The sequence below is a fragment of the Astyanax mexicanus genome, chromosome 10, assembly GCF_023375975.1.
Source record: "Astyanax mexicanus isolate ESR-SI-001 chromosome 10, AstMex3_surface, whole genome shotgun sequence".
Taxonomy (NCBI): domain Eukaryota; kingdom Metazoa; phylum Chordata; class Actinopteri; order Characiformes; family Acestrorhamphidae; genus Astyanax; species Astyanax mexicanus.
The window spans coordinates 51020327-51091995 of NC_064417.1; the positions used below are offsets into that span (position 1 = coordinate 51020327).

The 71669-nt window shown below is 38.3% G+C and overlaps 5 protein-coding genes across 6 annotated transcripts; 3 read left to right on the plus strand and 2 right to left on the minus strand.

The window, feature by feature from the left end:
- Positions 1-5465: 5465 nt before the first annotated feature.
- On the plus strand, positions 5466-38986 carry clint1a (clathrin interactor 1a). The gene is made up of 12 exons (XM_022683672.2): positions 5466-5669; positions 15277-15381; positions 15479-15575; positions 16884-16992; positions 18624-18788; positions 21069-21240; positions 22464-22686; positions 23308-23404; positions 25762-25839; positions 28695-28960; positions 31566-31752; positions 33580-38986. Exons 1-12 carry the CDS (start codon positions 5629-5631, stop codon positions 33936-33938), a joined length of 1899 nt encoding a protein of 632 aa, XP_022539393.2. The 5' UTR covers positions 5466-5628; the 3' UTR covers positions 33939-38986.
- On the minus strand, positions 31668-47207 carry lsm11 (LSM11, U7 small nuclear RNA associated). 2 transcript variants are annotated; one of them, XM_049484121.1, is made up of 5 exons: positions 46713-47207; positions 45244-45383; positions 45064-45147; positions 43465-43824; positions 31668-31761 (listed from the first exon to the last, which is right to left on the minus strand). In XM_049484121.1, the coding sequence occupies exons 1-4, from the start codon at positions 47167-47169 to the stop codon at positions 43513-43515; spliced, it is 993 nt and encodes a 330-aa protein (XP_049340078.1). In that variant the 5' UTR covers positions 47170-47207; the 3' UTR covers positions 31668-31761; positions 43465-43512. The 2 variants fall into 2 exon arrangements, with proteins under 2 accessions (XP_049340078.1, XP_007232957.3); XM_007232895.4 differs by lacking the exon at positions 31668-31761 and having other exon boundaries at positions 42927-43824; positions 46713-47206.
- A 1215-nt stretch (positions 47208-48422) lies between these two features.
- zbtb3 (zinc finger and BTB domain containing 3) lies at positions 48423-55150 on the plus strand. Its single transcript, XM_007232888.4, has 2 exons — positions 48423-48605; positions 50355-55150. The coding sequence occupies exon 2, from the start codon at positions 50370-50372 to the stop codon at positions 52347-52349; it is 1980 nt and encodes a 659-aa protein (XP_007232950.3). The 5' UTR covers positions 48423-48605; positions 50355-50369; the 3' UTR covers positions 52350-55150.
- A 1496-nt stretch (positions 55151-56646) lies between these two features.
- On the minus strand, positions 56647-61408 carry rnaseh2c (ribonuclease H2, subunit C). Its single transcript, XM_007232887.4, has 6 exons — positions 61324-61408; positions 60479-60601; positions 58117-58270; positions 57913-58025; positions 57157-57276; positions 56647-57024 (listed from the first exon to the last, which is right to left on the minus strand). Exons 3-6 carry the CDS (start codon positions 58268-58270, stop codon positions 57004-57006), a joined length of 408 nt encoding a protein of 135 aa, XP_007232949.1. The 5' UTR covers positions 60479-60601; positions 61324-61408; the 3' UTR covers positions 56647-57003.
- Positions 61409-61446: 38 nt separating this feature from the next.
- Positions 61447-66321, plus strand: trmt12 (tRNA methyltransferase 12 homolog). Its single transcript, XM_007232889.4, has 7 exons — positions 61447-61638; positions 62359-62533; positions 63280-63478; positions 64223-64373; positions 64497-64606; positions 64692-64849; positions 65801-66321. The coding sequence occupies exons 1-7, from the start codon at positions 61586-61588 to the stop codon at positions 66221-66223; spliced, it is 1269 nt and encodes a 422-aa protein (XP_007232951.4). The 5' UTR covers positions 61447-61585; the 3' UTR covers positions 66224-66321.
- The last annotated feature ends 5348 nt before the right edge of the window (positions 66322-71669 follow it).

A 71669-nucleotide genomic window follows, 5' to 3' on the forward strand; every position in this document is an offset into this window, starting at 1 on the left:
AAGTATGTGTATATTATTTTTATTTATTTATGTATTTATTTAACAACAACAACAACAACATTAAATTATGTTTTGTTGTCATTAAACTACTTATAAACAACTAAATAACAAGTTAGGAATATTTTTACTTCCCTTCACGAAATCTATCTAAGTGACGTTCCAGGCTCATCCTCCCCGTAGTAACCAACACACACACACACACACACAGACTGTACTGAACCCACCCATCACTTTACACACACACACATACACACACACATACAGATTGAAATGGCTTTATCCCTATCAGCAATATTTGCTGCTTCATTTTATAGAACTATAAACTCTCTACCTCAGTAGCTGCTGTGATCAGCTATGTTATATATGTTACAGTATGTTACATAATCTCTGCACCTTATCCTCACCAGTTTTTTTCATTATACCGTATCAGTACTGCATTGTCTTGTCTGTTGTATTTGTTGTAGTGTTTTAGTTTAATGTTGCATTTTCTTTACACTTTTGCACTTTATGTTGTCTATCTTATTGTTGTTCCATGTTGCACAATAGTTCCAGAAGAATGTACTTTCGTTACACTGTGTACCTGTACTCAGATGTAATGACAATAAAAGCCTCTTGACTTGACTTGACCTGTCTGTCCGGCCCACAGCGTTTCTCTTCACCTTCTGTTTGAGATGCTCAATCTTCACACCTGAGACCTTGTATACTCACAATGTATTTGCTGCCAAAAAAGCAAATTTACACTGTTATACAAGCTGTAAGGTGACAACTTTAAATTGTATTAAAGTGTCATGTCTCAGTGTTGTTCCATGAAAATATTGTGTCGTGGAAGAGGAAGGAAGACCCGTGAGACTCATGATGAACGCTCATAAGCTCTTTTATTAAACAGGCTTGCCACTCACTTACAGTCTTCAACAAGACTAGGAGAGCTAAAACCACCAACCCACAGAGCTCAAATAACCCAAAGGCCACCAACCCAGCTGTGTGTCTCCCAGATGGCAGATCCAGAGTGGTGCCCACCCTCTCTGCATAACCCCTCCCAAGGGAGATGCCCCACCCCTGTCATCCTCGCACACAGGAGAACAGAACCATGCCTACAGGCAGCCACACACACAACCCAGAGCCGCCACATAGCCCCCCTCCCAAGGGTCAGCCGTCCCGGCGACCCCACCAACCCAACACAAACCCTGTGTACAACAGAACATTTTTTTTTTTTTACAATCAGTCGCAAATAAAGTCATTAAGGCGGGCGGGCGGCCTCCGTGCCCGCGGCAGCCTGGAGGGGCCGGGCATGGCACCGCCTGACAGCGGCTCCGAAGAGCCAGAGTTCAGATCAGGCACGAGTGCAAGGCCGGCAGGTTCCGCACCACCGTCCACAGTGTCCGACAGTCTCGGCCTATAGGGGGCCAGCCTATCACGGTGCACAATCATAGTGCGTCTGCCCCACCGGATCTTATACACCACCTCCCCCAGCCTGTACAGCACCGAGCACGGACCCACCCAGGCCGACTGGAGCTTCGGGCACAGCCCCTTCTTCCGCTGAGGGTTATATAGCCAAACCCTCACCCCCACCGCCAACGGGTCCCCAAAGCAGCGCGTGTCGTATGCACACTTCTGCTTCTGCCCGGCAGCAGACTGGTTGGAGCGCGCTAGACGGTGCGCTAATTCCAGCGAAGACATAAGGTCCGAGACGAAAGTGGGCGTGTCAGAAGCGTACCCGCCCCCGTCAGGAGGCGCCCCAAAAGCCAGGGAGAACGGCGTCCTCAGTTTGCGCCCGAGCATAAGCAGAGCCGGCGTGAATCCCGTCGTCTCCTGCACAGCGGAGTGACAGGCCAGCAGCACTTCCGGCAGGTGCCTGTCCCAGTCACGCTGGTTCTTGTCCGACACCATGGCCAACTGCGCCGCCAGCGTGTGGTTAAAACATTCCACCAGTCCGTCACTCTGCGGATGAAGGGGCGTCGTCCTGGTCTTATGGATTCCCAGGATGCGGCAGACCTCCGCCATGACCTCCGACTCAAAATTTCTCCCCTCGTCGCTGTGCAGTTCTTCCGGAACCCCGAATCTGCAAAAGAACTCCCGCACCAGGATATCCGCAGTAGTGACCGCCCCTTGGTCCGGCACCGCGTAGGCCTCTGGCCACTTCGTGAAATAGTCCATCGCCACCAGAACAAAGCGATTTCCAGAGTCCGTCACCGGAAAGGGGCCCAGCACGTCCACGGCCACCCGCTCCATCGGGCTGCCGCACTGGTAAGGGTGAAGTGGGGCGCGGGGCGCCCTCGAGGGGGCCCTTCTTGGCAGCGCACACGTCACAGCAGTGCACGAAGAGTTCCACGTCAGTTCTACACCCAGGCCAATAGAAGCGTTGCCTCAGGCGCTTCAGAGTCTTGGTGACACCAAAGTGCCCAGCCCCAGGTGACCCATGAACTCCCCGTAAGACCAATCCCCTAAGCGCCCGCGGTACCACCACCTGAAAAACACGCCGCCCGTTCGCCGGATCCTCCCAGGTATAGCACAGCACGCCGTCGGACAAACTAAAACTAGCCCAATTGGAGCACAACGCCTTAGCAATCGGGCCCAGCGGCACCACCTCCCCCCACGACGGTGTGACGTTCGCGCTGAGCGCGTGTACTGCCCACGATAATTCTGCTCTAATAGATAATAGCTGCTCTACGTACACCTGAGCCACCCCGACCGTGCCCGTAACATCCCCGGAGATTACAGCGCAGCGCGCAGTCTCAGCAGATTTCTCCTCAGCAAGAGCACAATGTTTGCAGTCGGCGGCCACACACGGCCGGCGCGACAAAGCATCCGCGTTACTGTGGCCACGGCCCGGGCGGTGCACAACCTCAAAACGAAACTCCTGGAGTCTAGATAACCAGCGCGCGAGTTGGCCCCCGGGCTCGCGGAAACGCATGAGCCACTGTAGCGAGGCGTGGTCGGTGCGCAGCAGAAAGGGCACCCCATACACGTACGCTCGGAAATGTTTAAGGCTTTCGACCACTGCGAGTAGTTCCCGGCACGTTACACAATAGTTGCGCTCCGCCTTCTCCAGGCGGCGGCTATAGTACGCTATTACGCGCACGGAGCCGTCCTGAACCTGCGACAGGACTGCTCCGAGGCCGTGGTCGCTCGCATCAGTATCCACAATGAAACTCTCAGACACCTTCGGATACGCTAGAATCGGAGCATTGCACAGGCGGCTTTTTAGCTCCTCGAATGCCCGCTCCGCCTCGTCAGACCAGCGGAATTTCACACTAGGCTTAGTCAGATCATGAAGCGGCGCTGCCACGTCCGCGAACCCCCTAATAAACCGCCTGTAATACGAGGCGAGCCCCACGAAGCTGCGAACCATTTTTGCGTCTCGCGGTGTGGGCCAGTCACGGACCGCCTCCGTCTTTTTGGGATCGGTTTCCACGCCAGCACCGCTCACTACGTGGCCCAGGAAGCTCACGCGCTGCCTTAGCAGATTACACTTTGCCGGATTGAGCTTCAGGTTAGCCGCCTGAATCGCGCCGAGCACCATTTCAAGGTGAGACAGTGCGGAGTCGAAGTCGGTTCCGTGCGCCAAGACATCATCCAAATCGCGGCCGGCTGCAGTGCGCTCGCTTGTGGCCACGCCCCCCGCAGCGCCAGCACTCCAGTTGGGCATCAGACCGGCTCCGACCCCACCTCTGCGAATCACGGGCAACCGGCGACGCCCCCCACGGTCCAGGATGGCTTGAGAGGATGAGTTCGGACCGCTCCGCCACCTCCACCGCGGACTCCAGTGTCTCTCCCTGCTGTCGGCGTCTGTCCGCCACTAGCATTTTGGTGGCCGCCTCCGACGGTTGGTGGCTGAAACGTGTTCTCCGCGACCGCGTCAGTTCAGGCAGCTCGCAGCGGCACTCGACGAGGAGCTCGATCAGTACCCTCAGCGCGTCGCCCTGCAGCGCCAGGCAGAGGTTGGCTGCCGTCTCGGCGTCCGTCCAGCCCGCACCGCCCGCCACGATCTCGAGCTGAGCTTCGAAGGCTGTCCAGTCAGCGTTGCCGTCGCAGGGGGTAAGGCAGGGTTGAGCCGTCAAGCCCGCCATCCCGGAGGCTTGCGCCGCCATCATCGCGCAGTCTGTTCCGCGAGTCGGCGCCGCTGTCCTTGCGCCATCCGCTCCGTGAGCCAGCGCCGCCGTCCTAGCGCCATCCGCTCTGGGAGCCAGCGCCGCCATCCTTGCGCCATCCGCTCTGGGAGCCAGCGCCGCCGTGCTCGCGTCGTCCTCTCCCCGGCCACGACCTCCGAACAGCCCGCTGGCGCCGTCAGGTCCGAGTCCACTCCGCTGGAGAGCCTTGCCTCTAGTCCGTTGGTCCGCTGTCTTTCTCCTCAGCCGTTCGATTTCCCCTGCCAGCAGCTCAATATCTTCCAGCAGGGTCACTTCTGACACCAAATGTGGCGTGGAAGAGGAAGGAAGACCCGTGAGACTCATGATGAACGCTTATAAGCTCTTTTATTAAACAGGCTTGCCACTCACATACAGTCTTTAACAAGACTAGGAGAGCTAAAACCACCAACCCACAGAGCTCAAATAACCCAAAGGCCACCAACCCAGCTGTGTGTCTCCCAGATGGCAGCTCCAGAGTGGTGCCCACCCTCTCTGCATAACCCCTCCCAAGAAGATGCCCCACCCCTGTCATCCTCGCACACAGGAGAACAGAAACATGCCTACAGGCAGTCACACACACAACCCAGAGCCGCCACAATATACAGCTCTGGAAAAAATTAAGAGAGCACCTCAGTTTCTGAATCAGTTTCTCTGATTTTGCTATTTACAGGTTTTTAATTTTATATATTTAAAAAAATGAACATTGTTGTTTTATTCTATAAATTACAGACAACATTCCTCGCAAATTAAAAAAAATAATAATAATTTAGAAATGGCTAAGTAACAAAAAAGATGCAGAGCTTTCAGACCTCAAATAACGCAAAAGAAAACAAACTCATATTCATAAAGCTTAAAGAGTTCAGAAATCAAAATTTGGTGGAATAACCCTGATTTTTATCTTGGCATGTTCTCCTCCACCAGTCTAACACACTGCTTTTGGATAACTTTATGCCTTTACTTCTGGTGCAAAATTCAAGCAGTTTAGTTTGGTTTGATGGCTTGTAAGTGGTGTACTCACTTTTGTGAGATACTGTTTTTTAAAGATTTTCTAAAAGTTTTTTTAAAGATTTAAGTTTCCTATATTGTATGGTAGGGATAAGTATGTATTTTATTATTATTATTATTATTATTATTATTATTATTATTATTATTATTATTATTATTTATTTATTTATTTATTTACTTGTTTATTTAACGTCATCACCATTAAAGCCTATATGTTGCAAATTAACTACTTATAAACACCTAAATAACAAGTTAGGAACATTTTTACTCCACCTTACGAAATCTACGTAACTAAGTGACGTTCCGGGCTCATCCTCCCCGTAGTAACCTGTGTGTCCGGCCCACATCGGTACTCTCCACCGCCGCAGCCCTCAGCACTTTCTGAGAGTTCCAGGTTTTGCTTTGGTGACAGCTCGGCTCGGCTGGCACAACCGCTGGATTTACACGGCCTGGGAGCGGAGTTACGCGACGGGAAAGCCTCGCAACGACAGGCAAGATGATGAACATGTGGAAAGTGCGAGAACTGGTGGATAAAGCGTGAGTATTGCTGAGTTTCTGTCGATATTCTGAGCTCTGTACTTGTTTTAAACCTGTTCCTGGTCTACCACAATAGCGGTGGCTAATCCAGGTCCGGCGAGTGCTAATCCGCTCCGGGGTTTCGCTCTAACTGTATGGAAAGATCGAGCTGCGGCAGAGCTGTGCAGGTAGTTCGTGTGAAATCCCGGAGCGGATCATCACTTTTAGGACTTGGATTAGCCAGCGTTGGTCTAGAGAGAGACACGTACTCACTCTCTGACGTCACTCCGCACTCTTTCACACAGGGGATCGGTTAGCATTAGCCTGCGTTGGTTTCCAGGCTAATTTAGCCACTTAGCTAAATTAGCTTGTTAGCTTACCTGGCCAAGTTTAAGTGTACTTGGACGCATTTGTGGAGGGAAATGAGTGAAATCGCTCAGATCCGCAGTTTAGAGGGTCAAATCATCAAAAATCTGTTATTTAAAATATAATAAATGAAGAAAAAAGAAAGAAAGCTAAGCTATCTTAGCTTAGCAATCGTTAGCATTAGCATTATCCTATCTGAATAGCTAAGCTAGAGAGCTAGCTACTTAGCCTAGGCTAGCTAAATAGCTAGCTGACTTAACAAGTTACTCCAGGTAAGTTGACGTTAGCAAGCTAACTAGATTAAGTAGCCAAACCTACTTTATGAACAAACTTTTTTAAACTGCTAGCTATAACGTTTATTTATACGTTTAATTCAGTAACGACAGATTTATTCACAGATCTAACGTAGCTGATTTAGCTAAAGCTAGCTAGAAAGTTTGACAGTGACTCTTTTGACATTTGACCAGAATAGATTGTAGTTAGTTAGCTTATTATTTAAGTTAAAATAGAGTACAGTAGGTCTAATATTTCTCCAGTAACTTAATGATTAAAATCATCCCTTCAGACACAGCAAAAGGTGCTAAAGTATAAAACATATTCTGGCTTGTTTAACACTTTTTGGTTGTTTATGTTGCTTATTTTCTGCAATATGAAGTAAAGTAAAAACATTATTATACAGACATTATATAGTGTATTCTATTTACACAAGTTGGAACAGGTCTATGGGCTGTACAAAACATTTTTATGAAGTTCTTTACACACAATCACTCTCACCTACAGACATCTCACCGGTGTGTTTATTATTTCACATTTACTTAGACGTTTATTTCATTTCAAGTACATAAACCATGTTATGGAAGCCTATTCCTGCCACCTAAACTAAAAAAGATCCAGCACATTTTCTTCTTATTAAGTAAATAGTCTGGAGATACAAATTCATTGTTTTGAGATAGCAAGTCGTTATTTTAGAATACTATCTCGTTATTTTGAGATAGTAAGTAATTTTTTAAAACTTGATAGTGTCCTGTTATTTTGAGATGCTATCTCATTATTTTGAGTTACTGTGGCATTATTTTGAGTTACTGTGGCATTATTTTGAGGTACTTGTAGACTGAACAGAGACATAAGCAGGTGAGATAAATTCTCAAAATAATCCAATTATCCTAAGTGATTTTGCAGTAAAAATGTTATAATTGTAATAATGTAAAGCACAGACAAGAAGACTTTTAATATTTTACTATAAAATTCTACATAGCAAATAAGTGTCATTAATTAAAATATTTAACAGCTTTTCAATTTCTATTTCTTTGTGAGCCTGTGTGTGATATTTATATTTCATATTGACCTTTTTTATTCCATAAACCATTCATAAACAGTAAAAAAACAAAAACGAGACTATACGAAATGTTCTAAATCACATTTAAATTAGTTTTTTTTTTTTTTTTTTTTTAGCTGTTACCTTGCCTCAATGGCTCTTGTGCTACTTTTTTCCAGTGCTGTGGGCCGAGCTACTGTTTCATTGGAATATAAACTCCTTCATTGGCTGGTTTATGGTCTATTCTGATGGACAACAGCTCATAAATAGTGTTATATAAAGCAAAACATTTAAAAATAAAGAAAATATATGTCTATTGTAATGGATGCAGGGTCTGAAAGGGTTAATAGCTTGTGTTTTCTCACATAAATGTCCTCAGTAAACTTGCACTAAATCTAAATGACAGAGAAGTTTTAAATAAACCCATTGTCCAGTGTAATCAGAAGTTTGTAAGTGTAGCTGAGACTGTGTGTTTATTGTGTTAGAAGATCCAGTTCCTGATGCTTTTGGGTTTTTCGTCATCTGATCTGGTTCCTCGCTGGATTAACCTTTTACCATGCAGAGACACCTATCTAGTAAACTACGTTTGTGTCATTTTTTAAGCAAAGTTACTCAGAAGTGGCCTTTGGACATGACATGTTATATTACAAAAAGAGGCTTGTTTGGATTCACTGTGAATGCCACTTATTGTCTTAAGTTATAAATACTTTTAGTAAAAATGACCTGAGGTTGGTTTAAGAGTTGCTGGAGGTCTGTTAGCAAAGAACTGATTTTTGTTTGGGGAATTGCAAGTTGTTTTTAGAGCAGATACTCTTGTTGTATTGTTTTTTTTTAACATTGTGTTTTAATACACATGTACACAGGAAATTTGGCAGTGTTAAATCAACACTGTTAGTGTTAAATTAACACTGAGAGTGTAAAGTTTAACACTAATAAGTGTTAATTTAACACCAACAGTGTTGATTTAACACTGCCAAATTTCCTGTGTAGTATATTTTAAATGTACTACTTTGCATATTGATGCACATATTGTGTACATCCTAATGCTAATAAAAAAACTACACTAAAGCAGTATTTAATGCCAAGACATAAATATATATCTTTTTATCAACACAAAGATTAATTTAAAATGCATTTTATGGTAATAAAAAGAAAGTATATCATATATGTGTATTTTCATAAAATATATTAATTTAAAAATGTACTTTTAGTATTCTTTACCTAATTTGAACATACTTTTAATGCTCTTAGATATACTTCTTTTAAGGAATGTCTGATAAAACTTAAACATTTTGCAGACTGTTTTTTTTTTTTTTGTTAAAGTGAATAAAATTGTAGCTGTTATTATTGTTACAAACACCCCATATAACTGAATCATCCTGGTATCATGCATGAGATGTGAGATTTCGTGATTAGGTAGTTATTGCGTAAGAGCTTGACCAGTTCAGCAGGTTTGCAAGTTGTTGCCTGTTGTATATTCTGTTTATTATTTTAATAATATAAGATACGTACGCAGATTAATGTCCGCAAATAATTTCACAGGTTTTATACAGTTAATATTAGTTTTGTGTATTTGCAAGAACTTGGCGTTTTGATGCTTATCACAATACAGGGGATACAATTTAATATGTGTAGCAATATCTTGCGATACTGTAAGCAAGGTGATATATTGCTTAAATTGTTTTAATCAAATTTTAGAGACAAACTGTCAATAAAAACCACAGTATCATATTTATAAAATCTGAGTTAAAACAGTGGAAGCTAACAACAGAGTACAACATTTGTATTGTAAGGGCATTTTCACACCTGGAGTTAGTTTCTATGATCCGAATCAGTTAATGAGTTTGTGTACTTGGAGAGTTTCCCACACAGGCAACACAGGCAAAAACCGATCAAAAAACAGATCTTAATTTCTCCTCTTTAACTCAAAATCTTTTAATAAACAGTGATGATGGAACTGTGCCAATATTATACGTTTTAGCACTCCCACTCATGTATTATTGCTTAAATATTACACTGATGGAAAGGGAAAAAAAATGCAATATGTGGAAGCGTCATATCAAAAATTAACCAGTTACACAAGATCCCACACAGACCTGGGCTCAGATAGCTTCCGAACCCAACCCACCAATTTCAGCTTTTTTATTTGTGTTTTCACAAGCGCACCGATCCTGCAGAGAAAGCACACCCAGCTCTTAAAAAAAGCCTAGTGTGAAAACACCCTGATTTCCTTTATAGAGCATTACACTATGTCCTGTGATATGACTTTTGCATGTGCCCACACTGTGACGATGATACTGAAGCTATACTGTATAGTGGGGAGGGTCAGTGTAGCATTTTTTAGTTTAATTTCTGTCCATTTTGAGACTAAATTTGATATTAAAATGCGTGCAAAACTTAATTCTGATTCATATTTTACATTGTTCATTGAGTATATTAAAAATAAATCATATTTTATAGATTTTTCTGATTTTCTAGTCTTTATTTCGAATTCTGACCCCCTAAAAAATTTAATTCCAGAACAAATCTTTGATACTTGATTTTCTAATTTGTCCATTTTTGCATCTTGCAACAAAAATGGTTCACCATTAGATGTTGGATTTAAAGGATGCAAATAAAGAAAAATCAGCAAATCAGCAAAAGTTAAGTTTTTTGTTTGTTTCTTTGTTTTTTCTTAATTTTTTCTTGTGGTTTAATTAATTATTGTGTGGGAGAAGATATATAAGACTAGAAAATTGGAAAAATAGATGGAAGTATATGGGTTAACCCATTTCTTTACTATACAACATTAACAGTCTATAACTGATAAATGTGACACTGACCGTGCAGCGCTAGTTTATAATATGAACTAAATGTGATACTAATATATAGTGTGTGTGTATGCGTGAGCGTGTGTGTGAGTGTATGATAACATCTCAGTATTTCAGTTTGTGCTCCCGGCTTTTGGTTGACCACGTCAGCAGAGTCTTTTAAACAGAAAACAAACCTATAATTAAATTCTGTTCTGTAAAGTTCCCTCCTGACCTGCTCCCCACAGCTTCACCTTTACTGACATTTATCCAGTGTGCCGAGAGTGGACACCTACAGCTACACTTATTTATTTGTCCCAGAGGTAACTGTGATTTGGAAAATATTATTTCATCATTTTAAAACCATGGTATTCTACTGATATGATGATAAAATAATAGTATAATAATGCATTTACACATTTACACTTAACAGCAGTGAGGATTTTATTATATACAAGATGAATTGCAGTTTTCTCACCAAGTAACCACAAGGAGTATTTATTAAGGTTATGTACAAATATTGTATTATAACTCAGTTTTGGAACATGGAACGTTTATTTTTTTATTGCCGTAAATCATATAATATATGGAGATATATTAAAAAGTGTTTTTAGTATACCTGTTCATTTTGATATATTATAACTTGAACAGAAATGGTTATAACGACAGGCCTAGACACAGATTTTTTTTTTTATTACATTTGTGAATATAACATTCAGGAGGAAAAAAAACATTCATGTTATTGTTTGTATACAGTAATGTAAAAATGTAAGGTATATAAACGTTATACACATTATTTCTAAAGTTAAACCGGGGTGTTTATTCTCTCTGTAAGGTATAAATGTGTAATTGCTGTGTTTGAAAAGCTTCAAAACTGCCCTGAGATATTATGTGTTATATATAGTAAAAACCACACGACACTATTATTACTGTCTCCCTCCCTGTGTTTGAGAGACTGAGTATGTGCTGTGTGTGTGTGTGTGTTTGAGAGACTGTGTGTGTGTTAGAAAGTCTGTAAGAGAGTGTGTGTGTGTTTGAGAGACTCTGTGTGAATGTTTGAGAGACTGTGTGTGTGTTTGAGAGACTGTGTGTGTGTGTGTGTGTGTGTGTTTGAGAGACTGTGTGTGTGTGTTTGAGAGACTGTGTGTGTTTGAGAGACTGTGTGTGTTTGAGAGACTGTGTGTGTTTGAGAGACTGTGTGTGTTTGAGAGACTGTGTGTGTTTGAGAGACTGTGTGTGTTTGAGAGACTGTGTGTGTTTGAGAGACTGTGTGTGTTTGAGAGACTGTGTGTGTTTGAGAGACTCTGTGTGAATGTTTGAGAGACTGTGTGTGTTTGAGAGACTGTGTGTGTTTGAGAGACTGTGAGTGTGTGTTAGAGACTGTGAGTGTGTGTTAGAGACTCTGTGAGAGTGTGTTCGTTTGAGAGACTGTGTGTTTGAGAGACTGTGTGTGTGTTAGAGAGTCTGTGAGAGACTGTGTGTGTGTGTTAGAGAGTCTGTGAGAGACTGTGTGTGTGTGTTAGAAAGTCTGTGAGAGACTGTGTGTGTGTTAGAAAGTCTGTGAGAGACTGTGTGTGTGTGTTAGAGAGTCTGTGAGAGACTGTGTGTGTGTGTTAGAGAGTCTGTGAGAGACTGTGTGTGTGTGTTAGAGAGTCTGTGAGAGACTGTGTGTGTGTGTTAGAAAGTCTGTGAGAGACTGTGTGTGTTTGAGAGACTGTGTGTGTGTTAGAGTATGTGAAAAAGTGTGTGTGTTTAAGAGATTGTGTGTATGTGTTTGAGAGACTATGAGACACTGTGTTTGTGTTAGAGAGTCTGTGAGAGAGAGTGTGTGTTTGTGTTTGAGAGACTGTGAGACTGTGTGTGTGTGTGTGTGTGCTGTGTAACAGTAAACAGTCTGCACCTCCTGAGTCACGACCCGAGAGACCTTCACAGTTCTGGTGAAGCTCAGTGCAGGAAGTACAACAAGTGCAGCAGTGTGTATCAGAGGAGCAGATCTGAGCTGCTGAGAAACCAAAGACCTGCTGTAACGCTCAAAACAGAGGAAATAATGCCCTACTTTTACAAAGAGGGAAATGCTGCAATCGTTTACTTTATTACTTATTAAATCTATTCTAATATAGTTAAAATTTAGTGCATTTTCTCTGAATGTGTGAGTGTGAGTGTGAGCGCGAGTGTGAGAACACTCTGTTTGCAGCCATTTCTTTGTGGTTTTGTTTGCTGTGAAACCTGATTTTAGCTTATTGGTATTTTTTAACTGCTGCTGAAACTATACAGTACAGTCATGTATATTAGGCCTTCATAACCTATAATACTTCATGAAATATAATATCAAGAATCATAATTTTAATGCATCACAGTGTGTGCAGTGTCTCATAAAGCACATTAGAACAAATATGCCTTTTTTTTTTACTCATTTTCTATTGTGATTATATCTACAGAGTGTTGTTTATTAATGTTGTCTGCTAAAGAGCAGCAGCGCTTCACGTGAAGTTTCGCTTTTAGTTTCACCTTCTCCAGCATCACAGAGGCTATCAAGGCCTTCCACTGTCTGCAGCTGAATATGTTATTGTCATTGATGTTGCAGCCATTCAGACATATTTCTTGAAACACAACAAGTCAAAAACACAAGCTTTTTAATTTAGTTACATCACTGAAACCCTTCCTCACTGCTGTCGTCCATTTTCGCTTCTCCTGATGTACAAGTCTGAAGAAATCTGATCTAGATTCTTCGAACTTGATTTGTCACATTGTTTTGTATATGAAAGTAGCCAAAATATGATGCCAAATATGATGAAAAGTATTGTTATAGGCCACTTTGTGAACATAGGGATTATTAATATGATATAATATGTTTTGTAACAAAAACCTCATTACCTTACATAAGTAGAAATGTTGGTTATCTGTACTTTACTGGAGTTATTATTTTCATTTTTACACAATTATCTGAACTTTTTACGCCTTATATTTGAATAAAAACAGCCTCATTACTCCTATTTCATTTCAGCTGGTTTTCATTCCGGCTTCTCATCGTTCAATAAAACCCCTATCCAGATAAATCTCTCCATCCAGATAGAGTAAATCTGATTGTGATTGGATGTAGAGAAGTATAAACATATACCATTCCGACACCCTATTGGTTTATACTGTGATCCATCACACCTGCACATGTCCCACATCCCACATTATATTATCTACATTAACATTTTAATATAACTTTATAGTCATTATGGCTTTTAAGAAAAAGTGTTTTGGGGGAGGGGTTAGTGCACTATAGGACACTGTGGCAACGCCTACGGTTTTGTTCTTAATGGCTTTATTTTTTACTCTTGCATTACTTTTACTTTTATATTTTAAGTAGTTTTGAATCCAGTACTTTTTTAAACACTTTTACTTAAAGAGTAAAAAGCTTGAGTTGATACTTCAACTTCTACAGAAGTATTTAAGCTCTAGTATCTATACTTTATCTACCTACAGAGTAATGAATGGAGATACTCTTTTTTTTTTTACACCTATGGTTAATTTGCCTTTTTTATATGTTGCAGTTTGTTTTATACTTTTCTCTTATTGAAGCTAAAGTGTTGGCCATTGTCCAGAACTCTTAACAATAGGTCACATGGAGAGATGCAGGATTTATAATGGGACGCTTGTGTGATCCACCCTTCACGCTCAGCGAGACCGTTTGGAGTAGTTTACCACACCCCACCCAGTTATTGAGGTCTTTTGTGTCTTGCTCAACCAGATCCTTTCGGTTTGTCATTTCAGTTCCTGTGGTGCAGAAACAGGTTTCACGTATTACCCTGTAGTCATGTGTTTACCATTGTAATCAGCTGTGAGTTATTTGAATAAAGGCTTGAATGTACTGGTACTTTTAATTTGAATGTTATGGGACTTTTCCTTGAGCAGGAGCTATAGAGAGTCATGATGATAAACAGGTCTGCATGTTTACTGTGTGGTTGGTGTGGTGCAGTGGATAACAACACTGCATGTTAGTGCGCTACCATATCATGTGGGAGACTGGGGTTCAATTCCCAATCTGGGTGACCTATACTGCTTTTCACCAATAAGAATCCTTTGGCATGACTCCTAACACTTCATTGGCCCACCTCTGTAATAGAAATAACCTTGTAAGTTGCTCTGGATAAGAGTGTCAGATAAATGCCATAAATGAAAATGTAAATGAAGGCTTATTTATTCTTAATGTCAAATACGGACATAGGCTGTCTATTTGTGTAATGTTCTCTGAAAGCCTATGGATTTTATACATTTTATTTCAATTACCCAACTCACTTATTGGGACTCTCTCTATTAGTAGTAATGTCCCAACACCAGGAGGGTGAAGACTAGCACACGCCTCGTCCGATACATGTAAAATTAGACTCCGCCTCTTTTTGAACTGCTGCTGATTCAGCATTGCCGAGTAGCATCACAGCGCTAACGATCGGAGGAAAGCACAGCGACTCGGTTCTGATACATCAGCTCAGACGCAGCCTTGTGATGATCCACATCACCTTAGGATTGATTAGGAGAAAGAGCGCCATCTACTGTACCCACCTAGAGAGAGCAAGGCCAATTGTGCTCTCTCAGGCCTCCAGCAGCTGATGGCAAGCTGCATGACCAGGATTAGAACCTGCGATCTCCTGATTGTAGTGGCAGCGCTTACTTTCAGATTTTTTTCAGAAGAAGAAAATAAAGGGTATTAAACAAACAATACCAAATGCCAACTTTGTATATTGCAGTTGCATTTAGCCATAGCAAATTAACAAATATGAGTTAAAGTTCATAAATTTAGGGCAGATATTTTATAACTTTGCGTAAATTGTCCAGTTGCATCAAATCTCTTTTCAGATAAAGATCCTTTTATTATAGCTCTTAAATCCTTAATTTGGTGCAACTGTACATCTGTAGTGTAGTTCATTTGTTTCTTTACAAGGGGGTGGAAATAGCACTTTTAATGCTTTTGCAGTGCATTCCATTCACAATTAAGAAGTGAAAAAAATCCACAAAAACATGGACTTCAGTACGACAACTCAAATTTCCCACATGGATACAACTTTGCCCTGAAAATCAGTGACCAAATAAATGAACTATAGGTGTGAACATGTCTTTAGTATTCTATGCTATTAAAACCTACCTTTTTGTTTGTTTGTTTTTTTTACAGAACGAATGTTGTGATGAACTATACAGAAATGGAATCTAAGGTTCGAGAAGCTACGAATGATGACCCGTGGGGACCCTCAGGACAGCTAATGGGAGAGATAGCCAAGTGAGTTGGGTTGTCTGTACTTTCTGCTTGAATAAACTCTGCCTTTTTTTTTCTTCTGCATAAAAACGTTACTAAGTTCCTGTCTGTTATCTCGCAGAGCCACATTCATGTATGAGCAGTTTCCTGAAGTGATGAACATGCTTTGGTATCGAATGCTGAAAGACAACAAGAAGAACTGGAGGAGAGTGTACAAGGTGAGTATTATAACTAAATTTACACCCCGGACATCACCTGTTCCAGCGTCTTCCCTCAGGGCGGCGTTTTAGCTTCTTCCCACATGTCATCACACTTACAAACAGTTGATCACTACAACACAACAGTCTGGATACAGTCTATTACATACTCATGGCTGTTACACACAATCTATATCCAGGGTGTCCAGTCTCACTCTGTTCACTATGTTCTGCTTCAGTACTGCACTTTTTATTTATCTCGAGATAGACAGTGTGTCAGAAAACTCTGTACTTACTGTCTGAATTAGTGATTATTTTGTTCTCCTATTTATATTCTTATTTAAATTAGGCTGTACTACCTCCTTTGCTGCTGCACTCATGCTGTGCCAGGTTCACACTACACAATTTTAGCCCAGTTTTTCAGTCGCAGGCAGTTTTTCGTTGATCAGCGACAAAAACTCTGCATAGAGGCAAATCGGAGATCACTAAATATGGCATGCTAAATATCTGACCCAGTTGGCGACTGGGAGTCAAGAGCTGCGGCTGCCTGCAGCCAGTGGGATCACAGAAAGAGAGAACCATGGGTCCAAAACACATCTCCTCATTCATAGAGTAAGTCCTCTATGAATGGGGGTGAATGGAGCTAAAAGCAAAAAACTTGTTCTTAATATTTTTTTTTACTTTTAGAAAGTAGAATTGTGAAATTTCCTTAAAAAAGCAAAGAAAGTGTGCCTGTATATTTACATTTTTCTATAGCAAACAGGTTTTACACAGTAAATTCTCTGCATCTCTGCTACTGTAAGCTGATTGGTTGGTAGTCTGATGCTGGAGTTTAAACCTTAATTATGTCTGCGGTGCTGAAACATTTGATATTGATCTGTGTTGAGGACATAAGTACATATTTTAGTATAAAAGGATCAGACATTTATAAACTGATTTATGAAATGATTTTGCTCAGTTGCTTCATATGAACCCATTCATTTTGGACTCACTGCAGGTGTGTATTCTCCTCTATAGAGATTCTCTGGCATTGCATCGCTAGTTTTTATGTGCATTTAATTCAGGTATGTTCTCGTGATTCTGGAGAGCAGGAGAGTCTGCGATTTCCCACAGTGAGAAATTGTGGAATTTGTGACCCCGTGTCACGTAGTGTAAACAGCACAATGACTGACAACTCAAAAAGTCCTGTAGTGTGAGCCTGGCTTTAGAGACCTTGCGCTTCACCACCTTTCCTTTAAGGATGCCAGCACCTTTACCCCCAAAAGTCTTTGTCTTGTAGCCAGTGTAAACGTCTGGTTTTTATTGTTGTGTTTTTTTGTGTTTCCTCAGTCTTTGCTGCTGCTGGCTTACCTGATCCGAAACGGATCCGAGCGAGTGGTCACCAGTGCGAGAGAGCACCTGTACGACCTGCGCTCCATTGAGAGCTATCACTGTATAGGTGAGTCAGACGTACGAATGAATCAGTAATGCACTGCTTTTAGTCCAGTAATGACATTTTATATTAACCATTTGTTAATGACAAATATGTCAGTGCAAACATAAAATTAACGTAAATAACAGTACCAAACCGTGACAAACACAACAGACAGAAAGTAAACTTTAATAAAAATGTAATATAAATAAAAGAGAGGAAGGCTGGGAGCCTTATGTGCTTTTTAGTCCAATATACAGTTATTGGCAAATGAAAATAGAATTTCGACACTTTAAATTAAGTCTCAGGTAAATTAATAAAAATGGCATTCACAAAACCTGGTCCACCTTCCAAGTCCAGAGACCAGTTTGTCGTCTTTCTTACTACCTAAATAATCTTAAGTGTAGTATACAGCGCTGGAAAAATGAAGAGACCACTTAAAAATAATTAGTTTCTTTGATTTTACCAAATTGGATGATCAAAAGCCATCAAACCAAGCTGAACTGCTTGAATATTTACACCAGTAGTAAAGCAGCATAAAGCTATCCAAAAGCAGTGTGTAAGACTGGTGGAGGAGAACATGATGCCAAGATGCATGAAAACTGATTAAAAACAGGGTTATTCCACCAAATATTGATTTCTGAACTCTTAAAACTTTATGAATATGAACTTGTTTCCTTTGCATTATTTGAGGTCTGAAATCTCTGCATCTTTTTTGTTATTTCAGACATTTCTCATTTTCTGCAAATAAATGCTCTATGTGAGAATATTTTTATTTGGAATTTGGGAGAAATGTTGTCTGTAGTTTATAGAATAAAACAACAATGTTCATTTTACTCAAACATAAACCTTTTTTTTTTTTAAACAATATCTCCCAGCCCTAGTTTATATATATATATATTCATTCTGTGATAACGTACTTATTGATAAAGGCTTAATTTACTCATTGCTCCGATTGAGCTACTGTGCTCAATGCTACGTTTAGCAGTTTTTCCTCAGGTTAAATCCACAGTGTTTGCTCTTTAGCTGCATTAAAAGCTGTGTGTGTTCTCCAGTGGTTCAGTGTTGTAGCAGGCACTCAAATGTCAGGTCTGTTTAGGAGTCAGTGGAGACAATGCTCTCAGTGTTGCAGTCTGATAAAGGGCCTGAGGCTTACAGAGGACCCCCAAAGCTGCTTTGCTGCCTTACCGGTCACTATGGATACACAGTTACAACCCAGTATCTCCAGTGCATTTAAATGTGCTGATGACATTTAAGTTTCTTCAATACTCAGAAAACCACCACAGAGCAGCTATTATTATTTGGGTGGTGGATCTCTATTCTGAGAAATGCAGTGGTTAGCACTGACTAGCATGTAGTTTATGAGGTGTAAAAAGTATCTTCGTTCATTACTCTGTAGGTAGAAGTATAGAAACTAGGGTTTAAAATACTTCTGTAGAAGTTGAAGAAGTATCAGCTTAAGCTTTTTACTCTTTAAGTAAAAGTGTAAAAGTACTGGATTCAAAACTACTTAAAAGTAAAAAAGTAAAAGTAATGTAAGGGGAAAAAAATGAAGCCATTAAGAACAAAAGCTTAGGCCACGCCCACAGAGTCCTATAGTGCACTTTGCTGTCTGACACGCTGAAAGTTTGTGAGGTGTCAATGTTTCTGTTTTTTAGATGAGAATGGGAAAGACCAGGGCATCAATGTGCGGCAGAAGGTGAAGGAGATGGTGGAGTTTGTACAGGACGATGATCGGCTGAGAGAAGAGAGGAAGAAGGCCAAGAAGAACAGGGACAAATACATTGGAGTGTCCTCTGATAGTATGGGAGGGTTCAAATACGGTGAGTCTGACTCTGCCCTACTCTCTGTGACGTTTTAACTGTCTGGTTTGCTGAAAAGCACCACGGTTCTTATAAGCCTGAACATAATTGGTTCAAGTTCTTTTGATGAAAAGCACTGTAAAGCCTTATGCGGATGGGATTAGTTTCTCAGGGGGTTCTGGGGTAATTTTTGAGATTTTATTCCCGTCCAGAACGATCATGTACGTGTTTTTCTCATACATCCTCTGAGAAAATTACAGGCTAAATTATCTACTGTTTTTCGCTAAACTCTGTGGACCTCCGGTAATTTTAGTCCTGTCCGGACGCACATCTCTGAGTTTCGTCTCCTTGCGTTTAATAAAATAGCAATTTGTCCACTGTCGCGCAAGTTTTAATGTTTTATGATTCATTTTCTGCATAACAAGCATTAAAACATTGCTAATAGTACAAAAGTTATATAGTAACCGTAGATAGCTAGCTAGCTACATTTCCAAAGGCAACCACATGGATTGGTTGCAAATATACATTATACCACAGTTAGTTCTGACCCTGCAATGTGATTGGCTGAGAGGCGTTGTATGAGTGCCAATATCAGCCGGTAATGCACTATAACCGAAGCTCTCCATGTATTACTCTGCCACATACAGGTAACCTAGCAACGATATAGCGCTTACAAGCCAAACAGCGCAGCTACAAACAGAGCAGAAGTGGAACTATTTTAACTGGCGAAGTGTTTATAACCTAACAGATCCTATTTTCTCCTTCTCTTTAACTTAAAATCTTTTAATAAACTGCACTAATGGAACTGTGGTATAATCGCAATAATACACTCAAGGTTTGTGCTATAACAAGTAATATTGGCACTGCTGTGCTGCAGTCTTCTACACGAGGGCGCAGGCTGTTATTACATGCTATAGCACGAACCTCAAGTGTATTGTTGCTTAAGTATACAGTGTAACACACACACATAAAGCTTAGTTTAGACTGTGGACTCTAGAAACCCCCCAACTCTTATCCTAATGCTCATCACATCTGGAGCTTAACGCTGGAGTTGGATGTGCTGAGAATGGGGATCTGTTTATCACGTCGGATTCCGCGGAGTTCCTCCGTCTCCTTTCTTCCTCCACTCTCCCTCCCTCCCAGGAGGCCTGCGTTACAGATGAATGAGCTCTGGGTTTATTTTGATATGTAGTAGGACTCCTTTTTCTCACCACATGACAGCGTAGATTACATATTTGATGTGTTTGATTGAGAAGAAAAAAAATAAATGCATTTTTCTTTCAGTAATATTTTGAAATGGCTTGGTTTCGAAAGAGAGAGAGAGAGAGAAAGATCTGAAACTCTGTTTCTGTTTTTTAAGTTTAGTTTAATGAATATTGAGATATTCAGGTACTATTTAAGCACTGTGCTTTAATGATCAAGTGTAGTGAAGAATAACTCTTGAAGTTCTTGATCAGAAATAGTGTAGTAGCTTAATCTGTTTCTGTGATATGTCAATATAACTCAATATTACTGTCAAAAAACATTTTTAGCTCTGTTGCTTCAGTCGTCAGATTGTACTAGAATTATTTGATTTTAAGGGGTTATGAATAATAAGTTATAATTGTGTCATTTAGATTATCATTTAAATAATTGAATTAGAAAATGTCTGTCTTTAATTAGATATAAGTATATAAGTATATTTAGATTATCAGAACTGTATAATTAAATAATTAAAACCAATAAATTGTAGATTGCTTGCTTTTGAGTCTAGAAACCTGTAGAGGCACCGATCGTAATGTCTCTGTAGTACCAAATACTAAAAAAGAGTCTAAAAAAATTGGTGCTTATTTTTTATACTTTGCATGAAGTGTGCCAAATGCAGAATAAGTTATAATTGTGTCATTTAGATTATCATTTAAATAATCGAATTAGAAAATGTCTGTCTTTAATTAGATATAGGTATATAAGTATATTTAGATTATCAGAACTGTATAATTAAATAATTAAAACCAATAATGCTCACTGCTTGCAACATTTATTTTTTGTGGATTGTAGATTTCTTGCTTTTGAGTCTAGAAACCTGTAGAGCTGAGCAATATGACTTAAAAAAAAAAACTCATATTTTAAGACGATTGAGAGAAATGGTGATAGACAAACCTTAAAGGAGACATCTGGTGTGAACAGTTAAGCTCTTTTGAGTATAAAACTTATAATTCAAATAAAAATTTTATTAAAGTTCTTTGCAAATCGAGTTTGATGTTTGTCAGTAAAACCATCAGGTAGCTTATAAATCTCCTCCTTTTTTTTCTGTTGACACAGGAGACAAGTACGACTCCCGCTCAAAGTGGGACGACGACTGGGAAGGCAATAAAGGGGGTTTCCCCTTCAGTGAGAAACTGGGAGAGATCAGCGATAAGATTGGCAGCACCATCGACGACACAATCAGCAAGTTCCGCAAGAAAGACAGAGACGACTCGCCAGACAGATTCAGGTCAGAGCCCCGGGCCTGTTCACCTGCTCCCCTTCACTCAGATCAGGTCATGTCATCTGCAGTAATAACACAAATCACTTTATTTAGTCGTTTATTAAACACACATGCAGAGTAGAAATTAGGAAACTGAATTATGTTGTGCTGAAAAGGGTACAAGAAGAACTACCACTTTTGAGATATTGAAAAATTCTCACATTGCAGTATGTTTTTGTTCTGTGTTCTGTAGGCCTGTCACAATAATTACATTATCGATTTATTGTACAATAAATGGACAATTTTTAATATTTGATAATTGTGGTTAAGGCTGATTCTCGAAATTCAGTACCGAAAAGGCCCCAACCACAATGTCTCGGTACTACCGAGTACTAAAAGCACTGTCTCTCTCAGTCTTTTGCTTACTCTGTGTCTCTCTCTCACTTGGTCTCTCTCGCACTGTCTCTCACTCACTTGGTCTCTCTCTCTCACTTGCGCTGTCTTGCTCTCTCACGCATGCTCTCTCTCTCACTCTCGCTGTCTTTTGATTACTGGCGCTGTCTTGCTCTCTCACTGACTCTCGCTTATTTGCACTCTCTTACTCACTCACACTCCCGCTGTCACTCACTCGCTTGCGCTATCTCAAGCTCACTTGCACAGTCTCCCGCTCACTCTCGCTCTCTTTTGATCATTCGCGCTCTTGCTTACTTACTGACTTCCGCTTACTTGCGCTGTCTCTCGCTCGCTCGCACTGTCTCACTCTCTTGGGCTGTCTCTCGCTCGCTCGCGCTATTTCGCAATGTTTTTGTTCAACCCCTTGAATTAAACATGAAAGTCTACAGTGGCATGCAGAGCAAATCAGAAAAACTGTGTCACTGTCCAAGTATTTTTGGGCCTAACTGTATAACAGTGAACAGTATTTTAGCAGTCGTGCAATGACTAGTGCTGCAATAATTGTAACTTCATGCACACAGTGTGCACAGACTCTATTTGGTGAAGAAAAAACGATATATTTTCCGAACTATTATTAATTACAAATGTGTTGGTATAATTGGGTACACTTGCTTTGTTGTGCTAAAATAGTTAAAATGACAAAAATATTGTTTATTATAATAAATTCTTATTCTCTGATTCAGTTAAAGTTGGTTTATCGATTCGACTGGACAATATTATATTAATAATCTTTGTGATAAATGTTCTCAGGCTCCATCTACATTATTTCATATGCTGTGCCGTTTCTCTGCTTCCAGTGAGAACGATGAGGAGAGGCGGCAGGGCTCTCGGAACGGGCAGTCCAGCAGAACTGAGTTTAAGGATGAAGAAGAGACGGTCACAACCAAAAGTGTTCAGATTGTTCAGGCCACAGAGACCACTGCCACCCGGAAAAGAGGTGGCACCCCCTCAAAAACCATAGACCTGGGGGCAGCCGCCAGGTACACCGGAGATACAGCCGCTAATACAAACACCAGCAAGGTAATGAAACCACTGATACTATCCTCAGATTAATACTCTGAGTGGGGCTTTTATTAGAATCAGATATGAGCTGCTCAGAGTGAAAATACTGATCTGAGCTCATGTGCAGTGTTAAACAATTTTTAAAAAGCCTTTGATTTTGTTTTTATTAGGGTGATTGTTAGTGTTAGTAGCTACTTTAACTGAGAAACATGAAATATGAGGCACAGTTTTTTTAGATTGTCTTAAGTTTCAGAAGAAATGTATTAGAAAAAAATTCAGCAAAGCTGCTAAGGTTGTTCTCATGTTTCATCATCACCTTTCCTGAAGGAACAACTTTTTTTTTTATGTTTTATCAGTTCAATTATAAAAACTGCCTAATTTTGGTAAATATATTTGATTTGTGGGATTCTAAATCTGGGTCTGAAAGTCAATATCCAACCTTCAGAACAAAATTAGTGTAGAAATACATTAGCTGAATAACAAAGTCATATCACGTTTATTTTTTTAAAAGTATTTAAACTGATAATTTGATCATTATGGGACAACCTGACCATGAAAGGTCTCTCATAATTAAGTAATCCCATCTAGTGGTTAGTGTAGGCAATTGTCTGTATGTAACTGTGGATTCTTTCACTTTAGACTACAGGTGACTCGGGTGCGAGCCAGTCTGGTGGTGGAGGTCTGGTGGACCTGTTCATGGCAGATTCTGCACCCGCACAGCCGCAAGCATCCACAGGTGAAAACAACAACCTGATCTCTTTTACCATGCTTTCTGTACTCTGCTGTAAACAGCCGTAATTCATTATTTTACATAATTTCCATCTCGTGTCTTTGCTCTTCTTATTTATACAGTATTGAGTTTTGCACTCACTCCTAAGGTCTACTACATCTTAAAATATTAGAATATAATTGAAAAGTTACTTTAATTCAGTAATTTAGTTTGAAATGTGAAACTCATATATTATATAGATGTATTAAACACACAGAGTGATCTATTTCATGTGTTTTGTCTTTCTACTGTGTTGGTAAGTATGACTTACAGCCAATGAAAACCCAAAAATCAGTGTTTCAGAAAATTAGAATATTATATAAGACCAATTGGTTCTTTTGGCAGTGTGGGCAGTGTGCCAAATCCTGCTGGAAAATGAAATCCTCATCTCCATAAAAGTTGTCAGTAGCAGAGGGAAGCATGAAGTGCTGTAAGATTTTGTGGGAAAACAAAACTGCACTGACTTTAGACTTGATAATAAAACACAGTGGATCAACACCAGCAGATGACATGTATCTCCAAACCATCACTGATCATCAGTAAATTTTACATTTCATTTAAAGCAAAATCAAGGGAGCAGAGTCTGGAGGAAGAGTGGAGAGACGCACAGTCCAAACTGCTTGAGATCTAGTGTAAAGTTTCCACCAATCAGTGATGGTTTGGAGATACATGTCATCTGCTGGTGTTGATCCACTGTGTTTTATTATCAAGTCTAAAGTCAGTGCAGTTTTGTTTTCCCACAAAATCTTACAGCACTTCATGCTTCTCTCTGCTACTGACAACTTTTATGGAGATGCAGATTTCATTTTCCAGCAGGACTTGGCACACTGCCCACACTGCCAAAAGTACCAGTTGGTTTTATATAATGTTCTAATTTTCTGATATACTGATTTTTGGGTTTACTGTAGATGATCTGACTGTGTAGATCGATTTAGTTGGTGATCAGGTTATGGGTATAGTGCAGAAATTAAGCAGTAGGTACAGAGGTTTAAAAGATGAGTGAAGTTGGCAGGGTTGTTTAGGAGCCCCTTGGCGTTAGCATGGCCGTTGTGTGATTCCATGGCCTGGTGCGGTGAGCGTTATCAGGCGGGGAGGGAGGGAGGGAGGGAGGGAGGGAGGGGTGGTGCGCTCGGTGGGTAAAGTGCAGCAGATGGGCTCTCCTGTAGCCTCTCTCTGCTGTTTGAGTATTTAACTGCTGGGGCCAGATGTTAAAGTGGTCCCTGGTGAGGGTGAAGTGCTGAGCAGATGTGTGGCTCCATCTCTCTCTCTCTCTTTCTTTCTCTCTCTGTCTCTCTCTATCTCACCCCCTCACCCCTTTTCTTTACTTTCACCAGTCAGCATCTGCACACGTCTTAATGTTAGTTTGAGAGCATCAGTTAAAGTAAAGTAGTGAAGAGGTAGAGTTACAGGTATACAGTGAATAGTGAATATTTGAGTAATGTTCTAATCCAGATTATGAGAAGAAAAAATTACTCAAATAAGGGTATTTTCACATCAGCACTGTTTGGTTCAGTTAAAACGAACCAAATGGTTTGTATGTACCCCTAGTGCGGATCGAGGTCTGCTAGAGGAGACCCGGTCTAGATACAACCCAGCTATCCAATATACTCGTTTTATTTGAGCTAAACTGCTGATAAGGTGCAGTTTAATCTGATATATTTGCCAGATAATGCTAATTTCCACAGCTATGAACAAATGCTGTCTGGTTCTGCTCCATACTGTTTACACACAAAGCGCTGTATGTGCAGCGTTCACTGCTCAGCTCACAACCGTGCGACTACATGTTTAGTGCATGGACATCTGCACTGCACATTCCATTGAAAATTATCAATTAAATATGCTGGTCTTCTCCTCCGCCAGATAGCCCTGACCAATCAGAGAAGACGGAGTGCTTGCCTGGTTTATTGGTGTGCATTTTGGTGTGTTTAGATTTATGCCTGTGTGAAACCAAACCAAACAGAGGGAGAAATGCTTCAAATAAACAAACTCATCAACTGATCCAGATCATAGAAACTTTCACAACTACAGATGTGGAAACGCCAAAAAGTAACAAACAAAAATTACTTTTAAGGTCAACCCATTTGAAAAATTTCAAGATCTTTAAATATGTCCTCAAGTGCAGTCACCGCAAAGACCACCAAAAATGATAGGATGAAACTGGCTCTCATCAGGACCGCCCTACAAAAGGAATAGCAAGAGTTCCCTCAGTTGCACATGATGATAAGTTTATCAGAAATACCTGATGTATCTTTATATAAACCTTTTGTATCTAAACTTAATAAAGCAAACTGCTGTATCTCTCTCTCTCTCTTCTCGTTTCTCAGGGTTAAACTCAGACCTAATCGGAGGCTTTGCTGATTTCTCTTCAGCTGCAGCTACAGCCAGTCTTCCTTCAGCTGCTGGTATGTATGAGTAGCTTCCACCTTAAAGCATATTCTGAGGATTTTGACTCTTGTAGATGTGCTAAACATGACATGAATACTGTTGTTCGTTTGTTATAGTTTGTTTGAGGCATTGATAACGTTTATTTTAGCTAAACTAAGGCTACTAAACTCTTACCTCAGACTTGGTGATTCAGTGCTTGGGCAATTTCACAACGTCAAAGCCCCAAAGTCTGCTCTGTATAATAAAATCCGACCCGAACAGTTCCCACTTTGACCGGTGTTCTCTTGAGTTGAGCTGCCTTGTTGAACCGTGCTTTCCTAGAGTATATTTAAGGTCTCGGTAAAACACAAAATCAACCGGAGATCCTATTTAAAACTTACTGTTACTTACACAAGATAGCTAATGTTGACTATCTCTTAACATGGCTGTAAGCTCCATCTTAGCATCTAGCCTAATGCTGTAGCCTGGGTTTAGAGCCGTCTGTCATTGGTTGATGTAGACACCCTAACGTCAACTCCTCATCAACTCCTTTTTCTGAGGCTTTTCTTTTACTAGCTACAGCAGACAGTGGAGGCTGAGAAACAGTTTCATATGCAGCATCATATACAACTCAGAGAGACCCAGAGGAAAAAAAAGGGGATTTTAGCGGAATGAGACCTTTAATAATCAAAGCATCTTTGACTTCATGTTCAATAAGTCTAGTTATGGTTATTGGCAGAGGTGGAAAAAGTACAGAAAAATTGTAATTAATTAAAAGTACATTTACTTTGCTAAAATTCTACTCAAGTAAAAGTACACATCTAAAAATCTACTCGAGTAAAAGTAAAGAAGTTCTCAGTTTAAAATGTACTTTGAGTAAAAGTTACATAGTTACTTTTAATTATTTGATGTAAAAAAGTACAACAAATCATAAATCGTCGCTGTCCAATGAAAAACACTTATCTCCAAAACAGCAACTTTACAGGAGAGAGAAAAAACCTTGTAAACTTTCAATGGAAGTCAATGTAAAAAGAGTTTATTTCAGGTCATTTTGAAGAGTTTCTATTGGTCCGTTCATCAAGACATTTTGGCACAGTGTAAGGGACAGTTTGTTTGTTCAAATTATGTAGTAAACTCAAAATCGACAAAAATGGTTAAGTGTTTTTCATAGGACAGCAACGAAATGTAATTGTTTTTAATGAACTATTATTCCACATAATAATTTGGACCTTTCAGGCAGTATTTGTTCAGACCAAACCATAAAACATTTTCAAGAACAAGCGCCGGCCCATCGCGCCAATTATTGATTTTTTTTTACTCAGTAACGGGGAGTTTTCCAATGTAGCAGAGTAGATTACTTGTGTCAAAATGTACTTGAGTAAAAGTAAAATTACCTATTTTAAAAACTACTTTAAAAATTACAAATTACTCATAAAATCTACTCAATTACAGTAACTTGAGTAAATGTAATTCATTACTTTTTCACCTCTGGTTATTGGTAAAGTACATCAGAATAAGATTTATTTTTCTTCTGGTTGTTTTATATATATATAAAAATCTCCAGCTATTCTGATGCGAGTGTGACAGAAGGCTGACAGTGTTTTTGCAGTGAGCTCAGAGCCTGTTGTCCTCATCTGCCTGTTTATGAAAACCACAGAGTATAAAGCTGTTAAATATTGAATAGGAATGTGAGGGCAGGCCATATGGTTGAGCTCTGTGCTAAAGCTAATGAGGACAGACACATTTCATCTCCTGTTAGACACAACACATCTCCCTCTTCCTGATTCAGAGGAGGAGAGGTGAAACAGACTGAAGAAGCTCAGATTTATCTGAAGAAGCTCCCTTTGGGGGGGGGGCAGGTTTTTTTTGACATTGCTTTTTTGCGTGTGACCCTGACTTCTTCTGAACCTCATCCTGATCTTTGGAGTTTTGAGGTAGGATGTGATTTAGGCCTGATGTTTACGTTATGGGCTTAGCGTATAGTATGTGGACAGGACCTTAAGGAAAGCCCATAAAAGTGAATGAGCCGGAATATAGACTTAAAATAATCTCTTTATTTTATTTTTATTTTTGCTCTGTAATTAGTTTAGGTCTGTTGTAACTGTCTGTTTAGTTAGTAAGTTTATTTAGTTTATTTTATTTAGTTAAAATTTCTTTAAAGAAAAGAAAAGATTAAAGACTTTTACTTTTAATAGTTACAGAATTCTGTGTTTGTGTCTTTTTCTAGTTGTTATGATAAAAGTGTGAATGTGCTGTGTGTAAGTGGGTAAATTCTGCAGTACTTTTTTTACTAAAACACATTTTTTAAGGTCCTGGTAGTTTACTGCAAAATTCTTGTACACTGGACCTGAAGAACTTAAATTGCAAAATTAATCGGGGTTAAAATATGGGGGGTGTTCTAAAACTTTTGCTTATTTTACAATTTTTAAAAGTTGTATTGCTTATATTATTATGGTTATTTTTATTATTACGTTATTAGTTACCTGTTTTGTATTTCAGTTTTTTTTACCTTTTCTTTTATCATGTAAAGTTTACTATGGATTTTTTTTAGCCTTTTTCATACTCATTCCCCTTAAATAATGATGCTTATTTACAAATATTTAAATTATTATTTCGGTGTCTGAATATTACAAATTCTGTAAAAGACTGTAATTGCATTATTATGCTATATAAACCATTATTCCTCTGACATAAATTTAAAATATTATTGCTTATCAATTATTATTATTAGGACAATATATTGTCTAAACTAAAAGACTTAATAGTGTTGGATCTATTAATAATTAATTAAAATAGTGCTGTATTCTGTCTGCATACATTTTATGTGAGATTGTCTTTTGACAAATATTTTATTAAAGGTCTTTTTGTCTTTTTATCTTCGTTCTGTCCTCAGCATCCAGTGGGAACGGGGACTTTGGGGACTGGAACGCTTTTCCAGGATCTCAGGCGGCCCCGCCCACTGCTCAGCCTGTAAACCCCGCAGGAACGGACCTGTTCGCCGGCCTGCAGACCGCCCCGGCTCCTGCCTCCACAGCTCCATCCGCGGACCTCTTCGACCTTATGGGCCCCTCCGGCACCACCACCATCACTGCCTCCCAAAGCATGAACTTCACCATGAGCAGCACGCAGAACATGGGGCTGCCCATGTCCAAATCACAGGTAATTCCTGAATTCCTTTCTATAAGATCCTGTTCACACCTGGTCACTTCATATGACATGTAGAGATGCGCCAAATATATGGTAACTAAAATATTAGCAGGCGAAAATAGGGAAAAAGGCACTTTTTGGCTTATTCAGCCAAAAAAAGGACAACACTGAATTATTTATATTTTTAGTTTTTTTTGTTTTGTTTTTACAAAAAAAATCAACATTTCAGTCAATCAGTGAACCTTTATTTTCACTCGGGCATACATTGAGGGTGACCCTCATTAGCAATGTTTCAGAGTATTTACAGTTTAAAAAGGTTTAAAAATATTAAATAAGAAATTTTAGAAATAAGAAATTATAAGAAGAAAATAGTAAAAATTATAAATACAAGACATTTTTATTTTAAATCAAAATTTAATATAAATGAATAAAATAAATAAATTGACACAAAAAGTAAAGAATTTATAAAATATAAAATTTTATTAAAAAAAAGGAGAAAGATAATAATAGCAAAAGTAAAGTAAAATGATAAGAATAATAAGAAATTATAAAATTAATAGTCATGAGCTAAGAACATAGGAATCAAAATTATAAACACAAGAATAAAAAACTAACTAAATAAATGAAAATAAATAAAACAAAATATATTAATTATAAGAGAAATTTAAACAGTCACAGGCTTTCTGATGGTGATTAAAAACTACACATTTAAAATAATTGAGTGATCCCAGTGAGCTGAGCTTCAAAATTTAGATAATTGTATATCAAGCAATAGTGAAAAAGTTAATAAAAATTGGTTTAACCATTCTGTTCAGTTTTGGTTTTCGGCACAAACATTACCTGATCAATTTTACCTGGTAAAAATGTATTTATAAGAAAATTTACACTGCTATAACGTGTTGCATCTTAGACCAGCTCCTGAATGGTTTTATTGATTTGGATTTGTATCTGTTTTAAATGTGTCTCAGACCACCTCCTGAAGTGTTTTGAGTAATATGGATTTGTATCTGGTTTAAATGAAGCACAGACCATTTCCTGAAGTGGTTTAAGTGATCAGATTCATACCTGTTTTAAATTCGTCTCAGACCACCTTCTAAAATTGGTTTGAGTGATCGAATTCATGTCTGTTTTAAATGCATTTAAGACCACCTCCTGAATGGTTTGATTGATTTGGATTCGTATCTGTTTTAAGTAATGTCTCAGACCACTGCCTGAAGTAAATGTTTTTTTTAGTGAATGCATCACATGCAGAGTGGAGGCAGTTTAGCGAGAAAAGGCAGCACTATCTGAGATTTGAAGCCAGTGGTTTAGAGAGCAGAGGAACATAAAAGTGAGACAGTCGAGGGTTAACACACAGCACTTCCCACCCACCCCCTCTACACTCCACATTACCCATCAACCCCTGCCCCTTGGGACAGCCATCACAGAGAATGGCAGAATGAGGGGGAACAAGTTTGTGTCAGAAAACCATTAAATTGAAACAAAAGCCTTTCGCAAAGATTATATTTGCATGCTAACAACCTGACCTACTTTGAAACAGTAAGATTTGTTTGGCTGAAGAGAAAAGTTGCCACCCTGTTCAGACTAATTAGAGGGAATCAAGATGTATTTTAACATATATAAATAATTTAAGCGAAAATTAAGCTTCATAGCCAATATATACATAGCCACTAGCCACTATATATAGACTAGCGGTGGGTTGGAGAGTCATGTCTGTCATCTGCTGGTGTTGATCCACTGTGTTTTATTATCAAGTCTAAAGTCAGTGCAGTTTTGTTTTCCCACAAAATCTTACAGCACTTCATGCTTCCTTCTGCTACTGACAACTTTTATAGCGATGCATGGATTTCATTTTCCAGCAGGACTTGGCACACTGCCAAAAATACCAATTGGTCTTATTTTTGGGTTTTCATTGGCTGTAAACCATAATAATCAACAATAAAATAAATAAACGCTTAAAATAGATCACTCTGAATGCAATACAGATATATAATATATGAGTTTCACATTTTGAACTGAATTACTGAAATAAATTAACTTTTTAATTATATTCTAATTGTTTGAGATGCACTACTGTGTGTGTGTATATATATATATATATATATATATATATATATATATATATAAAAGCCTGCAAATTAGTGTCATCACAATACCAAAATTATAACTTTTGATACGATATGTGCCTTACTATATCAATACCGCTACTTAAACAATAGAAATTAATAAAATAATAGAAGATCAAACATGGAAATTACATTGTTTTTGTATTGATAATAAAAGAAAAAAAACACAAACGATTAACAGTGTAATGATGTTTATTCTTCATTTTGAGGAATTTCTTCAATGATTAACTTACATCGTCTATGCAAACACATTTTCTAGCAATAGAAATGATTCTTAACAAAATAAAATGTACAAAAACAGTTCAGCTGAGCTTAGAATACTTGTTTATGACTGGTTCTGATGATCTACTTGTGAACTGCTGATTATTATTTTAAGTTTGGAAGTTAGGGTAAACACAATGCTGTGATAATAGTATCAGTATACAGATTACAGCAGTATTACCAGAGCATCTGTACCTGACTGTGCTCTGCTTCCTCTCTGTTGAATCCAGCCTCTGCAGAGTATGGGGACTCCACTGATGCCCCAGCAGCCTAATGTCCTGCAGAAGCAAGAAGCCAAGCCCTCCATTCCCTCCACCTGGTCTGATTCCAACGTCAATATTAGCCTGGACTACCTGGGCCCCGGCATGCAGCCTCCCAAACCCTCTCAGCCCACGCTCAGCATGATGCAGCAGCACGGTACGCACTCTACACACACACATACAGCAGCTGTGTTTAAACCAGGGTTCATACGGTCATGAAAAACCTGTAAAAGTCATGGAATTTGAAAAAAGCAATTTCCAGGCCTAGATTGATTTTTAGAAAAATATAAATATCCAGAAAGTTTTGGGCTAACAAATACATCAGATCAATTAGTTAAGTAATTTAGCCCTACACAATGAATCTCTCAGGATTTGACCCACATTTCATTATTAATAAAGATTCTGTGTCAACATTGTTTAAAGTTTCTTTTTTACACCAAATTAATTTTAGGTCTCTTATCAGTTTTGCTTATAGTTTATAATATTGTTTGTCCATGTCTGCACTGGTGTTTTAAACATTGTGTGGTCATGAAAATTTGCTTTAAGGGCATGGAAAAGTCATGAAAAAGTCATGGAAATGTATTGTTTAAAAAGTATATGAACCCTGTTAAACACTACAGGCTGAATCTGAAAACACAGCATTAAGGATTATTATTATTAGTATTAGTTAAGCTGATGTACTGTACATATACACATGTAACCAGTTCACAATATGTGATTGTGAAGTATTGAAGCATTATTTTAACATTTTACACATTAAGCTTAATTTAGTTTAATTAAAATTAATTAGGTTCTGTTCACATTACCAGGCTAAAGTCCCTCAAATCTTGATCAAATTGTTGTTTGTGGACATGTAAAATCCACACACAGTTCTTTTCACGTTAAATTTGAATGGCGGCTTTGGCAACCTTCACATTGCAAACCTCATTAATTAGTTCAGATTTTTCGCTTGCTTGACTGTTCACACTTATGAGTGTAATGTAAATGAATGTGTCCCTGAAACAGCATGCATACATACTTTACCGGTAATATGTTTATTCATGTAGTGCCCCACTGCCTTGCTGAAAGCATTATATTTATGTGTACAGACAAAAAGAAGCATAAATACTGTCTGATACATTACTTTTACATTTATTTTACATGTCCATGAATCAGATGTGTATCTGATCTTCTGTTACAATGACTTAAATCTAATTTGAACTTCACACAAATCTGTGTCACAAAAATAAAAATAAATCAGATTTGACAAAAAAAAAAAATCTTCATTCTGGTAATTTGAACGTATCCTTGCATATGCGGTCCTGTTAATTTTGGGTACTTAGGATTTCATGCCTTTAATCACACCTATGCAACAGTGGCTAAAGCCCTAAAAAGGAAAGTCTGTCCATTAAATCTTCTTCGCCCATTTTTGCAACACTACCTGTCAGTATGCTTCAGTCACAAAAGACCAGGCTTTAGCCTTTTATCTAAATAAAGAAAAGGTAAAAAAATCTTTAAACTCAAAGTCAGATTACCGTTTCAAAAATGCATTTTAAATCACTGATGAAATCTGTTTTAAAAACTTAGTTTTAAAAATAGTTTCTAGCAGTTAGCTCAGTAATGCACAAAAGTTATGTTTTACAGTAGAGAGATTGTGCTATCCAATAGCATAGCATTATCGGCAATTGTTTGATTGGTTGATTTTTGTTAAATTGCAACACAAAGAAAAAGGGAACAAAAATGGCATGATATTTATTTTCACGCAGAAGAAGAAGGTGGATAGTTTCTTTGTAATTAATATTATAGTTAACCAGTGTTCTAGATATACCCATGATGCCCATGATATGCTTAAGAAAAAAAAAAATATATATATATATATACATTGACGTATTGCAATATAATTTATCATGACCGTGATAAATATCACCATATTGCCCCTGTTGCTCCTGTTGTCTCTGTGTGTGTCTGTGTGTTTTATAATCTCATTTAACATTTTGTCCTCTAGGAGTTCAAGTCCCAGTCAATGTGATGACACAGGGCTTCTCTGGCATGAATCTTGGCATGCAGCCAGGCCCCGCCCCCGTGCGGCCCGCCGTCAACCCCATGATGGGAAACATGGGCATGCAGCCTGGCCTCGCAGGAGGCTCTGTGGGCATGGCTAACATGGGAAGCATGCCACTCAGTCAGGGCATGATGGGAATGAACATGAACATGGGCATGCCTGCTACAGCCGGCATGGGAATGCCAGGCACCATGGGGATGGGCATGGGGATGGGAATGTCGATGCCAGGCATGGGTATGAGCCCTGCCATGGTACCGCCCAAGCAAGACGCCTTCGCTGATTTTGCCAACTTCGGGAAATGAACAGGAGAGCCGGCGGCTGAGCGCTAGGACAATCTTTCCGGATGGTGCGACCATGAAGGATTTCTAAAGAGCTACAAACAAAGAGTACTTGAAAGATGTCGATTACGGTCGATCACGGCCACCCACGCTTCCTCGCCTCCTCGACGTCCTCGTAGACGCGACGTGTAGAAAATGGTGAACCTTCTGATCAGTCGGGCCAAGAAGCCACAGTGAGAGTGGCTGGGTTTGTGGGGTTTTTGTTGTTTTGTCTTGTGTTTTTTTTTTTTTTTTGTATGTGAGAATGAATTATACATGATTGCACAATTTTCATCCACGTTTAGACCCTTTCACACCAAGTCCGATGTTTTTTACAAACGAAAAAGCACCATCAAGCTGTAAAAACAAACGCAAATACCTGTATATTAATATTGCCTTTTACACAAAGTTTAAAACTGATGGACATTGACTTTGCCCTTTTCATATCTTCTTAGATTTGAGTTACTTTTGTATTTTTTGACCTCAATGCTACATAATTCCGATTTTAAAGCGGCCCAAATCTGATTTTCTGACCAAATCCCATATTAGATTTAGTCTGTTCACACTACATGTTTTTAAAATGACCCATATCTGATATCTGTCTGAGCGGTTCACGTTTTGCAAGGGCCGTGCATGTGTGACAGAGCAGTGCTTCACGTTAAGTTTCTCTTTAATCTTAAAAGCTATGAATGAGTTCAGACTGCAGCTGAGCTCATCAACGAGAACTCGCTCCAGCTTTCCTGTATAAAGGACACGTTATTAAGTCATGGACAGGTTTGTATTATCTTATCTTCCTTTGACGCTGCAGTTGTTCTGTATCCATGTTTTGCCAATTCATTAGGAACACCATGCGGCTTCGACACAAGCTTTTTCCGCCACTGAAGCACACTCTGATCGCAGTCAACTTCCTTTCTACTCACCGTATTGTTCCTTCTTTTTGACGTAAAGGTCAAAACATGACTTCCGATCTGGCCGTTCAGACAGAGTCGCATTGCCACAAATCTGATTTTAATACCACATATGGAAATGACTCATAACTGAAATGAAAATGTCACATTCAATGCACATGCAGTGTAAAAGATTGGATTTTGGCTACATTGACGTGCTGTGTAAAAGTAGCCATAGGCTGTGTTTAGACTGTAGGCAAATCAGATTTCTTTCTCAGATCAGATCTGCTGAAAGGACTCTCTGCACTGTTATTTGCAAGTGATCAGATAGGATTTGCCCGTCTAGGCATCACAGCACATAATAATATCTGCGTGGTTTGCTGTGGTATGGAGGTCTGTGTCAGTGAGTAACTTTTGACGCTCTTCTTGGACCATCAATGAGATTGTTGTTTATCGATATGATGCAAAAAACACATTAAAATCTGATTTAAGAGTCCAGACTCACATTTTAGTCACATATTTTAAACCAACTCCAAATGTGATTTGGAACTGATTCGTAACAAATGGGTTTAATGTGATTCTAGATCAATATACTACTAGTAAATCTCAAAAACTTTGAATATCATCAATATATCATCAATATCAAAGTAACTTTTCAATGAAATTCGAATTTTTTTGAGGTGTCCTAGTATATTATTTATGTATTTCACTGAAAGTCTGAAACTGAAATACTGTGAAAGGCGACTCAAATCTGATTTTTACAGGATGTTTTCAGATTTGAGTCACTTATATCACTTATATGGCCCTAAATCTGTCTGTTAGATTTTGTCTTTCACACAATGTAAACGTTTTATTCAGAGCCTTATCTGCTCAAATCACTCTGACCATTAAGAGTGATGTTGTCCCTGTTGTAGATCAATCAAATACGCCACAAATTAGCAGCAAAACAGCTGATTTTGTTCATATCAAAACACAAAAGCTAATAATTAATCGAGGTGTTTTTTAATGAACCATAAGAGCTGTAGAAGCTTCCCTCACAAGTTCTCGAGGAGTGAAGGAGGAGATTAGAAGAAAAAAAAAGAGAGCAGAAGTGGACAGAGAGCAGAGAAACAGAAAGAGTGGATCAGAGTCGATCAGAGCTGTGGAGTTGCAGATATGTTTACAGAACAATAGTAGAAGGCAAAAAAAAGTGTATCGGACTCGGTGTGAAGGTTCTGTTGCGTTAAAAATCATGTTAATATATACATATTTTTTTTGCGTACTTGGTGTGAAAGGACCTTTTACTTTAAATCTAAAAACGGCATAAAAATGATTGTGATGACAATGAATAGCCCCACTCAGCTGTACACATTTTGAACTTTCTGGGGTTTTTCTGTTTCTCTCGAACAAGGATTAAGCCTAGTTTATTTTTTTTTTTAAGCCTAGATTTTCAATTGAAGGGTAAATATAGTCTATAAATAGGCTTAACCCCTGTCCAGGAAACCGACCCTTTATTTTTGAGCCCAGTCAATTAGAGTTATAGATTTATTATTATAAGGTGTGAGTGAGCTCATTAGAAGTTATCTTATAGCCTATATCCTTGTCCATCTTCGATTTTGATTAACTTGTACCTTGTAAATAATATTGTTGCAAAGACAATAAGTTATTTAAATGCAAGATTATTAATGAATAATGTTAATAGCGAGGCCTTCTTTTGACTGATTATTGTGAATCAGTGCTGACCTGTTGCATAATGATCATTTGCTGATTTTTTTTATTTTTATTATTATTAATTTTTTGTCTGAATTTCCACAACGATGTGCTGTGTTTAGTCATTTTGATCAGAGTGAGAAATGATAAGAAAAAAAAATTGAAAATCAGACACGAGTAACCGCCGTGGCCTTTGGGATGGGAATATTTTTATATATACATATATATGAAAAAACTATTATTTTACCTCTTTATGTAAATGTATGCCAGTCGGGCGCAGAGGCTGCTGCGGTCATTCAGTGTCCTTATTACACACGGTGCCTATCAACCTAAAGCCTATTGCCTTTACCTTATTCTCTTACGACTTTCTTACCTAAGACAATATGAGATACAGTATTTATTACAGGTACTGTAGTAAATCCGGTGGTGTGTGTGTGTGTGCGCGTGTGCGCTCATCTTTTGATTTTCTTCTTATTTTTATATTCACTCTCCTGTTTTTCATTGCATCGTAAATTCACGACATACTTACTCCTGTATATGAAGGTTATTTTGTTTTTTTAAAACAAGTCAGGTCATGATCAGAGGCTTTGCGAGGTTGGGACCACCATCACTGAGTGCGTTTACATTGCATCTGTTCATAATCAGATTACTGCACATATCTGATTAATATATACAAGTACTCGTTTATACAGAGCATCTGATTACTTATATCAAAATTAGGTCTAAAACAAAATCAGAAAGAACATTAAGAAATTCGATCTGATAAAGAGAGCTGAATTTTCGCTCTCTTTAGTAATCAGATTTCTCATTGCATGTATATTTCTTAAATCAGACATTGGTTTAAAATGTTACTAGGAAATCTGATAGAGAGCTGAGTTTTAGCTCAGTGATCAGATTGCCCGTGACATTTTTAGACATGGGTCTAAAAAACTGATTAAGAAATTTAAGAAAGAGAGCAGGATTTTAGCTCATTAATCAGATTTTTGAGTGCATGCATATTTTTCATAGGTCGGACTTGTGTCCAAAAATCAAATAAAGAGAAATCTGATAAAGAGAGCTGAATTTTAGCAAACAAACAAAAAAATATTGCAGAGTACAAGTATATTTTGTAAGTCAGATTTGGATATAAAAACCTAATAAAAAAATCTGATAGAGAGCTGATTTTTAGCACAGTTATCAGATTTCTCAGAGCATGCATGTTCCTTAAATCATGTCTAAAAATCTTATTAGGGAATTATATAAAATAGTTAAGATTTTCCCTCAGTACCTAAATTTCTCAGTGCATGTATATTTCTTAAATAAGACTTAAATATAAAACTCTGATTCGGAAATTCAATAAAGAGAGTTAGATTTTAGATTAGTAATCAAATTTCTCAGTGCATGTATATTTCTTAAAATGGAATTGGGTAAAAAATCTGATTAGGATCCGGATTTTAGCTCAGTAATCAAATTTCTCAGTGCGTGTTTATTTGTTAAATCAGACATGTGTCCAAAAATGTAATTATGAAATCTGAAAGAGAGCTGGATTTAAGATCATTAATCAGATTTCTCAGTGCATGCATATTGGTTAAATCAGACTTTGGTATAAAAATCTAATTAAGAAATCTAATAGAGAGAGCTGAATTTTAGCTCAGTAATCAGATTTCTCTGTGCATGCATATTTCTTAGATCAGACTTGAGTCAATAAATCTGATTAGGAAATCTGATGTGCATGTATACTCTTAACCGGAGTACTCTGCACAGGACTAAAAACAGCACATCATTATAAGCACAGCAGCTGAGATAAATAATCTTTATTTTCTATCTGATTTATGATCATATTGCAGATCAATGTGTTAAATTCGGGTTTTACATGATGTTTACAATGTTTTTACGTCTTATTCTGCGAGTTGATTGGCTGGTTACAAAGCAAAAATCTGATTATTGTCCGACTCATGTTATCTAAAGTATATGTTAACAAAATCCAGCATTCTGCAGTAATCAGATTGGTATTATGAAGTGAATGTAAACGCACTCACTGTTCTGCCAGGAGCATCAGATTATTTATCAGTTTGCACTAAATAATAACTGAAGCCTTCCATGCCATTCAAAAGCATTATATACACTTACACACAATTACATACACACTCAATTACACACAAACACACAATTACACACAAATGACCAAATTCTGCCTTTTGCGCTCTTATTTTTTGGTAAGGGATATTTGTTGTTTTTTCCTAGTCAGTCTCTATATAGTTATATATATATACTGTATGTATGATGGTGATGCTGTAGGAGGGTATATTTATGGTCTGGATCGGTACTGAGAAACACTATACTTTTATGCAAATCAATCGAACACAACCAACGGAACATCATCCCTCCTTTCTAAGTGTATGTTTTTGGATTCGTACACTGACCTGATTGTACCGGTGATCTTTTATCTGAAGACATTAAAGAGTTGATTTTCTGGGATTCGCTTCTTAATCGTCGTAATTCATTTATTTCTGTTCAAAGGCTGTTCATATAAACGGAAGAAATTAGGGGTGTAACATAGGGATACACAACACTAAAAATATCATTATAGGGGTGTGAGAAAATATCTTGAAACAAAATTTTCCTTTCCAAAAAATTATTAGTTTACAGATTGGTGTCAGAAGTGGTTCATTTTGTGTTGTGTTTAAGCCCCGCCCACTAGATGGCAGCACTGTAATCCCTGTCATTAGATCCCACTGTTCTAATTGGATAAAAAGTAAACTTTTCTTTCATTCAGATTATTTAAAACATACTTTTCTATATAATCAAAATATATCACCTGCTTACAGTATTGCAATATATCGGAATACAATAATTCATAGCACCTGTATCGTAATGTAGTATACAATTCTATAGCATTTGATCATTAACACATTTTATATAGTTCTATTACATTTTTGTTGATACGTTTCTGATATCGATATGAACATTGTACCTAAAAAAACATCTTAAAAAATTACGTACATGTACCAGGTAATAATGAAATACTGAAAACAGTATACAGTACTAGTCAAAAGTTTGGATAGTATGTTTTACATTGTAAATTTAAAAATTAGTCTTCAATATAGAAAACATTAAATTAGAGGACATTAGATTAAATCAAACTACGGTAAAGAAAATGTATGTATACTCTTAACCAGAGTATTCTGCGCATTTTAAAGTTAATATTTAAGATATTAAATATATATTGTAACGTTGAATTATTTAGTAAACAAAAACAATCTCAAATATGTTTTACACTTTATATTTTTTTAAGTAGCCACTACAAACAAACTAAGCATATGTTGTTTTGATTAATTAATTAATAACCATTAAAAAAATGATTTACACTTAAGTCAAACATTGCAAGTTTTTTTTTTTTTTTTTTTTGGTTACTAAATATTTGGTGCACATTACATTATCTTTCCTTTCTGTTCGATTATCATTTATTCTGATTTGATAGTGAGGTTATGTAATTGACTCACTAGTCAGTGATCAGTCTGAGATCTGTTATATTTAATGATAAATCAGGGCATTTTGGCTACGCTGAATTAAATACTGATATGAATTTGGGGGTTGATTTATACAAACCGCAGCCCTGAGCCCCGTGTTAATGCTGAAGATGCCGTGCACGACTCCTCCGCTCAGAGCTGCAGTGGAAGCAGAGCGTCGGTGCCAGTTCAGGAGAGTCTCCATCTGCCCACATGTTCATGCCCATCACCAGGGCCAGCTGGTCAGCTCATGAATATTCAAAACGCTGTGCCACTCATGAATAAAGAGCAGTGCTGCGCTGAGCTCAGGAGAAAAACTGTGCAGTAAAACTTAATCCTCACATCAGATTCAGCTTTACTTACAGTTCCTCACATTATTCAATAAAAAATAATTCATATATCAAATGTTTAAAAAATAAACTGTGCGATGCCACTATGATCAGCTTGCCATCAGCTGCCGGAGCCCTGAGAGAGCACAATTGGCTTTGCTCTCTCTGGGTGGATACAGTACAGTAGATGGTGCTCTCTCTTTCCCCTAATCACTCCTAGGGTGATGTGGATCAGCACAAGCCTGCGTCTGTGAGCTGCTGTATTGCTGCGCTTTCCTCTGAGTGTTAGCGCTGTGATGCTACTCAGCAATGCTACATCAGCAGCAGTTCAAAAAGAGGCGGAGTCTGAATTTACATGTATCGGAGGAGGCATGTGCTAGTCTTCAAACTGCTGGTGTTGGGGCATCACTAGTGAATTGGGGAAAAAATAAAATTAACTGGGATATGCAAACATACTACTGCTCTCTTAATTCATCTCCAGAATAAAGATTTATACTTGGATTAGGCCAAATTACATAAAATTAAAAAGTGTAAGCACACCCATTACATTTGAACCACTTGAGATGATGGTCTGAGACACATTCAAAACAGGTACAATAAGCCAATTTTTGCACCAGGAGTGGCATAAGGTCACCCAAAAGCAGTGTGTAAAACTGGTGGAGGAGATGCATGCAAGCTGTGATTAAACATCAGGTTTATTCTATCAAATATTTATTTCTGCACTGTTAAAAAACATTGTTGTTTTTGTTTGTAGATTAATATGAACTTTTGAGGTCTGAAAGCACTTTTCTTTTTCTTTAAAAAAATGCCCTAAAAGACAGTATTTTAATTTGGAATTTAGTTGGGAGAAAAGTCATCAGTAGTTTATAGAATAAAACAACAATGTTAATTTTACTCAAACATAAAGAAACTTATCCTGATATTTTTTTCATAGGGTTGAATATGGATCTGAAACTTAAAACTTAGAGAGGAAAAAAAAAAAACACACATTTTTTACATTACACTACCATGGACTTTGGCTGCACTGTACTGTACATCCTCCAAAAACATTTTAGACCAAATTAAAAAGGAAAGCAGGAGAAAATGGGTTTTAAAATTCCATGAGCTGCAGTGAGTAGGCCGTTTATGACTAATGTAATGTTCACATTAAAGAATAATCACAATCAAAAACATCAGGACATTAACAGCAGTTGAGTGCCATGTGCAATTTCTAACTTCAGACGCTCAATTATTCACACTGTGTTTTATAAAATCCACCGAGACCTCATTGTCATTTCTTACTGACAAAAAAATGAGATGTGCCGCTAACAGGACGTCCACGTTTCCTCATATCTCTCAATCTGCTGAGTTTGAAATGAAAATAGGAGCGTTTTTATTGATGCGCTCTGAAGTTTTACAGACTTTAGATTTCTCTGTTCATCACTGTCAGAAGAAAAGTACGAAAATGACGTTTTCTGTTGTTGAAAAAGTTTAAAAATCAAAACTCGAGTCGTGGACTTCTCGTGTGTTATTAATAACAATATGTATTAATACAGACAGACCATAATAAACTAATTCAAAGAACTACAAGCCACAAACATATATAAAAAATATTGAGTGCCTTAAGGAGGGCAATGTTTTAGTACCATACTGCCACCCAGTGGCCACTGTGGGATACTGCCTATAAAGATTTGGACACTACTAGTGCATCTAGTCTACCATTGAAAAGTTACTTTATTTTAGTAATTCATTTTAAAGAGTGAAACTCAAATTATATAGATGTATTGAACCCAGAGTGATCTATTTTAAGCCTTTATTTATTTTATTGTTGATGAATCTATTGATTGTGAAGCTTACAGCCAATAAAAACCCAAAAATCAATATAAAAAAATAGAATATTTTATAAGATCAATTGTTACTTTTGGCAGTGTGGGCAGTGTGCCAAGTCCTGCTGGAAAATGAAATCCGCATCTCCATAAAAGTTGTTTTCAGCAGAGGGAAGCTGTAAGATATGAAGTGCTGTAAGATTTTGTGGGAAAACAAAACTGCACTGACTTTAGACTTGATAATAAAACACAGTGGATCAACACCAGCAGATGACATGTCTCTCCAAACCATCACTGATTGGTGGAAACTTCACACTAGACCTCGAGCAGTTTGGACTGTGTGTCTCTCCACTCTTCCTCCAGACTTGATTTCTTGATTTCCACATGAAATGCTATCTTTACTGATGATCAGTGATCTATATAATATATGAGTTTCACATTTTGGACTGAATTACTAAAAGAAAGTAACTTTTCAATGAAATTATTATTTTTTGTCTAAAATGTTGTTGGACCACATTAACTTACAACAATTGTTCACATAGATGCACAAACAGCTTGTCTAGTGCCTGTAGATTACATACCATCAATAAAATAGGATACTGGCACCATACCTAGTGCCAAATACTATCATTTTATATTAGCAAAAAACATATAAAATGAACTGACTGGATATTCTAACACAAATGTTGAAGAAATTAACTCTTAAAAGTGAGCAAGGCTGAATAAATTGGATTGTCTTAAATAATAAAAGCAAATAACTCGATGCAAAGAGCTCTGAGGATCTCATATTATATTTTATTTTTCCCACCTCCATAAGCAGGACTCAATTCATATCAATATGATACAATCACAATGCTTTCCCATAGTCTTAGTCCGAAAGACGTGAACTGTGGTCCGCGGTTTTCAATGATTTAGACTTTTAGACCAATTACAGGAAGATGAGTCTGGCTAGTGTCACACGTTAAACAACAGAAGAAGAAGTAAAAGAAAAGGTGTTGTGCCGAATCCGGCTCCCCCTGTTTGTCAGGGGCATCACGCAGCAGTATGAGTAAAACAGAATACAATGCTGATGATTCTGTATCTACTGTAATTGTAGATTAACCCTAATTTATAAACAGAAATAAAAGAAAGAATCCGAGGGGAATCTGTTACACTCATTCTGCTGAGGGACGCTACTTTACTCAAAGAGAAGAATCAGATTCTGACAGGGAGGCAGAATTTAGTGCTTTAGTGCGCTCAATCACTAAACTGCAGTGTGAAACCGAAACTAAACGTACTAAATGTACAGAATACATTGTAACAAACGCACGAACCTTGGTTCACACTTGGTCCGGACTTTCAAGTGTGAAAACTGTCCTGAATCACTCTCGCTGGACGTTCACTAGCAGGACGTTCTCTCCCCGGATGAACAGCTGATTGACGTGGCGTGTGCACACTCTTCCGTACTCCACTTTCGGCTTGGGCACTTTGGGTCTCTGTTCTGAAGCAGCATCTCGTGCATGACGAGCTGCTGTCCGAGGGTCCGCTACACCCTTCACACGCTCCTGTCTGGTTCCTCGGCTCCTCGACGTACTGCCTTTACTGCTGTGGTGGGTCTCGCCGCTCGGGTCAGCTGGTTTAGAGGTAGTTGCGGTTGATGGCTTGCTTTCCTGGAGTTGTAGCTTCTGAAAGAGCTGCAAACAAAAGTGATTCACAAACAGTGTGACGATATTGCAATTTCTAAATCCAAAAGCCAAGTATACCAGTGCCGTGAAGAAGTTTTTGCCCCTTACAGATATTATTCACAAATAGAGAAAAATAGGAACAGTGGTGAACCATCCCAGGAGTGATCGGATTACCGAAATTACTCCAAAAGGGCATGGACAACTCATCTAGGAGATCACAAGAGAATCTAAAACAACTAAATCTAAAGAACACAAAGTCCAGTTTCACATTTGCCAACCAATATCTTGATGATCCACAGAACTTTGGGTAAATATTTGGTGGACTGACGAGACAAACGTAGAATATTTCGAAGGTGTGTGTCCCATTCAATCTGGCATAAAACTTACATATAATTACAGAAAAAGGACTACATACTGAAAATTAAACATGGCGGTGGTAGTGTAATGGTCTGGGGCTGCTTTGCTGCTGTAATTGATGGAAACATGAATTCTGCTTTCTACCAGAAAATCTTGAAGGAGAATGTCTAGCCATCAGTTTGTGACCTTAAACTCAAGTGTATTTGGGTTCTGCACCAAGACAATGATCTTGAATCCAAGACCCCATCACTGGGAGGAGGCAAACATGCTAATAAATATGCCACCGTGCTCTCATAAAAAATAAAATTTAAAAACTCTTATTTGCAGTAGCAAGGGTAATTTCTGCTATTAGTATTTGTATTATTACTGTTTTTAGTATTGTTTTTAAAATAGAACCTATAATTAAACAGACATACTAAGTCACAAAAGTGTGATATAGCTATTTAAATGTACAATAAACATCAATTTCGAACAATAAGGCTGATCCTTTATCTGCTTAAAACTATGGTAATTTTAGCAGGATTTCTGTTCTTGAAAGAGTAAATTGGGAGGGGTAGTTTGGGAGGGACACATGTATGGGTGATGTATGGGTTTAGAGGTGTGACAGAAGGTAGAGCTGATTGGCTGAGCTGTATATTGTGATGTGTTTGTGTACCAAAGCACACAAAAACATCATCCTAGCCTATACCACAGCTGAACCTGAGAGGGCGCTACAGAGGCAGAATTTACCACAATAAAAAAGTGTTTTTTTTTTTAAAAGGTTAATAAATGTTTTTAAAATTTCAAACATTGTTGATATGTTTTATTACTTCAGAGGAACACCTTTCAGCAATTAAAAAATAAAAAAATATATGGTTTAAGGTTTAGTAGCTCTTTAAACGTGTGTCCTACCCGTGTAACAGTCAGAGCCTTCTCATGATAGAAAGCCTCTCCGAGTAACGGCTCCCTGTACGTCTCATCTACATCCACCATCGCCTAACAACACGAAGAAACAACAGATAGAGACAGACTTAGAGGATGTGCTACGTAAAATGATGAAAACAAAGAGAACACAGATATTCTAATGTTTACCAGGTTCCAGAACTTGTCGAAGGCCACCACAAAACCAGAGCACACTCCACGAAGACCCTTAAAGGACCGAATGTGAACCTTAACTCTGATTCTCTCCTGGACACAGCGGTTCAGTTCTCCTAAAGGACTTCCTTCATGCACTAAAAAATAAATAAAATAAACACACAAGACATAGACATCAGATCTGACTGCCAGACGACAACATGCATCATCTATTATAAGAATTGAAACTAAAAATACAGGTAACTTAAAACTGATTGACCCCAATCTTATAATTAATGTTTAGCTTTTCTGAAAAATATTACTCAGACCTGTCACAATAATTATTATAATATTACCAACTGATAGTAGAATATATATGTACATGACCTCAATCTCATTACATTTACTTTATTTATTTTATTGTAAATGATAGGTCTACAATATGTGATAAACAATATTATAATGTTCAGACCATGCCCTTTAAAGACAACACATTTGTAATTAATCATATATTGTTTGTTTTTTTTCTTAACCTACTGTGTTCTGTGCACACTGTATGTATGGAGTCAGTTATTGAAGCACTGATTGCTCATTAGCATTTATCTTGCTAAAATACTGTTCACTGTTACATATGTAAAAAAAACATTTATTATACAATATAATACAATTTAAATGATCTTAAAATGACAATAATAAAACTTATCGTAATTATGTCTGGCACAACTTATAATCCAATCCAAAATGTTTCAGCAGGGTAATTTGTTTGGATGCATGAATGTTAGCAAAATTTACTATTGTAATGTAATTATAATTTTGCTAAATTTATAGATATAGACCAGAACTCCCAATATCTAGAAAAAAGACTAGAACATTTATCTTTGTATTTTCTTGAATGTTCTTACTTAGTTCCAGCTAAATAAAATAAAATGTAAAATATTTGTTTTTATAACTGTAATGTCTCTTCTGGCAACTTTACTTTGAATCTGATGATCCTCTTTGATAAACACTATTTAAAATCTGTACAAATTAAAATTTGGTCAACCTTTTTTAATGTACTTAATGTTAAATTTAATTTTTGAAATGTAATGAGTGAAAACCCAGGGACACAACTAAAATGTCTAGTTTAACTGAATTAGTATGGATATATTACAAAAATATATTTTTAAAGCATAGATAAGATTTGTAGTCACTGAAGGATTTTGATAATTATATTTCATAGCAATTTTTATATAATATATTCATATCCTACTTTCGAAATTAGGTCAATGTACAAGACACTATGCTTAATAATAAAACGTATTTTAAAGTTATTTTGTGTTCACATTTTATACATGTAATTTCCTGGGGACAGAAGTGGCACCCATAAATGTTTAGTTTTGTTTGTAAAACCTTTGTTTTGGTTGCATTATTAGTTTTTAATTATCTTGGATGTCATTATTAGTAAAAAAATAAAAATACTAATGAAATAAAATAAAACAGCTTCATACGGGGCATCCTGGTGAGCACATTTTTGCGGGCTCTCTGTTTCCTCTGCCTCCCGCGGCTCTGCTCTCCCTCTTCCACCGGGTTCTGCACCATCAGCCGCCGCAGCCGCTCCAGCCGCTCCGGGTCCGCCGGCCCGGCTCCTCTCCGCGCCTTGCGGAGCTTCTGCTCCGCGCTGCCGGGCTTAGCGCGCCCGCGGCCGCCCTTAATGAAGCTCTCGTACTCCGCCAGGTTATTAAAGGCCCGGATGTTGGGGAAGGGCAGCGGGACCTGCGGGGAGTACAGAGCGAGCAGCGGGTCGAACTGGTCCGAACTGACGTCCAGTTTCTGATCCAGATCCCCCTCACTGTCCCCCGGCTCCGGGTCCGGCTCAGGCCCTGACTCAGGCCCCGGCTCCGGCTCAGGCCGCTCCCCGGGAACCGAGCCGCTCTCCCCCGCTGCCTCTCTCTCACTTTCCTCCATGTTCAAAACAACCGCGGCGAGAAGCCGGCAACCAATCCCCGTATCACCGCGCTTCAGGATAAAAGCACGAACCTTTCAAAATAAAGGTTTAGCTCTTTCAGACCTGAATTATATTTCAGGGACAATATATATATATATATATATATATATATATATATATATATATATATATATATATATATATATATATATATATATATATATATATATATATAAGAATGATGTTTTCTCTCTGTAGTGCACAAAAAAGGAAGATTCTAATATTCAAGTCAAGTCAAGTCAAGTAGTTTTATTATCAATATTGCATATGTACAGGACATACTCTCCTTCCCAAAGTTACAGCAAGTACAGCAAAATGTAAATAAAAATATAATATAAATGTAAATATAAATAAGTATTTCAGAAAATTAGAATATTATATAAGACCTATTGGTACTTTTGGCAGTGTGGGCAGTGTGCCAAGTCCTTCTGGAAAATGAAATCCGCATCTCCATAAAAGTTGTCAGTAGCAGAAGGAAGCATGAAGTGCTGTAATATTTACCGGGAAAACAAAACTGCACTGACTTTAGACTTGATAATAAAACACAGTGGATCAACACCAGCAGATGACAGACATGTCTCTCCAAACCATCACTGATTGGTGGAAACTTCACACTAGACCTCAAGCAGTTTGGACTGTGTGTCTCTCCACTCTTCCTCCAGACTCTGCTCCCTTGATTTACAAATGAAATAAAGTAAAATTTACTGATGATCAGTGATTGTGTGGAGAGACATGTCTGTCATCTGCTGGTGTTGATCCACTGTGTTTTATTATCAAGTCTAATGTCAGTGCAGTTTTGTTTTCCCACAAAATCTTACAGCACTTTATGCTTCCCTCTGCTACTGACAACTATTATGGAGATGCCGATTTCATTTTCCAGCAGGACTTGGCACACTGCCCACAGTACTGCCAAAAGTAATAATTGGTCTTATATAATATTCTAATTTTCTGAGACACTGATTTCGGGTTTTAAATGGCTGTAAGCTTCATAATCATCAACAATGAAATAAATTAACGCTTAAAATAGATCACTCTGTGTTTAATACATATATATAATATATGAGTTTCACATTTTGAACCGAATTACTGAAATAAAGTAACTTTTCAATGATATTCTAATGTTTTGAGATGCACTAGTAGAGCTTTCAGTCACAGTCTGTGTTTCCACTCGGAGCATTATTGGGTCTGCACTCGTTTCCCGTGTACAGTTAGCCAGCAGGGGGCGGAGTCACTGAGCAAAACACAACAGCTCAGTCTCTGTTAGCCCAGTAATAATAGATCATCTCCCAGTTTATTACCTTTATATTAATCAGTGTGAATAAGAGGAGCTGCCGGAGCTGCTGATTATCTGCTGGAGGAAATGAAGGATTAGCGGTTCGGTTCTGATCCAGACCCGGTAAGGCCTGAGCCATTGTTTCACAAGGTTTCCCTGATTAACCCGGAGACCCTCCGCCGGTGTTGTGTCGAGTTGTGCTACCCATCGATATGTGCTTCTTAGACCAGTGCGCATGCGTGGACCTACATTGTTTTTGTAATCTTTTTTTTATTTTTACTTTTTTGTATAATTTATCATTTTCAGTTCGATATTCGTTTGTTTATCTTGTGTGCTTTAAACCTCAACTCACTGTCATTTTTTTTCTCAGTGATACAAAAGTGTAAATAGCTATTAATAATAAAAAAATACCAAGAATAATAAGCAACAAAATGTGTTATTTATTGCTGTAACTTTACGTTTTAATACAGTGATTTAATAAAAGCTTATCCAAAAATCCTGGCTGTTGGAAGCATATATCATATATAAGAAGGTGCCTATTTTTGTATTACGTTAAAATATACACAAGGAAAGCACGATTTGGCAAGGTAGCACAACTCGACAGAACACCCCCAGTATCAGCTATACAGTAGCTACTGTTATTAACCTCAGCTAGAAGACTAGCTAACCTATTTAACCTACTGATCTTTTTATTTTAATAAAAGCTAAACTGCTGTAAACTATTTGAGCCTGTCAGCTAGCAGACACTTCTCTCAGCCCTAATAATGTAAGTTATATATCTAAACAACATGTATATATCTACTAGATACGTTTAGCTACTGTAAAATAGCTAGCTAGCTACATAAGTTAGTTTAGTATCTGAAGTTACTATCTGCTCTAATGTTCATAGCTACTCATTAAATCCACATACAGTATCAGTCAAACGTCTGGACACACCTCTTCTCATTCAATGTGTTTATTTCTTTTTATGATTTTTTATTTAAGACTATAAAAGCAATACAGAATTATTCTGTAAACAAATAAAAGTGTTAAACAAGCCAAAATTTGTTTTAAACTTTAGATTTTTCTAAGTATCACATTAATCTTTGAGGACAGATCTGCGCACTCTTGGTATTTTAATCTCAGTATCTTCATGAGGGAGAGTCACCTGGAATAGTTTTCTCAGCATCTTGAAGGAAGGAGTTCCTGGAGGTGCTGAACAAAGTTGCTGCTTTTCCTTCACGCTGTGAAGCTCCAGCTCATCCCAGTTAAATCACCTCAAATCACCATCTCAGTTCATCAGGTTTAGATCAGTGGATTAATGTGGAGGATAAACACTTTTTTACTGTTTTATTCATAATTCAATATGTGTCCCTTAATTGGTGTCATGTCTGTAATATTATTCTACAATGTAGAAAATACATTAAATAAAGAAAAAACACTGAATGAGAAGGTGTGTCCAAACTTTTGACCGGTACAGTACATAAAGCATTATTAATAGTGGGAATGTATGAAAGTAGTGAATCTATGAAAAATGAAAAATCCATTTCCATAAAGATTTATGCATTTATTTACATAAAGGATCGATTCCCAGACAGGAAGTAAACCTAGGATTAGAACTTAAGCATTCAAGAATCAGATTCAGGAGTCAGATTTACTTATTGACTTACAGAAAGCAAACATCTCTATTCAAACTGCTGTGTTTTTCAAAATTAAGCTAAATAAACCCAAAATGTTTACCTTTTAGGGGCAGAATTTACCTGCAGTTCTATAGTAGAATGACCCATATATATAAACTCATATGGTTAAACTTTAATGTACATTTTTTCCATAATGTGAACATGCACCTATTTCACTTTTTTAATTCCTAAAATGTTTTTCTCTATTTCACAGATTTAATCAAAGGTAATGGAGTTCCCAGGTCACAGTCAGCAGCTCCTGGCAAGTCTGCGCTCTCAGCGGCTGCAGGGATTTCTGTGCGACTGCACGGTGAAGGTCGGCCCGACCCGTTTCCTGGCTCACCGCGCCGTGCTGGCGTCCTGCTCGCCGTTTTTCCACATGTTCTACTCTGAGCACCCAGTCGGGAGCACGTCCACGGTTAACGGAGGTCCAGACAGGGATACGGTCACCATTAATGGAGATATAGTGACTCCTGCTGCGTTCGGGCTTCTGCTGGATTTTATGTATGAAGGAGTTCTGCAGTTGGTCACTCATCCCCCTCCAGAAGACGTGCTCGCTGCTGCCAGCTTCCTGCACATGAACGATGTGGTCAGAGTGTGCAAGAAAAGACTGCAAGGCCGCGGATTGGCCGAGGCGGACAGCACCAGGGCCGAGGAGGCGGGAAGCGAGGCGAGTGTGCGGGACGGCGGGTTGTCTTGTGAAGGACGGTCGTCAGATCGTGAAGCGGGAGAGAGAAGCAGCGGAATGGGGGAACTGTTGGCAGACGGCGGGCAGCAGGTAGCAGCCAGTATTTCAGGATCTAATGTATCCTTAGTACTGCCATCATTAACGCAGAGTCTTCAACCAAGCCAGCAAACATCTTCTCACATCGACACTAAAACTGAGCTAGGGATGCCCAGCCGAATCTCGCACAGCGCCAGTTTGGGCAGTCCAGATATGGCGGACACTACTCAACCAGGTATGGATTCAGCAATTTCTGCAATGAGCGATTCAGGGCCGGGAGGCTTGTACACATCGTCTCCAGGTCCAGTTAGAGCGGGAACATCAACAACGTCAGGTAGTCGGGTTGAGTCTGCACTTTCGAGCCCTTGTAGCACCACAGAACCAATTCTGACGGGCACAGAAAGTCAGCCCAGTATCTCATCTGTGACGTCGATGGCTCTGGTCTTTGCAGACGCCAATCAAGCTGGAGATTCGGCTCGTGGCAGCTCTTTAAAAGAAGCTGGCACCGTTCTGGCACGTGGCAGCTCCTCACCACATGGTGCACATGGTCAGATAACGAAAGTAACCAAGCTTAGTTCATTTGACCAAGTTCAAGTTCAGCACGGTAGCGGACAACAAAGTTTTAGTAATATTTCGTTATCAATCCAACATAGTCAGAGCCAGGCTGAAGCGAGACAAGCGGAAGCGAGACAAGCGGAAGCGAGACAGACTGTAGCGAGACAGACTGTAGCAATACAGTCTTCACGAAGTTTGAGCGAACAACAGCCGCAGCAGCAGCAGCTTCCGCCACCACTACAAAAGGAACGAATAAAGGAAGACGAATCGATAAAAGTCAAGGTGGAGGCCATTGTGATCTCAGATGAAGAGCTAGAAGATGACGATGATGATGACAATGATGTTGAGGAGGAGGAGACGCTTGTCCATGTCCGAGTCAATCAAAGAAATCAAAGAAGAGATGCCAGTGTAGCAGAACGTGGCGATTACGACAGTAACCACGATGTAGAAGAGATCACCAGTGCCCACCACTTTATACCACCCCACACACTCCTCCAGCTCCCCCACGATCACCAAGAGCCCCTCTCATACCCATCTTCACCACAAGGTGGACCTAGCGCATCATCTTCTGATACAACCAGCTTCCCATCGTCCCTTTTCCAAACTGCCTCCCAGCAGTCAGAGCAGCACCAGGCCATCTACTTCGAGGAGTTCCAGGATTCTCTGGGGAATTACGTGGAAGACGTGCCCACCTGCAGCACCTGCGGAAAGACGTTCTCCTGCGCCTATACCCTGAGGCGGCACGCCATCGTGCACACGCGTGAGCGCCCGTACGAGTGCAGTTACTGTTATCGTAGTTACACACAGTCTGGGGACTTGTACCGACACATACGAAAGGCACACGACCACGACCTGCCGGTCAAACGTAGCAGAACAGACACCGACCCGCCACTCCCGTCACCGCCTCTTCCACAGCCTCCACAGACATGAGTGGACGGATGCAGAGGCTCATCAAAACTCATGAACTCTGATAAAAACTTTCGCCAAGGTTTTTTTATTTAAGAAAAAAAATTAAATGTGTGCCCAGGTTGTTCGGACCAACGTTCTCAAGTTCTCACAAGTTTTAGACTTTTACTGTTAATATAAAGCCAGATCAAAGGCATCATCATTATTGAGCATGTAACTACTCATCTTCTGTACATCTCATGCAATACACACCTACACAGTCCAGTTCCTGTACGTTAGATCAGCTCCACTGCACTGACCATATAAGGCACTACGTAGTTCTATAATGTGGTACAGGTGCATCAGACACAGCAGTGCTGCTGGAGTTCTTAAACACTGTATCCAGGCCTGTCACAATAATGTTGTTGTTGTTGTTTTTTAGATGCTATATATGGAGTATGATTGTCATGTTAAGACCATTTTATGCAACTGATGTTTTATATATAATAGATAATAATATATAACATATACCGTATTTTTCGGACTATAAGGCGCACCGTATTATAAGACGCACTATCAAAGAAGCTTAGATTTCCAGATGTCCACTAAGGCTTGCTGCACCAGCGTTAGCATAGCTATCCGCTAGCACGCTAGCTAGTCCCCTAAACTAGTAAAGTTAACCCAAACTTAAACGACAGCGTTACACTGAGTAATCCTGCGTGTTCTGGTAAGACAGTGAGATATTAGCTAGCGATTCGTCCCCCGTAGCTTGTTTTAACACGGTAAACAAGCAGATTACAGGCTGATAAAACTCACCTCTGAGAGAGTTAGCGCTTAGCATCTAGCTAATGCTAGCCAGGCAAAGCAGCACAGACTTACAGGCCGATAACTCACCTCTGAATGGTGAACGCTTAGCGATTAGCATCTAACTCTAATAATACTCCAGCAGTATTAAAAGTACTAAATTTAGATAATACTGATCTCTGAACAGTGAAAAAGCTAGCTAGCTTAGCGGTTAGCATCTAGCTAATGCTATTGCTGCTCCAGCCACGGAGCTGCACGGCTCTGCAAGGAGTGTGTGTTTACTTTAGATAATTTACATAATACTGATCTCTGAACAGTGAATAAGCTAGCTAATGCTATTGCTGCTCAGCCTCGGAGCTGCACGGCTCTGGACTCTGTATAGCACTGAAACTCTCTATAACGCTGCACCGAGTGTCTGTTTACTGCTCCTTACAACCTGACGGGTAAAATCCATACAAAAGGCGCACCGTATTATAAGACGCACTGTCAATTTTTGTGAAAATTAAAAGTTTTTAAGTGCGCCTTATAGTCCGAAAAATACGGTAATAGAATTTCTCTGTTTTAAAGAGCAATTGATTTTAATTAATAATAGCAGCATGGGGAGGCCTGTCATGATAAGATTTTTTTTTGTGGGTGATCAATATCAATATTAATATATCGTCCAAGACATTTTTGCAAAGTAAGATAGTGTCATTTTAAGATCCTTAAATGCTACTGACATAACGATAGTACAATAGCATAACAAAGCAAAACAACATTTTTTTTAATTAAACATACAGCAAAACTTTTTTTTTTAAATCAGTTTCTCTGATTTTGATATTTATAGGTTTATGTTTGAGTAAAATGAACATTGTTGTTTTATTCTATAAACTACAGACAACATTTCTCCCAAATTCCAAATAAAAATATTATCATTTAGAGCATTTATTTACAGAAAATGAGAAATGGCTGAAATAACAAAAAAAAACATGTAGAGCTTTTAGACCTCAAATAATGCAAAGAAAACAAGTTCATAAAGTATTCATAAAGTTTTAATAGTTCAGAAATCAATATTTGGTGGAATAACCCTGGTTTTTAATCACAGTTTTTGTTCATGCATCTTGGCATCATGTTCTCCTCCACCAGTCTTACACACTGCTTTTGGATAACGTTATGCGGCTTTACTCCTGGTGCAAAAGCAAAGCAGTTCAGTTTGGTGGTTTGATGGCTTGTGATCATCCATCTTTTCTCTTGATTATTTTCCAGAGGTTTTCAATTTGGTAAAATCAAAGAAACTCATCGTTTTTAAGTGCTCTTTTATTTTTTTTCTAAAGCTGTGTGACTAAACATACAAATAAACACAATAAACCATATCACTATATTATATATATATTTTTACATGAGGTTATGTAATTATCATGACAGGCCTAAGTGTTGGGGATCACTCTGCTTTTGCCATTGGATGTTTAAATACTGCCAGTCAAAAAGTTGTAGCATATTTTTAAATGCTGTTTTTAAGAAAGAAATAACTGCCTCAAGTAACTTCACTTGACCTGTCGCATCCCATCCTGTCCAGCTAAAAAAATCCAGCAGCACTGCTGTGTATGATTTACTCGTATTAGCACAACAAACACACTAACTAATCAGTGCTAATCACTGCAATGCTAAGAATAAAAAACCCTCTACCTAAATAATAATAATTATAATGATAATAACAGCTGATCTGTGGTGGTTTTCTATCCTGTGGGTACTGAGTATTAAAAAACAGGGAGAAAGACGGATAATAATAATAAAGTATACAGAGAAACAGATACAGAACTACTGTCTATAATTATTATATAACTAAAAAGTGTCCTGTATGATCAGTGGAGCTGATTGATAAGATGGTCAGAGTGTATAGAAACAAGCAGCTGATCATAATATTCTGACTGGACTGTCTATACAGCGGATTTTCACTCCATTCTCTACAGTAAATGCCTTTTTGTATGTAAGTCGTCTCAAGTGTGATAAACGATAGAGTGAAAGAGTGTAGTTGTTTTTAATAAAGTACAGCTGGTTTAATATTCATGTGTATATTAATTATTCTATAATGGAGTTAACCTATAAAGGTGGTGATGGTAGTAATAATCTGGGGTAATCATATTGTAGTAGTGTTTGTTGTATGAGGGGCATATTTTATTCCAGTACTAAAACTGGTCTTAAAATAAGCACTGCAGGAGTTAGGCCTCCTTTAAATCAGGAGTACAGAGGCGATGTGTTCAGACTGCCAGAACAAATCTGGGTTGTATCCAAATTGATTGCCACAAGAAATCAGATTTTTCTCTCATTCTCCTACACTCGTCCTCTCTTACGCTCTCTCAGTCTCCTACACTGTCTCTAACAATTTATCTCTCATTCTCTTACACTCTCTTACACACACTTTCACACTTTCTCTCATTCTCTTACATTTTCTCTTACACTCTTTCTCTCTTCTACTCTCATTTTCTCTTACACTTTCTCATTCTCTCTCGTGCTCTCTTACACACTTTCACTCTCTTACACGCTCTCTCTTGCACTCTCAATCTCTTCTCACTTATGCTTTCTCTCCTACACTCTCATTCTCTCACGCTTTCTCTTTCTCTTACACTCTTACTTTCTCTCTCCTGTTGTCTCTTGCACTTTCTCATTTTCTCCTGCACTCTCTTAAACACTTTCTCTCTTACTCTTTCATTCTCTTACATGCTCTCTCTTTTATACTCACATTCTCTCACCTACACTTTCTCTTTCACTCTTATTCTTTTAAACTATCTTACACTCTTTCTCTCTTATACTCATTACCTTTCATGCTTTCTCTCACTCTCTTATTCTCTTATGCTCTCTTTCATTCTTACACTTTCATTCTCTTTTACGCTCTCTCTCTTACACTCTCATTCTCTTTTACGCTGTCTCCTACATTCTTACTCTCACTCTCTCTTACACACTTTCTCTCTCTCTTATGCTTTCTCTCTTACCCTCATTCTGTCTTACACACTTTCTCTCTCTTACACTCTTAAGCTTTCTCTTTCTTACACTCTCTCACCCTCTCTCTTTTTCCCATCTCTCACTTTTACTTTCTTTTCCACTGTCTTACTCTATCTAGCCCTCTTTCTTTTACACTTCCTTACACTTTGTCATACTCTTACACATTCACTCACTTTCTGTTACACTTTTTTACTTTCTCTCATATGCTTTCTCTCACTCACTCTCTCACATTCTCTTACGCTGTCTCCCCCTTTTCTCACACTTACTCTTCCTTTTTCACTCTCTCTAGATCTTTTGCTTACACCCTTACAATCTCTCACTCACACAAACTCTTTCTTGTATTCTCACACACTCTCATGAACTCTCTCTCTTTTTCTCTCCTTTACACTCTCGCTCGCTCATACACTCTTCTTAATGCTAAGATGATTTTGGGAACCTGGTCCCCGACTGGTAAACGTTAACCACTTAGCTCTTAAAATTCAACATATACCACAAGTGCTCATTCTACAAACATACATGATGGTATGGAAAAGGTATGTAAGGAAGAGTTACTAGTAGATTGGTTTATTTATTTATTTATTTTTAATATTGTGTAAAAAGGCTGTCAATCTTTAAAGGCATGGTAGGTTAGCTGTTATTCCCTACCAAAATATTTTAAACACACTTCAAAAATTCTAATTCATAAAGTCATGTGTCTAATTTAATCCAGTCCAGTAGATCTGAGAAATATCTGATGATGAACAGATTTAATACTGTGAATAAACTTAACAACTGAGTTACACACAGGCATTCTTTATTCTGGACAGAATAAAGAAAGAAAACAGACTCTGAAGAGGGAAAATTCTGAGATGGTTTTGGGAAAACTAGCAGCTGAAACAGGAATCTGGTCTCTGGTTGGTCGTGGTTGAGACCTCTACTAATCCACCGGTGCGTGGATCTGAAAAAGCAAAAAGATAAAATAAATAAAATAAAAATACAAAACAAAACAGGCTTCACTAGTATGGTAGAACAACAGAACACAATATAATAAATTAAACAGTCACTGTTTTTAGTGAAAAAACAAACTTACCATTTCAGCCAGTGAAGGCCATGCCATCGCCTTCACAACTCCATCATCAGAAGTGGGCAGGGTCTCCAAATTCCAATAGACAAAATTTTGAAAAACTGAAGAAACTTTAACAATTCTGTCCTAAAATAGAACAAAAATGAGAAATATTAGAATATTATAATATTTACCATTCAATGTTTTTCTTTATTTCTTTATTTAATTTATTTTCTAGATTGTAGATTAATATTAAAGATTAAGGGACACATATGGAATCACGTAGTAAAAAGTAAAAAGTCTGATCTAAACTTTAGTGAGTGGACTAAAGAACTTTACTACAGCCTGCCATTATCATCAGGTACGTAAATAAGGGTTGATCTACTGTTACAGTAAATAAATGAATTCCCAGTCTAAGCATTTGTGTACTTCATACTGCTGTGTGATGTGCTGCACTTCACCACGGGGAGACGGATTTCAGCACGACACCTATTCTTTTTCTTCAGGTTTGTTTAAAGACTGACTGTAAGAGCTTCCTTTAATTGATTTGAAATTCAGAACCATTTAGGAAAGCGTTTCATACTGCAGACAGACCTGACCATCTACACCCCCTTTTGCACCTGCTACGTTGGTCTAGACCCAAAACTAGAGAGTCTAAAAGTCCAGACCAAACGAGGCAGGTGTGAAAGCACTCTTTCATATATTACATATTATATTGTTCAATTAATACATTTAAAAATACATTCTTAACAACAAATAGTTGAAAAAGAATGCTGAACTCACTTCTTGATCAGACGACGGTCTCTGAACCTCCTTCAGCACGAGTCCTGTGTAGCCCTGAGGGCAGCTCACCTCCTGACCCTTCAGCCCACGACCCCTGAATGACACCGTCTTCTCTACAGTACAGAACGAGACAGAGTTTATTACACAATATAATACAGAAGCAGATTACAGAAAGCTGACAGAAAACCAGCATCAGGTACAAACCGCATTTTTGCTCCTTCACTGTCGGAGTGAAGAACCTGGAGATTTCAGCCGGCCCGTCGTGCTCTATCTCACAGGGTAAGAGGTGAAGCTGGGATTTATCTGCCTGACTGAGGGAGCCCAGCTGAACCGTGGTCACACAGCCGTTTACAGACATCTAAACCGAGGGGAAAAAAAAGAAAGAACAGTTATGAGTTCTCTAAAATCGTCTTTACTGGTAAAAGCTCTGTAATGCAGGGTTTACAAGCAAAATCTATGATTTTAAATATTGACTATTGAATATTTACTACTACTACTACTACTAAAAATAATAATAATAATAAGGAATGCACCGGTGTGGGAATTCTGGGCTCATGCCGATACTACACATTTACACATTTATAACTAACAGAGAGACTAAAGTAACATTTATGCACCTTACATTTTAGCTTTGAACCTACTGTATACAAACATTACATATAGGTGTTCTGTTTTAAAGTATTTAAATAAATAATTTTCCTTCAGACAAACAGTGAAAAGTACTGTTTTAGTGTTGAGAATCATGATATTACATTTGGAAACGTTATTAATTTAAAAAGTCTGGTATTGTGACAGACCTAATGGTCATTAACAAGTGAAGTCGTGGTGAGGTTAAAAAAAAACAACAAAAAAAAAACACAAAAAGTGATTATATCAAATGGGTATGAATACACTATCTGCTGCCCGTTACACTGTTTTATCATAGTTTTGAGAAGATTTTGTGTCTGAAACCTGTTTCTAAAGTGAAATATTATTAAAATAGTGGACCAATACATACATATATATTAGAGGTGTGCCAAAAAATCGATTCACATAAGAATCTTGATTCTCATTTACTACGATTCAGAATCGATTTAAAATGTCCCAAAATCGATTCTGAGGGGCGGGTTTTAGACTGATTTTGGGCTGGGTATTTTTGTTGGACCTGGCAACCCTGGGGATAGCGCTTGTCCCTTTGGAGATCTTCCAGACACACACAGAGCGTAGGTGTTTGAGAATCACCGGTAAGATGGCAGAACAAGCACTATATTACCTTAGATTAACGTGTAGTTTCAATGTTTTATGGCAGAATGCTTCATAACAAGCATAAAAAAGATCGCTAGTAGTTAGTTTCAGTAACTGTTAGCTAGCTAACTAGCTAACTTTCCAGTTCCACCTTAAATAACGCTACAGGTGGCAGCGGGCTGCAGCATTTAAGGCGGAACGGAAAAATAACAATAAGCTAATCAGAGCTAATTTCAGCTCCTCATCACAGAGGAATTAAGGAATGGACAATATGAATTAATTTCTCCACCTCCTGCCCCCTTTCTGAAGAAATACAACCACCTTAAATTAACTAGTTAATCAGCAGCTGCTCCTGAACTTTAGCGCTCCACTGCTATCATCACATCAGCCCAGCAGCGTCACCTACACACCACCGCTAGTAGCCTGGTAATAAAGCAGTGTTATTTATTTATGTATTTATTGTTCATTAACGTCATTGTGATATCCCAGTGATTCCTCTGTCACTGAGGACCCACATTCCTGCACATTTTATTGTTTTTGTAACACATTACTTGCTCCAGGACCAGTGTATATTATGGAGGGTTTTTTTTCAATACGATTCATAAGCCAGAAGCAGAAATATTTATAATTCAAATCGTTTTGAATCGAATCGTGGCCCCCAAAATCGGAATCGAATCGAATCGTGAGATAGTAATCGATTCCCACCCCTAATATATATATATATATATAAACAGTTTCTGCAATGCTAAGCACATGTTTCATTTATTACAGCAGCTTAAGTTTACTGTTAGTACGTTTGTACTGTGTTTTATCTGCTTTAGCTGAGATTTAAAGCCTAGTTTCAGGTGTGTTCGGAGGTGTAAACACTTGTGCTGTGAATAAGAAAATATCTGTAAAAATCCAGGTAACATTATGAGGCTGGATGCAGCAGGAATAGCATTTCAGCTTGTTGTAATCAAGTCATAAATATCAGTGCTGTTAACAGACGATAAATCATTTAAGAAGAATCTCTGATATCCTCGTTCAGCTCGTCTGAAGGAACTTTTTCTTAATTTTGCTTCTGTTTCTCTGTTTCTTCATTATATCTTTCGTAATTATATCTTACGTTACTGAGAACGACTGATTGTCTAGCGTTAGATTCTTTACTAGAGTAATCTGTGCTGGGGTGTGTAACGTTATTATAAACAGTTAAGTTAAATAAGCTAATATTCAGCAGCTAAAGCCACATAGCTCTGCCTCCAGACAGACACCTAAACAACTAAACCCTTCAAAAGACTACAATCTACAGAACCTGTAGAAATATATAATAATTATTATTTTATATAAAACTCTCAGAACTCACCGCTCCCCGGCTCTGTTTGGGTGGACCCTGATTGGCTGTTCTCCTTCTCTTCGCCGCTGCAGTATCACGTTTGGCGGGAAATCATTTACACACACTGTCACCTACAGGTCTGCTGCGGTACTGCTGAGAATTGAAATAACGTTACTCTCCTTTCCAAAGTTACAGCAAGTACAGCAAAATAAAATTATAAATAATAAAAGAATGAGAGACACTAAATGTACTTGGTACAAGCTAGATAGATAGATAGACCACTTCAGTTTCTGAATCAGTTTCTCTGATCTTGCTATTTATAGGTTTATGTTTGAGTAAAATGAACATTGTTGTTTTATTCTATAAACTACAGAAAACATTTTCCCAAATTCCAAATAAAAATATTGTTATTTAGAGCATTTATTTGCAGAAAATGAGAAACGGCTCAAATAACAAAAAATATGCATAACTTTCAGACCTCAAATAATGCAAAAAAACAAGTTTATATTTATAAAGTTTTAAGAGTATAGAAATCAATATTTGGTGCAATAACCCTGGTTTTTAATCACAGTTTTTATGTATCTTGGCATGTTCTCCTCCACCAGTCTTACACACTATATAGCTGTATTACACACAGCGTGATCTATTTTAAGCGTTTATTTTTTTATTGTTGATAATTGTGAATATGGCTTACAGCCAATGAAAACAGTTTCTCAGAAAATGTAAATATTATTAGGACCGCATTATTATTATTATTATTATTATTATTATTATTATTATTATTATTATTATTATTATTATTATTATTATTATTAACTCAATTAGTGCTCTAAAGCTATAAAACACAAAAACAGCTATTTACTTTTTTTCCTTACTTGCGCACTACATAGGGCCCTTGGATTAGCGTATTGGAACGGTCCCGGAATAATGGTGTGCAACACCGAAAAGCGTCCGGCCAGCAACCACGCTGCTACTCTCAGTCTGATTTCAGCCAGTGGATTTCTGCAGTAATACAGAGCGCAGTTATTCTTAAAACTTAAATATGTAAAATTAAATAGCTGAGATATGTAGCTCAGAGTTTCTATCTGTTTATTTTCTGTGTTTATTTACCTGTTTTGCTTATAATCAACCAAATAAATGATGGGAATCCCGGCTCTGAGAGTTCCCCAGCGGTTCGCTCAGCTGTACAGGTGAGTGCAGCTCCACACAGTTCCCTACAGAACTGTAAAAATGACTTATTAAGGAGTGGGAACGATATTATTCAGTTGTGTATACGACTTATTAAGGCATGGGAACAAGATCATTAACTGGCAGAGACAACTGATTAAGTCCTGGCCATATAAGTCATCTATGACTTAATAAATCAGGCCATGCATTAGGATCTCATTCCCATGCTTTAGTAAGTTGTGGTCATGCATTAGGATCTTAGTTCCATGCTTTAATAAGTTGTGGGCACTCATTAGGATCTCATTCCCACTCTTTAATAAGTAATTGCAACACTTTAGGATCTCATTCCCATGCTTTAGCAAGTTGTGGCCACACATTAGAATCTCGCTCCCACGCTGTAATAAGTCATGGCCATGCATTAGGATCTCATTCTCACGCTTTAATAAGTAGTGGCCATGCATTAGGATCTTATTCCCACGCCTTAATAAGTAATTGCAACACATTAGAATCTTAATCCCATGCTTTAATAACTCATGGCCACACATTAGGATCTCGCTCCTATGCCTTAATAAGTCATGGCCACGCATTAGAATTTTGTTCCCACACCTTGATAAGTTGCGGACTCCTTATTATTATTATTTTTTTATGTAATGTCACTTTAAAGGCTCTGTCATTCCCACTGGTTACAATAAGTTAATTGCTGTAACTGTATTTGCTGTGTTTCTTCTTATTGGGTTTTATAGGAAACATCTGCTGGAACAGGGGGTTCTGGACCTGCAGTATTCTGTACAGAAACACTGTAATGGATCAGTGACTTTACCAGTCCTGCCCTCCGCTGTGCCCAGTCTGGACCTGCCCTCCCTGCAGAGCCATGTGGCAGAAGATACTCACAGCTACTGTGAGATCATTCAAATACAGGTATTTATATTACACACATTCATATTTAGTACAGTCAGATAGATGATTTAGATGAGAAAAGTGGGAATTCTGGACATAACTGTTCTTATTCAACATGTTTTCTTTCTTTTTATGATTTTGTACATAGTACATTTCATATTGAAGACTATATTAAAGCTATACAGGAACTCTGAATGCTGAATTATTCTGTAAAGAAAAAAAGTGCTAAACAAACCATAATATGTTTTATACTTTAGATTCTTCTAAGTGTCACATTTATCTTTGAGGACAGATCTGTAGACTCTTGGTGAGATTTTAATCTCAGTGTCTTCATGAGGGAGAGTCACCTGGAATAGTTTTCTCAGCGTCTTGAAAGAAGGAGTTCCTGGAGGTGCTGAACAATAGTTGCTGCTTTTCTTTCTTCACGCAGTGAAGCTCCAGCTCCTCCCAATTAAATCACCTCAAACCACCTAAATCTCAGTTCATCAGGTTTAGATCAGGGGATTAATGTGGAGAAATAACACTTTTTTACTGTTTACTTTATAATTCCATATGTGTCACTTAATCGTTTTCATGTCTTTAATATTAATCTACAATGCAGAAAATTAATAAAATAAAGAAATTAAAAAAACATTGAATTAGAAGGTGTGTCCAAACTTTTGACTGGTTTGACTGCATGTTGTGTATATGAAATATTGTCAAATTGCTCACCCCATTCTGATCAGTCTCTCGTTGTGTTTTTTTTATATGATCTTTTTAACCTTTAGGCTCCTCAGCTGTCTAAAAAAGGGAAAGTGAAATCTAGTCAGCAGAGAATAAAACAGGCTCTTCAGACTCTGATGATTAATAAAGGAGAAATCTGGAGAGCAGAACTGGATGATGATCTTCCCAGAGGATGGAGGAGGCATGGAGATCTGGTTCTGTTTGGTGAAGGATGTTTTACACAGCCGGTCTGGAGAGAGATTGGTGAGTATTAGTTTTGGAAGTTTTAAGAGTGTAGGGTTGGGGCAGTATAAGGAACTGTGGCGATTGTAGGGGGTTATAGGGTAATATATGTTGCGAAGGGTAGAAAAGTGTAGTATAAGCAAGTATAGGGTAGTATATGAAGAATAAAGTAGTATATGGTAGTGTGGAGTCGAATAGATTAGTACATACAAGTATAGAGTAGTATATTAAATGTATAGTAGTATATGTAGCATATGAACTGTAGAGTACTATATGGTAGTATATGGTAGAGTAGAGTAGTATAGGGTAGTATAAAGAAGTATAGGTTAGTTTAGAATGTTCAGAATAGTATATTAGTATATATTATGCTGTAACACCCTAAACACCCTATGTTACGATATACTATACTATACCACCCTATACTCTCTCTACTACCCCATAATACCCAGTAATCTGTAAACTACCCTATATCACTTATACTAACTATACAACCTATATTGCCTATACAGCCTGTACTACCCTATACTGTCTATACCAACCTATACTACCCTGTACTACCTATTAAATCCTGTACTGACCTGATATAACCTATACAACCCTCTTCTTGTCTATTTTACTCTATAATCCATATACTTTCCTATACTCCCCTGTACTCCCCCTAATTTTGTGAAACCTGTTGATAGAAGCCTGGCTATTGAAACAGTCTTTTTATTTTTAAAAGTATTATGAAGTGTTTTTAATTTTTTATTTGTTAATTTCCTGCAGGATCTGAGCTGTGGGAGGCAGTAGCTCTTGCACTGGGAGTGAAGCGTCTCGCGAAGATTAAACAGATTTCCCAGGATGGGTTCAGAACACCTGTAGTGACCATGCTGCTGGGGGACAACAGCTACGTAACGCACATCGACAATCATATCAGGTGCCTTATAAATGATAAGAAGATGGAAGTGTTAAGCTGCTATTCAGCTGTAGCATGAATAGTAAATGATATGGATGAAATTAACCAGAGTAAAGTAACTCTGTACTCTAACTGATCTTTCAGGTATGAGTTTGACGTCACCAGGTGCATGTTCTCATTTGGAAACATCACAGAGAAGCTGAGGATCTCCTCGTTTAGCTGCGCTGGAGAGACGGTGGTTGACCTGTACGCAGGTAGGCGCCAGGCTTTAGTTTGGCTGTAATCACTGCACTCTCTCTGTACTCTTTTGGCTGTAATCAGGCTTTGTTCTCCTGTCAGGGATTGGGTACTTTACCCTGCCGTACCTGGTACACGCGGGCGCCGCCCACGTTCATGCCTGTGAGTGGAACCTGGATGCAGTAGCAGCCCTGAAGAGAAATCTGCAGCTTAATAAAGTAGCAGATCGATGCACTGTGCATCCGGGAGACAACAGACGAGTGAGTTTCAAGTGTTAAAGTGTATTTATCACATACAGTACATGGGTATATACTGTACACATAGCAGTGAAATGTTTTCACAACTACCTGCTCACATGAAACAATTATACATTACAGATTTAAATATTAAGCAAACATAAAAAATATATACATATAATAAACTGTTCTATATTTAATAAATAATATTAAATAGTAATATAAAACACATGTATATTGGGGTATAGGGAGTTAATGATATATATATATATATATATATATATATATATATATACAGTACCAGTCACACTTTCTCATTCAGTTTTTTTCCTACATTAGTTTAAATTTTATAACCCCTATATATATATATATAAATATATAACCCCTATATATATAATATAACCCCTACATAAGCAATCATGTAGTAAAGTGTTTTAGGAGCTCATATCTGGGGTGCTGTTAACTTGTAGTTTTTGAGGCTGGTAACTCTGTTAAACGTATCCTCTGTAACAGAGGCGGTCCTGATGAGAGCCAGTTTCATCCAAACGTTTTTGACTGTCTTTGAGACTGTACTTGAGAATACTTTCTTAAAATTGAGGATAAGTTCTTCTTTTTAGATCTTAGTTCTTTACTTAGTTGTGTAGTTCTTGTCATAATCTGGATTAGAACATTACTCAAATATTCACTATTCACTGTATACCTGTAACTCTACCTCTTCACTACTTTACTTTAACTGATGCTCTCAAACTTTACATTAAGAGGGAGAAAATGGCAAGTAAGGAAATGACAAGATGTGCAAGGCTGTCATCTAAGCTAGAGGTTCTACTTTGAAGAATTTAAAATAAAAAACATATTCTGGTTTGTTTAACACTTTTTTGTTTGCTAAATAATTCAATATATTTTTCATTATAGTTTAGATGACTTTAGTATGAATCTACAGTTCAGAAATGTTAAATAATGTCATATCTTCTGCAGCTCTCTCTGAGTGACCTGGCTGACCGGGTGAACCTGGGCCTGATCCCGAGCTCGGAGCAGGGCTGGCCGGTGGCGTGCCGCCTGCTGAGGAGGGATGTTGGTGGGATGCTGCACATTCACCAGAATGTGACGACGCCTCTCCGTCATCAGCATCAGCAGCCCGGGGAGACTCCTGACTCACAGAGGACATCTGCCTCTGAGGATGAGCACGAGGGAGTGATGAGCGCATGTGTAATGAGCACGAGTGACCGAGAAACGTGGGACGCCTGGGCCAGAGACACTGCAGGACGCATTGGCGCACTGTTAAAGGACATCACTTCCTGCAGCTGGAGGACCAGCATTAAACATATAGAGCATGTGAAGTCCTACGCACCTCATATAAACCACATAGTGCTGGATTTAGAGTGTAGACCAATTAAATAGTTAATAAATTTAATTAATAGTTAAATAAAACAGAGTAAGTGCATTTGTCTGTATCTGTGTGTAAATAAATAGTTTTATTATTAAAGATGTTGTTTTTAGGCCTGTCTGTTTTTTTGATTAATGATTTGCTGATCACAAATAACCAAACAATTTCTTCAATAATGATTATAATGGAGAAGCAGAGTGTAACACAAATTCTAAAATTAATCTTATATTGAAATACATGTGCATACAATACACTGTCTGGTCAAAAAAAGGCTAAACACACTGTAATATTTGGTTGGACCATCTTTAGCTTCACTGTGGCATCATTTCCACAAGCTTCTGTAATGTCACAGTATTTATTTCAATCCAGTTCTGCATTCATTTTTCACCAAGATCTTGTAGTGATGTAGTGGATTAACCAGAGGATTTCTTCATTGCTTGGACACAAACACACACTACCCCCACTTTACGGCCTATAAGGAAACTTCGAACCCAGAACACTCTAAAAAAACCTTGGAGTAATCTTTTTTCAAACAACCTTAAATTTCAAAATGACATTTACTGACTATTTCTTCACTCAGCCTCGCTCAAGAGCCCTAAATGCGAGTTTAGGGTAAAATTCTGTTTACATTCCTCCAAGTCATAAACCTCGGAGTTAATGTAAACATTTGGAACATTTGCAACACCATCACTAGGACGGGACTGCGGACTTAAGAGAGTGTCAAAACTTAATTAATGCCTTGGAAATTGTTAATTCACCAAATGTTGTACCAATTTAGGGGTTTGTGCCTAGTTATTTCTGCAATCACTTAGAAATAAGATTAATGAAATTAAGAGAAATGTTCTAAGCTTGGGATTCCATTTTCAACATTGCAGGCTCAAATTCTGTGGGGTGCAGAAAGAACTCCTTCCCCCACCATCGTAAATTCCGATGCCCACCGCTTATCTAAACACAGCAGAGAGAAGAGGAATTTCTCACTGAGAAGATTTTGCTTAAAATACATATATATTGACTATATAAAAAAGGTGTTTTATAGAATGTTTACTAAATAATGGTATATGTGTCTGGTATATGGTATATGTGTTTGGATGTGTCCTGATTAAATTCTCCTACACATTCAAGTCTGAATCAACAAGGTTTAACTAGCATTTGATAATTTAGCTTTATTTGGTTATCAGTGGTTTAACCATGTATTATCTTTTAAGTGATTTAATTGGGTTTAAATAATAACATGACTCTTGATCTCTTTCTGACAGAGTACCATCCATCATTGTATTCCTAAGATTATCTTGAGTATTACAAAACTGTTTGTGGGCAATATATATATATTACATTTATTGTGATTCAATTGTAAGATTGTGTTTCCTGAATTTATCATCACAAACTGATATGCTGAAAAATGTATTTTGATCCACTGTTTAGTTGAGTTTTCTTTTGGTTGGGTCTATTAGAAAAATAGACCACTAGCTGATGCATGCTGACCATGTGAGCGAGGGGGGGTTTATGGCCCTTTGTGAATCCCCACCAAAGTTTGAAATTGCTCCTAGACCAATCAAAACACAGACATTTGGGCCACAGGGCCAATCATAGCTCAGGGGCCAAACAGGCCACAGAGATTAATAGTTAAACTGGGCAGACACAGTTCAGTTGCCAGTTTAGAGTTTCCAGTTGAGTTTTGGTAGTTCAGGTCAGAGCAGTTGGAGGAGAAGCAGTTAGAGAAGGAGTGGGAGAAGGAGTTGGAGAAGATGAGTTGAGGAAAACAGTTAGAGGAGAGAGGTTAGGGAGCCCAGAGATGGAGAAAGGATAGACTGTTAGTTTAGTCATCTTAAGTTAGTTTTCTTAGACTAGTGCATTTAATCTTCAAGTATATTAATATTAGCTATCCTAGTTAAAATATCTAAGGTTATTTTACAATCTACGAAGCCAAGCATTATTCCATCTAAGTTTAGCTAAAGTACAGCTGAAAAGGAGATCCGCCAGATCCAACCCAGAAACCTGCGGTCCGGAGGCCACCAGCAAGCCAGCTGAGAGTGGGGATTTACCCTGTGGGTTCTAATGGGGCTCCGTGCTGACACAGGAAGTCAAACACCCTGCAGACAGGCTCACGTGATCCTTTTTCGGGGTGAAGCATCAGACGACCAACCCAGGCGGACGTCACCAAGGCCCACTTCAACAACTCAGAGTAAGGCAGAGCTGGGTTTAATCTTTCGGCAGATGGTGTTCTGTTGGTCATGGTCTGGGTCGGGTCTTTAATAGAGCGTCTTTAGTATAGATGACTCATTTTGAGTGTCTTGGGTGGAAATAAGAATTGGTTTCGTAGACTCAAAATGCCTTAGACCCTTATTTAGAAATATTCACTTAATAGTTCTATTAATCTTCATTCCTTTAATATCAGCATTATAACGTGTTTGTTGTTTTACTTCTCATTTATCATTCTACACTATGATTTGATATCTAATGGCTACATTTATGACTTTTTAATGAATTATTTACTCATATCTGTGTGATTTAATAAATACTTTTATTTTACAAAACCTGTCATTTCAGTGTGTTTTTCTGGATAACTTGGTTATGAAAATTTCTGTCACCTGTAGAAACCACACCCTGAGATGTCTTGTGTTATTAATTAATTTGATTAATTAATTAATTAATTAATTAATCTAATTAAATTAATTTAATAACTGGCGCCCAATTAAAAAAATATTTCAACATCTCAATTAGCACCAGGTATTAAACCACTGAGCCGCTACATAATTTGGCGCCCAACGTGGGGCAGGATTATTATTGGCTCTCCGCCGCGAGACCAGAATATACACATTTCATAACCAGTTCCAGAAAATAGCGCTGTAAGTTGCAGAATAAAGTGTATTTTGTTTTTATTGCTAAATGCGTTAGCTGCTGGCTAGCTGGCCTAGCTGGAGTTAACTGCATAAACCTAGCGTGTTAGAAACACACGCACATGTTCTACACGTGTTTTTTGTTTACAATTCAGGACTGGCCAGTCCCCCGCTGTGTGTGCGCGTCGCGCGCACGGTCCCCTGTGTGTCTAAATAACGTGTACAGTTTTGTGTGTGTGGTACGTGAGCGCTCTTGAAAACATTACGCTTATTTGTAAAATAAGCTTGGTTGACACACCGCCGTGTGTGGGTAACCTTAAACCCGGGTGTATATACATGTATATACGTGTGTACTTACATAAAGTTCGAACTGTTTCCGGTAAAATAGACATATTTTGCCAGTGTTGATCTGATAAGGCCTTCGCGCAGCTCTGAGTCGCGCGGATCTCCGGCTCACTGACTCCGCGCTCCAGTTAAAACTGCCGGTTTTTGCGCGAAATCCGTAAAATCCTGCAGTACTGGACACTTCCACGTGCGTAAAAGAGTAGCTAACTTTTACGTAACACCACCCTGAGTGGCAGGAAGTTTATTGTGTGCGTGATTAAACTAACCACGCCAGGATGTAAATCCTCTTTGCTCATCTTGTGAAGTGTGTTGCTGCTGTGTTAAACTTTCGGACAGCCGAGTCCTTCTCCTCTGCTATTCACAGTCGACTGAGTCAGTCAAATCTGCTGACCAGGTCCCAGACCCAAGGGGCGGTCCTTAACGTGGCATCATCAGTGGGCGTGACCACTCCCACCAGTCGGCCTCTGCCACCATCTGGTGGACAGCCTGACTATTTACACTCAAACTCAAAGGGTGTTTTACTACCCCTCACCACTAGGGGGGGTACACTGCCACATCGCCATCTGGTGTTTGATTTGGTTAACTGCATACAGTGCAGAAAGGTGCATCTCATTTGTTTGACCACCAGAGGGAGCCACTTAGCCACATAGCTGTGTCGCCACCTGGTGTTGTACTTGTGTAATTGCCATCATCCTGTAGAGTGCATTTAGAGTTTCTGTCGCCAGAGGGTGCCAATTTCAAACAAACTTTTCGTTAAGTTAATAAAGGGAATTTGCATTGTGGTTTGGTTAAATGGTTTCTAAATAAGTAAACAAATAACTGCATTCATTTAATCGGTTTATATTAAATAGTTAAATTTAAGTTTCAGGTCTGCTCTCTCAAACATCACTCTTTATGTTACATTGAACCAAGCTAAATAGCTATCTCCATTGAGTAACTAATCACAACATAAAATAATTAACTGGTCATTTTAATCAATTTGATTAAGTAAAGTTAATAAAATTTTTGTTAATTAATTATTTTCAATTTAATTCAACCATCTTCAAATAAATTAAGCTTAATTATTGATCGATTAAGATCAATTATTAATAACTGATTGAAATTAATTAATTAATTAACCATTAAAAAAAAAAAAAAAAAAAAAAAAAAAAAAAAACCTATCCAGTTATCAGTTACTCAACCATATACCCAGCACACCTGTGCTTAATACATAGTTAAATTCTCCCATCCTGTACATAGTTAATAACTATACTCATATTTAGACATACTGTGTATAGTGGCCTACAGTTACTAAACTGTTCACTAGCACCACTGACAACAAATCTAACTATTCTTTCAAAATTAATCTACTAATTGTAACCTTAGGTCACCCACTTTTACAGATTTTCTTCTTAGAAAAGGCACAATGCTAATTGACTCGAACATAAAATAAACTTGTTTGTCATCAAAATTGTTTGATTCCACGTGCTTTACGTAAATCAAAATGTGTGTCACCGAAAAAGCTCTTTTAGAGCTTACAGCTGGTTTACCCCCAGGACTTACCGTCCCAGTCCAACAAATGGACAGTGGGGGTCTCCATGCAATAATTGCCAAAAGCCTCAATGAGTGTGTATCTAAAATCCTTGAGGGCAAGCAACAAGTGGATCCGATTTCCCTAATACTGTGGAAACAACTGCTGTTGTCACAGGATCAACTTGCTGCTTCCTCCAAAACCATTCAAAATCTCCAAGCAGAGATTGTGACTTTAAATGATAGAGTTGCAGACCTAGAGAACAAAACTGTACAGTCTGAAATGAACCAAAGAGACCTCAAAACCGAAGTGCAGCTGCTTCAAAAGGAAGCCAACATAGCTACCCAACTTGCAGCTCAGTCACAGGAAAAACTAAAACATGCTATTGCAAGACAGGTTGAGCTACAAACTGAATTAGCACATGCTAACAATGCAGTCAAATTAACTCGAGACCAAACAGAGTTAACATTTGAGCTGATGATGGAGGGAGACTCCCCCATCAATCCAGCTGGTAAATCAGGAACCCCTGGGGTTCCGGATCTTAAGCAACAACCCTCCACAAATACATTCCCTCTAGTCTCCCTTAAAGGTGCTGAAGCGCCAGTAGAACCAAGGTTCACTCAGCGTTCTCAGCCACATGGGACCTCTGTGCAACCTCAAGCACCCTCTGATAGAGATTTGGACAAAATTGCGCGTAACATCCCACGCTTTGAACCAGAACCGGACGGTTCTAATGATGTCCACCAGTATCTTCGCGACATTGACTTC

Excerpts from the sequence above, each read along its gene's own strand:
- lsm11 (XM_049484121.1), bottom strand. The coding sequence starts at position 47,169 with ATGGAGGAAAGTGAGAGAGAGGCAGCGGGGGAGAGCGGCTCGGTTCCC. Across the intron at positions 45,384-46,712 it reads TGTGCTCACCAGGATGCCCC|TGCATGAAGGAAGTCCTTTA; the intron begins GTATGAAGCTGT and ends TTTATTTTTTAG. Across the intron at positions 43,825-45,063 it reads AGGCTCTGACTGTTACACGG|CTCTTTCAGAAGCTACAACT; the intron begins GTAGGACACACG and ends TTTTGTTTGCAG.
- zbtb3 (XM_007232888.4), top strand. The coding sequence starts at position 50,370 with ATGGAGTTCCCAGGTCACAGTCAGCAGCTCCTGGCAAGTCTGCGCTCT.
- trmt12 (XM_007232889.4), top strand. The coding sequence starts at position 61,586 with ATGATGGGAATCCCGGCTCTGAGAGTTCCCCAGCGGTTCGCTCAGCTG. Across the intron at positions 63,479-64,222 it reads GCCGGTCTGGAGAGAGATTG|GATCTGAGCTGTGGGAGGCA; the intron begins GTGAGTATTAGT and ends AATTTCCTGCAG. Across the intron at positions 64,374-64,496 it reads CACATCGACAATCATATCAG|GTATGAGTTTGACGTCACCA; the intron begins GTGCCTTATAAA and ends CTGATCTTTCAG.
- clint1a (XM_022683672.2), top strand. The coding sequence starts at position 5,629 with ATGATGAACATGTGGAAAGTGCGAGAACTGGTGGATAAAGC. Across the intron at positions 5,670-15,276 it reads CGAGAACTGGTGGATAAAGC|AACGAATGTTGTGATGAACT; the intron begins GTGAGTATTGCT and ends TTTTTTTTACAG. Across the intron at positions 15,382-15,478 it reads CTAATGGGAGAGATAGCCAA|AGCCACATTCATGTATGAGC; the intron begins GTGAGTTGGGTT and ends GTTATCTCGCAG.
- rnaseh2c (XM_007232887.4), bottom strand. The coding sequence starts at position 58,270 with ATGTCTGTAAACGGCTGTGTGACCACGGTTCAGCTGGGCTCCCTCAGT. Across the intron at positions 57,277-57,912 it reads GACCGTCGTCTGATCAAGAA|GACAGAATTGTTAAAGTTTC; the intron begins GTGAGTTCAGCA and ends GTTCTATTTTAG. Across the intron at positions 57,025-57,156 it reads GGCCTTCACTGGCTGAAATG|ATCCACGCACCGGTGGATTA; the intron begins GTAAGTTTGTTT and ends TTGCTTTTTCAG.